The sequence below is a fragment of the Nelumbo nucifera genome, chromosome 5 (genome assembly GCF_055504915.1).
Source record: "Nelumbo nucifera cultivar China Antique chromosome 5, China Antique-T2T, whole genome shotgun sequence".
Taxonomy (NCBI): domain Eukaryota; kingdom Viridiplantae; phylum Streptophyta; class Magnoliopsida; order Proteales; family Nelumbonaceae; genus Nelumbo; species Nelumbo nucifera.
Genome location: NC_142653.1, coordinates 57,104,829 through 57,176,917, shown reverse-complemented (window position 1 = coordinate 57,176,917; position 72,089 = coordinate 57,104,829). Strand labels below are relative to the sequence as shown.

General features: G+C 40.3%; 2 protein-coding genes and 1 pseudogene across 4 annotated transcripts; 2 read left to right on the top strand and 1 right to left on the bottom strand.

Annotated features, from left to right (window-relative positions):
- Positions 1 to 666: 666 nt before the first annotated feature.
- LOC104596824 (putative pentatricopeptide repeat-containing protein At5g59200, chloroplastic pseudogene) lies at positions 667 to 3,465 on the top strand (annotated as a pseudogene). The gene has a single exon (XR_016076488.1). The product of XR_016076488.1 is annotated as a putative pentatricopeptide repeat-containing protein At5g59200, chloroplastic pseudogene (transcript).
- A 28,757-nt stretch (positions 3,466 to 32,222) lies between these two features.
- FUT13 (fucosyltransferase 13) lies at positions 32,223 to 46,421 on the top strand. The gene is made up of 3 exons (XM_010258132.3): positions 32,223 to 32,721; positions 45,150 to 45,323; positions 45,409 to 46,421. Exons 1-3 carry the CDS (start codon positions 32,257 to 32,259, stop codon positions 45,973 to 45,975), a joined length of 1,206 nt encoding a protein of 401 aa, XP_010256434.1. The 5' UTR covers positions 32,223 to 32,256; the 3' UTR covers positions 45,976 to 46,421.
- A 1,728-nt stretch (positions 46,422 to 48,149) lies between these two features.
- Positions 48,150 to 68,653, bottom strand: LOC104596821 (uncharacterized). Of its 2 annotated transcripts, XR_016076116.1 has the most exons (5): positions 68,494 to 68,653; positions 67,834 to 68,186; positions 64,958 to 67,337; positions 48,865 to 49,021; positions 48,150 to 48,655 (listed from the first exon to the last, which is right to left on the bottom strand). XR_016076116.1 is itself a non-coding variant. In XM_010258130.3 (4 exons), exons 2-3 carry the CDS (start codon positions 68,178 to 68,180, stop codon positions 64,994 to 64,996), a joined length of 2,691 nt encoding a protein of 896 aa, XP_010256432.1. In that variant the 5' UTR covers positions 68,181 to 68,186; positions 68,494 to 68,652; the 3' UTR covers positions 48,150 to 48,655; positions 64,958 to 64,993. The 2 variants fall into 2 exon arrangements, 1 of the variants encoding a protein (XP_010256432.1); XM_010258130.3 differs by lacking the exon at positions 48,865 to 49,021 and having other exon boundaries at positions 68,494 to 68,652.
- Positions 68,654 to 72,089: the final 3,436 nt, after the last annotated feature.

The following is a 72,089-nucleotide window of genomic DNA, read 5'->3' as shown; positions in this document are numbered from 1 at the left end:
ATATATATATATATATATATAAGAAAGATGTACTAAAAAATCAATTCAAGACAAGGGTAGTGTAGGGATTAAAAAATATTGTAATGATAGATTTCAAGTATAGGGGGTCTTTGTCACATTTACCCAAAAAAATATCTTAAATAAAAACATTTTAGAAATGGAAGTGAAGAAATCTGACCATCCTTAATTTCTCATTCCAACCCATATCAAAGTTTGGAGATTTAATAACTTGGGTTGGGTCAAGGTTAGGGGTGAACAAGAAAAACCAAAAAACCGAACCGAATGAAAAATTCTGGTTAAACAAAACGATTGATTTGGTTTTGATTCGATATTTTCAGAAAATCATGTGTGTTTACATATATTACATATATTTATGTATATTATATACACTATATATTTTTTATTATTTATAATATATAATATATTATTTATTATTTATAATATAATATTTTATTTGTATATTTAGTTTTTATTTTATATATATATATATATTTATAATATATTTTATAAAAATAAAAAAACCGATAAACCAAACTGACAGTTAATCGAACTATCAACCAGTTAACTGATTGACTTCAATTCGATTTTGGTTACCGGTTCGGTTTGGAATTTAGGCCCGAACCGTGAGCACCCCTGGTCAGGGTTTATTTCAATCCGGACTAAAACGAAAACGTTGTGTGGAAACTGAAATGACGCAACTGTCTCTGTTCTAGCTCTTGCAAGATCAACGAGAATAACTATCTTCTTGAGCTACGAGACATACATGGAGCAGAAAATACTACAAGTCTTACAAAACTGTAGAAATATTATAGAAATGAAGCAAACCCATCTCCAGATTTTCGTACATGGTCTTCAAGAGAACAGTTATATTTTACCGAAGCTTATCAGTCTTTCTTCAGCTTTTCATTCTGTTGATTATGCAGTTCAGATCTTTGAGAACTCTGATTCATCGAATGTTTTCGTTTACAACACAATGATTGAGTGCTTCATCGATAGGGGTCGCCGGAGAGATGGGTTCTTGACTTACAACCGGATGAAGGCCTTATCCATCTCCCCCAATAGTTTTACCTTCACTTTCCTTCTCAAATCTTGCAAATCGCTTGAAGATCTTGAAGATGGTACAGAAATACATAGCGACGTATTGAAATTAGGATATGGTTCTAGTGTATTTGTTCAAAATACTATGTTGGATTTCTACTCTAATTGTAGTAGGAATTTAGTTTCAGCTTGTAGGGTATTTGAGGAAATGTGTGAAAGAGATGTTGTTTCGTGGAATTCTATGATTAGTGCATACATGACACATGGAGAGACAGAATCTGCAGTTAAGTTGTTTCATTCCATGCCAGAGAGGAATACCGTGTCCTGGAATTCCATTATAACAGGGCTTTCCAAGGTTGGAGATATGGAGTCAACACGCTCAATCTTTGAACAGATGCCAGTGAGGAATGAAGTTTCCTGGAATGCCATGATTTCCGGATATGTCAGGCAAGGTGATTTGAGGAGTGCAAGATCTCTGCTTGATCATATGCCAGATATAACAGTGGTTTCTTGGACAGCCATGATTTCAGGGTATGCCAAGAGTGGGGATCTTGCTTCTGCAAATGACCTTTTTGAGATGATGCCAGTCAAGAATGTAGTTTCATGGAATGCAATGATTGCTGGGTACATTGATAACCATTTATTTGATCAAGCTCTGCATATATTTCACCATATGTTGATCAATGGTAAGTGTATCCCCAATGAAGCTACTCTAATCAGTGTCCTCTCTGCCTGTGCTCACTTGGGGGCTCTTGAGCAGGGTAAGTGGATCGATTCCTATATTAAGAAAAACAAATTTAGTTTATCAGTGCCACTAGGAAATGCCCTCATAGATATGTTTGCAAAATGTGGGGACATAGAAAAGGCGAAAGAAGTTTTTGGTCAGATGAGAAGAAGATGTATAATCACATGGACAACAATGGTTTCAGGCCTAGCAGTTAATGGCCAGTGCAGAGAAGCATTGGATCTCTTTAATTCAATGTGTAGAGATGGAATAGATCCCGATGAAGTTATCTTCATTTCTGTCCTCTCTGCTTGCACCCATGGAGGGCTGGTGGAAGAGGGTAAACAGGTTTTTAACCAGATGGTACAACAGTTCCAAATTAAACCCCGAATAGAGCATTATGGATGCATGGTTGATCTTCTTGGACGGGCAGGGAAGTTAGAGGAAGCAGTCAGTTTTATAATGAGCATGACTTTGGAGCCCAATGCTGTTATCTGGGCCTCTTTGCTTAGTTCTTGTAAGATCCATGGAAATAAAGAATTAGCAGATTTTGTTTGCAGAAGGATCCTTGCTCTGGAACCTTCAAATCCTGGTTATCTAATGCTGATTTCAAATATCAATGCATCAATCAGACGATGGGAAGATGTTGCAAGCATTCGAGCATTAATGAGACAGGAGGGCATAGAGAAAGTGCCTGGTTGTAGTTTAATCCAAGTAGGGAACTGGGTCCATGAGTTTATGGCTAGGGATTCAAGGCATGAGAACAGGAAGGAGATCTATGAAACTTTATATTGCTTGAATGAACACTTGAAAGCAGTAAATGATGTTCCCTGAAAAATGGCACAACGATTTGTTGTAACTCTCACATATAAAAAGGATGATTTAATTTGGGGATGAAAGGAAAGAATGTTTCTATTGATAGAGAGTGTGCAGACTTGCATGGTTGTTACTTGGATATCCGATCATAAGAAGTCAATTTTATGATGAGCACATTATTAGGAAAACATCATGGTTAACTTGAAGCAGTGAAGCAGAAAATGGAGCATCTGCTCACTGTAAATCTGTATGATATACTAAGCATATAAAGGCCATATGCATGTCTGATCCCAAATATTGGATTGGTCATGTTAACATAAATCAGCATTTGGCTTCACACAATAGAGAATAGGAGGATGTGGAGGATGTGGAAGATGATATAGTGTTGGAATTCCCTAACAAGGTATTATTTCAGGCATCCATCAAGTAAGTGACTTTTGTTGCATTCTTCATCATCTAAAACATTCTAGGAAGTTGGCAAAAGCAATCAGCACTCGTCAACCTCTACTAAGATTGAAGAGACCACTTTAAGTTGATTAACCTATCTGCTCCTTGGAAGAAAATTTGAGATGCGGATCTTAGAGTACAGAGAGAAGTTAAGATGCTATTTCATCCTTTTTTATAATTTTTGGATTAATGAACAAAGGTTCACACTGTTCAGCCTACAACCTTTTTATATTAATACAAATTTTTACCTAATTTATCCAAAAAGATGGAATATATGTAAAGTTTTCTGTTTTTAGAACCTTTAGGTCTATATTATCTTGTCTTAGGAAGCTAAACCGATTATTTTGAAATTTTATTTGTGTTTCTCTTTCTAGTCCTATAGTCTCAAAAACTTCATTGAAAGTTTAAGAAGACATAATACATAGGAACCTTGTTGCAAATTCATGGTCTGTATTCTACCAGCTGTATGAGTTGCAAGGTCTTGCTATTTGTTGAATCATTAATAGGGACCATCCCATCAGTCCTCTGTGTTTATCAGGCCTGTGGTTTGCACATAGCCTGGTTCTTCCCTGACCTTAATTGATTGCCCCCACCCACTCTTTTTTCAAATGTTCCGTTCCTTAACATAGGCAAAGCTTAACTGTTTTAAATAGAGCAAAAGAAATCTAGGACACAATGAACATTTTATTAGTTTCACCATGATTGTATATTTATTTCCATTAACAAGACAAACTCTTAAGATCTGATGGTTTTAAAATATTTCATATTTTTTCTTTTTTTGTCAAGAAAAACACTATTCTTTGTCCACGGGAGAAAGCTAAGTAAATATTCCTATTGTATGAACATAATTTAGAGTTTCTTATTTTCTTGATCAGATATTTTACCTGAGCTGGGTAGGCCTCCCCCTAGTGACAAACTGAATGGCAGAGTATATGTAGAGAAAACCAGATGCTCTCTATCTACATTCAAATTCCGGTAATCTCCTTTTCCTTTAAGAAAACCCAGTTACCTATTGGGAGATCCAAACCATCAAAATCCAATCATGGATCATATAATCCAAAAAAGATGTGCTTTCCCTTGTAAAGTTCATACCTCTGACATATAAGCATCCCAATGTATCCTTATATCTAAAATTCACTAAAACAAAACAAATTAAGAAAGCCCAATAAACAGAAGGACAAAATAAGATATAGAAGAAGGATTAGTGATTTCAACTTACATGGGACATAGGCCATGATGAGAACTACAGAAGGACATCTACAAAAAGAAAAAAGAATGCTTGTATTGTCCAGACATGTGTTATCTATCTATTTTCTTGTTGTAAGAAAGGAACAGATATTGCATGGAGTGATCCCAGGTTGTCCACAATGGGGGTATGAGGATTTTAAGAGTGGTGGAAAAAAAAAACAAAAGCTAGAACTTACAAAGAAGGGGATAATTTTCAAAGAGAGCTCAGCATCCTTTAAATATGTTGTGGCAAAAAAAGCATGATGAGGTGGCCCTTTTTTGTGCATTTCATGGTTCAAAACTGCATACTAGAAATTTCTTTAAATAAATGGCTATTTGGAACAATAAACTCAATTGAGACTAAGATGCATGTTAGCCTTATTTTTCTTCTCGGTGGTAATTAGATGCACAAGATTACTGTGCCGTCATTATCATCAATTGTCAATTCATTGAACGTTTCCATGTACTCTTCTATGGGTACATTCCATTGTTGAAGTCTGATTAGTTTCTTAAAGAGAGCTTCTTCATAGTCTAAGAGCAAGTACTTCTCCTTCAACTTTAGCATCATCTCTTCCCAATGGGTGATAGGTGATTGCCCAAGCTTATGTAGAAGATCCTCTCCACCATACATGATAATCATCACTTGTATCAAACCATTCAAAAGAAGTCATCAATAGCTATTATCCAATCAAGGAGTGCATGTGCTTCCATTTTCCATGAAATCTAGTACATCAATCCCTAATTTCTTGGTGAACCTATCAAGTAATCCACTTTTTAGCTTTCTTGAATGATGTTTCCTTCATGAAAGTAATTTACAACTAGTGAAAGCTACCCATTCCCTTTAAAAGAAGAGTGTAGTCTTGTCAACTAGAGAGTTTGAACAAGAGGAAGACAAACAATTTCGGGGTGTCAATAGAACAGTCGACCCCCACCCCAAAGAGCCTCTATTATATTAAGAAAATATGTACAATTACATAAATGCCCATAAAGGGATAAAAGAGGAAGAGAACAAATACAAAGGCTATAAAATACAAAAATAGTGTATGAAAGGGTCTATGATAAAATTATACATCATTCTTAGATTCTCCACACTCCCCCCTCAAACTAATACATAAACATATGCATCAATTTGTCCACAAGATAGAGATGTTGAGCCTTAGTCATGGCCTTGGTGAAGATATTAGTAATTTGCATGTTTGTCCACAAGATCTCGGATGAAATGACAATCCACCACAATATGTTTGGTCCTCTCATGGAAGATAAATTTAACGCAATCTTGATGGCACTTGTGTTGTCATCATAAAGAGGAATAGGAGTGGGAAATTGATTACCAATGTCCATAAAGAGAGACTATAATCAAACAATCTCACTACAAACGGAAAACATTGGCCTATACTGAGCTTCAATTGAAGATTTAGATGTTGTCAATTACTTCTTGCACTTCTAGGAGATAAGAGATAGAAAAACATACCATCCAGAAGTAGATTTATGGGTGTCAGGGAAATCAACCTAATCAACATTAGCATATGCTCTCAACTGAACAAGAGAGGAGAAAAATAGTTCCTAAGAAAGTGTGCATCTAACATAATAAATAATGTGATGGACAACAATCATATAAGGCTTCTATGGAATAGAAATAAACTAACTCGCAACTTGAACGGCATATGAGATATCAAATCGAGTCATAGTGAAATAGATAAAGGATCCCACAATCTAGCAATACAATATAGCATCTAGAAGTAATGGACCATCAAATTTAGATAGCTTAACATTCAACTCCAAGGGAGTATAACCATCTTTCTCTTTAGCGATGCGAACAAGAGAAACAAGATCAAAAGCAAATTTTTGTTTACAAATAAAATATCCTCGATCATTGCGATGAACTTCTAACCCCAAGAAATAGGCAAGAGGTCTAAGATCATTCATGTGGAAGGAATGATGAAGTAAAGGCTTCAAGTTGTGGATGCCTTCATCATCATTTCTAGTGAGCAACATAGCATCAACATACAACAGAAGATTGGTAATACCTTGAAGCCATTGTTTAACAAATAGGGAGTGATTAGAAGAGCTTTGGTTATATCCTATTGTGACTACAACATCCTAGAAATCCTCAAACCAAGCTTGGGGAGCTTGTTTCAAACCATATAGAGATTTCTTTAGGTGACATGCCAAGGAAGGATCACTATAGTAACCAAGAGGAGGCTTTATATGAATAATCTCTTTCAACTAACCATGAAGGAAGGCGTTCTAACATCTAGCTAGTAAATGGTTCAAGATTGGATAAAGGATAGTACTAAGAAAACATGAATTGCGATCTTAGTGACTGGAGCAAAAGTTTCTCCATAATCAATTTCATACTCCTAATCATAACCTTGGGCAACTAATTGAGCCTTATATCAATCAAGGGATCCATTAGATTTTAATTTGATGGTACAAATCCAACAACTCCCAACGATAGAAGCATTTGAAGGAGAAAGCACAAGATCCCAAGTATCATTTTCAAGAAGAGCCTTAATCTCATCATTCATGGCTTCTGTCCAATGAAGACTCCTAATGGTTTGCTAGTAAGATCAAGGGATATCTGTGGAGGATAAAACACTAGAAAATAAACAATGACTTGAAAAGAACCCATAGCAATTAGGAGGTTGAGAAATACATGTAGAATGATGAAGAGGAAGAGAAAAAATTATTGGTTGGAATAGAGGTATTTGAGGAAGATATATCACTTATAGGGAGATCAGGGAAAATCCTTTGAATCAAAATTCTACAAAACAGAGATAGAATGAACAAACAATTAAGCAATTTCAACAATGATATAAATATGCTCAAGAAATACAACATTTTGTGAAATCCGAATACGATGAATAGTATGATCATAACATAAGAAGCCCTTGTGATTAGGATTGTACCCAACAAAGGCACTCATAATAGATTGAATAATTAGTTTATACATTCATGAAAAGGAAAATGTACAAAGCACATATAACCAAAAACATGCAAATTAGACAAGTTAGGAAGACAACCAAAGAGCTTCTGAAACAGAGATGCATTAGCAAAGACAGAGGAAGGTAAATGGTTGATTAAATACACAATTGTACAGGCTGCCTCCACCTAAAAGGAAGGTGGAGCATGGGATTCTTGTAGAAGTGTCTTAACAACAGTAAAGACATGGCCATTCTTGCATTCTTCTACACCATCTGTTAAGGAGTACCTGGACAACTATGTTAAGATTGAATGCCATAAGTCCTCAAATAAGCCTAAAAGTCTCTATTAGTATATTCTCCTATTGATACTCCTTTTGATCTGAACCACAAGATTAATAGTTTGGATGGTGAGTTGGTTAAGGATGTGGGGAGATGTTAGAGGATGGTGGGTTGACTACTACACCTATGTATGACACACCGAAACATTTCTCGTGTTGTGAGTCAATATATGCATTGCTCTTTGGGTTTAGCAGTAGGAAGCCATTAATAGGATACTTGCATACCTAAAGAAATATCCAAGAAGAGATATTTTATTCTCAAATCATGGGAATTTGAAGCTAGAATCCTATACAAATGCAAACTAGGCAAAATGTCTAGATGACAAGAGATATACATCAAAGGTATGCACCCATGTAGGAGGAAATTTAGTCTCATGGAAAAGCAAAAAACAATTAGTGGTTGCAAGGTCAAGTGCAAAAGCCAAGTATAGATCTATGGTCCATGGTATCTTAGAATTGCATTGGGTTAGATTCTTGTTAAGTGAGATTGGGATAGATGTAAAGGAGCCCATGATGTTGTATTGTAATAATCAAGTTGCAAACAATAATGCCCATAATCCACTTCTGCATGATAGGACAAAGCACATTAAAGTTAACACACACTTCATAAGTGAAAGGTTGACAGTCAGTGAAGTTTGCCTACCATATATATCCTCTGAGTTACAGTTAGCTAATGTTTGCACCAAGGGGTTGCAAGGAACAAGCTTGAACATGACCTGTGCAAGTTAGGAATGTGTGCCATTTACTCCCAACTTCAGGGGGAGTGTCAAGGATTTTGTGTAGATTTATGAGTTAATTTTATTGATTATTTGTTTAGATAGGTAGTGGGGACCATAACACACTTGTGGGGATCCTTTAGCTGACATATAAGGACATACTTGTCATTTTACCTTTTTTTTTACCTTATGTATAAATAATAATGAGAGGGGGGCTGCCAAAACTGATTGCTTTCGCATTATTTTTTTCCCTTCTTCTTCTTCTTCTTCTTCTTCTTCTTTTTCTCTCAAGAACACTTCCTTTCTTCATATTTTTTATAGGATTTTTATTTCTGTAGATTTCTATTGACCACTCTCGCCACCTGCTACTCTTAAAATCACAGATCTACATCATGACACTTCTCTCAAGACACTCAAACCTTACCAAAACCTTCATCAACCTTTTGATCAACAACCTATCCAATTTCAAACCTAGAAATTCTCATTTTACCATTCATATAAAAAGATTCCAAATCAACCACTCTTGTTTCTTGTGACTCTCAAAATCTTAGATCTCCATGGTGGCACATCATCCAAGACCTCCAAATCCTACAAAACCTCCATCAACCTCCTAATTGACCATCCATCATTCAAACATCAAAATACCCAATTTGCACCTCTCACATGAAGATTCCAAAGAAATCATCCTTATTGGTCGCTACTCTCCTATTTCAAGATCTTCATCGTAATACACCATCCAAGACTTCTAAACTCAACCAAAACCTTTTTCAACCTCTCGATTGATGATCCAATAAATTTTAGACCTTAAAATGACCATTTTACCCCTCATTTATATTCTAAATAGACCATTCTTATTAGCCACCACCCTCAATATTAAAGATTTTCATCATAACACATCTTCCAACACCTTCAAACTTTTAGACCTTAACATGACCATTTTACCCTTTGTTTAACATGACCATTTTACCCTTCATTTAAAAGATACCAAATTGACCATTCTTATTGGTTGTCACTCTTCAAATTCAAGATTTTTGTCACAACATTTCATCCAAGTCTCCCAAACCTTACCAAGACTTCCATAAACCCAAAGATTGATCATCCACTAAATTTTAAACCCAAAATACCCATTCTACCACTCCATAAAAAAATCTAATTCGATAGTTCACATTAGTCGATATCCTTTCAATTAAAAAATTTCACACCAATACACTCTTTGAAATTATCAAAGCTCATTTGCACCTTATGCAGACCCCATACAACCCTCACATTAAATTTTACCACAAGAATTTCCTATCTTGCCCTTTCATCAAGAGAGATTCCAATTCTTGTGATCTTAGTGGCCAGATTACTTAATGTTTACATTCTCCATGGTCCTAACACCTTTGACACCTCCAACCCATTCCAAATTACCCACCCCCATCTAAACTTCCTTTTAAAATCACACAAAAATACCCTTCCTAACCATGCCAAAGGTCAAGATTCTGTTTTCTTAAATCTTATTTTTCTCCACCCTTAGGTTTCCTTGGAGAGGGCTCACTAAATATGGAATGTCCATCCTTTTTCGTCCCTTTTATATTCCCAAAAATTGATTTTTAGTTCCTCACTACTAAATCCCTTCCAACTTTAGTTTTCACAAAGAGGCCCTTAATAGTTAACACTTGGTATTTCCCCAACCATTGAATTTCCTTGAGAGGTATTATTTCTAATCTCTATCATAAGATCCTTAATCACTATATTTTAGCTTTTTGTTTACTGTTTTCCATGCTCTTTTAGGTTAAAATAACCTAGGTTGAATTGCTATAAGTTGTGTTTGCTCTATGTATTGGTATGTTTAGCATATTTTTTTTCTTGAGATTCATGAGGATGGCATGTAAGAATTCAGTTTTAGTGGATACATTAGCCTTTTTTTATTTTTTCTTCTATCTAGTTTGCTCTAATCACTTAGAATAGTGTAGATTTTTTTTTAACATGTATGATTCAGATTTAGCTTGCCATTCACCATAACCAAATTCTTTTGGTTTAGAACACTTAACAACCCACTTGTTTTCATTATGTTTTCACCTTTTGTCTTCATTGAATTTCCTTGTGCATGTAATTGGAAATGCTCTTTTATTTATTTTTTTTCTCTTCTTGTTCATTATATTCCAATTGTTGTATGTTGGGGAATTCTCTAAAAGAAGCATGAAGGTTGGAAATTAGTCCCCAAGAAACACCAATCAATAGGAGGCCTATAAGGGAATAAAAAAGGGTTGAGAGGAGATCTCCCAATTTCTTTACTTCCCTCTAGGAATTCCAAAAGTGAAGGGGGACCCCTACCTCACTTTGCTCCAATAGAGGATTCCGAAATGACCAAGAGGAGTAATTTCCAATTGATTGCCAATCATAATTAGAAAACCACCAATTACACATGTTGAAATTATGAGAGTAAACTTGGGTTTCTCCATTCATATTTGAGGGATTGGTATCGAACAAGAATCAAGGGAGAGGGGTGCCTCACATCTTCCCTCTCCCTCCCATTGAATACTTAGAAATATCTTTTGGACATAAGAGTCTTTGTTTCTTGATGTTTTTAAGTATGGGAGGCCCATCACTCCCATGTTTTCCAATAGATGGATGGAAGCTCTATACAATTTTCAGCCATGGAGTGAACCTCAGACCAATTGGGTGCTCACATTGAGAAAGGGTCACTTCATCCTTAACTAACATATTCTATCTAACTATATCATACTCAAGATTGAGCCCAATTAGGAACTCAAAATCCCGATTCCTCTCCACTAGTTTCTTATGAGTTTTAACATCTTTGGTGCATCTCTATTGAACTTTCTCTATCAAATCAATTTCCTGCCATAGAGACTTCAATATTGAGAAATACACAGCTAAGGGCTTTTCCCCCTATCTCAAATTATTCATATCACTCTAACAATATCCCATACCTCCTTAGGAGTCTATACCCAGAAGTAGTATTAACTGATATGAGGTTTCATAGAATTAACCAACCAACCTACAATAGTGTAATTTTCTTGCATCCACTTGTCCTAGGTAGGACCAACCTTCTTGGGTTTTGCCTTACTCCCAGTGATATACCCCCATTTTCCTCTACTAAAAACATGAATTTTTATTGATTGAGGCCTTGTTAAGTAGTTTTTCCCATCTAGCTTTACAGAAGTCACTATCCCATAAAAATTCTTTATGGACCCCTGACCGCATTCGGAGTTTATAGGATATTATGCTTCACCTCCAATATGTTCCATTGATAAATGGAGGCAAATAAAAATAAAAATAAGATACTACTAATCATAAAACACCAACCTCAGCTTCTTTACAGCAAAAGGCTAGGGTTTCAGCACCCGACAAAATGGAAAAAAATGGAAGAGAGAACTTATGGCCACTCCTATCAGGGACTCCAGAAACTTCTCTAACTAGAGTCAATCTCCAAATAGGTTAGTAAACTTTCTTTTAAGCCCTAAGTGCTAGCTTCAAACTATCTCCAAACCCCTAGTTTGATTTCTCCAATCAACTAGGGTTTTTAGGAAAAATCTTCAAGAACCTACCTTGGGCCTCAATTTAAGTAATAAATCTTCTCCAGAAATCTCCCTCGGCTAGCCATCATCAATTTTCAATTGATCAGAAGCTTACTTCTCCATACACACTGTGTATGGGCCTAATAGAAGAAAAGTAAGAAGTGGGAACCTGCTCTAATAATAAGAAGAAAACCAATCCAACAACATCTTGATTGTATAACAAGAAAAACACATTGGAATAAGAAGGAAGAAATTGTTTAGGAGAAAGAAGAACAAAGTGGAAGAAAATAGGAAGAAAAGAAAGTTGAATCACCCCTTAATCACTTAAAGGCTATTTCTCATTTTGCTACTACTAGTAAGTTTATTTCTTAATTTATAGATTTAGGAGCTTTAAACCACATGACTTATATATCCTCTTTGTTTTATTCCTATGACTTATCCTCGAGTAGGGATAAAGTAACCATTGACAATGGGTTTGTTAGTCCTATTGTTGGGAAGGGAAATACCAGACTTTCAAGTTATCTTAACCTTTTCTCTATTTTACATGTTCCTAAACTTAAAACTAAAATGTTATCAATTAGTAGCATTACCAAAAGTCTTGCATTGCTTAACGAATTCTTCCCCCTAATTGTTGTGTTTTCTAGGACATTGCATCAAGGAAGAAGAGGAGTGGTTATGAAATAGATAGTGTTTTTATTCTAGATGTTGGATCCTCACAAACTATTATCAGAGTTTTTCATTATCACATTGGTCATAATGCTTCTTCAGAGTTTATCAACAAAATAATACTTTGGTAGGTCTATTTAGGTCATTGAGTTAGATGGGTGGTATTGTTGTTGGGACTATGTATAGGTTTGACATAGTTGAGCCAGTTGAGTCCTAGGGTAATCATTGTACTCCCAACGAGTATGGGCTTCAGACCATTGAGAGTGCATATCTGGCAGGGGGTTTTCTTGGACTTGGGCCCTATAATTGAAGTTGGGCTAATTTTCCCACCCAGGGTTATATGCACTAGAGAATGGGTTAGCATTGAGTAGGAAAAATCTATTGGTCGCTTGTATTTGGTTTGGAATAATTGGTTGACATGGGCTCACCGCAGGGCACTGGCTGACATGATCGGTCGGGCTTGCACATATGGAACATGATGGATATGATGACAAGGTTGGGTATGGGCCACTTTGTTGATGACGTGAAAGGACTTCGTCAACTCTTTGGGCCATACCATTAATCTTGTCCAGCTGTCGAGACACATGGTTCCAATCAATTTGTGGCTCAGGTTGGAAGTAGTTTTTCATTCCATAAACTCCGGCCATTGAATTCATTTTATTTTAACCCCCTTTTTCTTTTCTTTTTTTTTCAAATTTGAAATTTAAATTTAGAATTTAATTTCAAATTTAGATCTTGAAATTTAAATTCTGAAATTTAAACTCAAATTTGATTTTTAAAAAAAAAATTAAATTCGAATTTTAAATTTTTGAAATTTAAATTCAAATTCAAATTATGAAATTTAAATTCAAATTCAGATTTTGAAATTTAAATTCCTAAAATTCAAATTTGAATTTTTAAAATTATTTTCTCTTTTTTTGAAATTCGAAATTTAAATTCAAATTCAGATTTTGAAATTTAAATTCCTAAAATTTAAATTTAAATTCGAATTTGATTTTTTTAAGGGCAAGCAAATCAACCACATGACCTAGGGGTTTCCTAAACTAGTGGTTCAACCGATGTGAATCCTTTTATGATCACTTGGAATTACACCACTTCCTTTGGTTAGGTAGGTAAGAGGTGGGGATGTGGGAGGCTCCCCTTGCTCTCGCAAGGACCTAATTAAGTAACCACAAAGCCTGCTTAGGCTTAGCCGTTTAACCTCTTTCCTTAGACACCAACCGCCAATTATGGAAAATAATTTCAAGTTCTCCTAAAATTCAACACACCTTTGAACCACATGTGAGGCTTTACTAAAGGATCTTTCTATCCAAATTTTAAATTAGGGTTCACACGTGAATGGTGGTGATTTTTGGGCCAAGGAAGGGTGGTGGAACCCCCACCTTATCTTATTTAGGTTGGATGCCCTTAAATGAATTAACGGAAACACAAAATAAACACAACAAAATGCAACTAACTACAATGCATGAACAATTATTTCTAAGATGCAATTCAGCAAATAAACATAAAAGAATAAAGCAAACAACTAAGCAAAAGGAATAATTAAGATAATAAAGGGAACACCTAACTCATTCACCACTAACAATAATAATTTCAGCAAATAAATAACCCTATATGATGCATGCTCTAGAATATCAAACCCTAAATAATGGAATGAAAATGCAAGAGAAACATTCAATTTTTTCTCGATATTTTATATTTTTTTTATTTCAAAATTTAAATTTTTGGGAGTTTAAATTCAAATTTAGATTTTGAAAGTTAAAGTCCTAAAATTTAAATTTGAATAATTTTTTAACTTTTTTTTATTTTTCTTATTTTTTTATAAATTCAAAAATTTAAATTTTAAATTTCAAAATTTGAAATTCAAATTCAAATTTAGATTTGAATTAAAATTTAGATTTAAATTCATATTTGAAATTTAATCTCAAATTCGAAAAATTCAACAATTTCCTATTTAGCAATTACTTATTCAATTAAACAACTAAAAGAAAGGAAATTAAGTAAAGCAACAAATAATAATTGCAAATAGAAAATAAAAACAACAATTAATTGTGCAAAACAGAATTAACAACTACCAAAAATAAATTCTAACAAACTAATTGCTAATCTAAAAATTAAACTGAAAATAAAATGATCAAAAAGAAAATTATGCAAGAAATAGATAAAAGAAAGAAAAAAATACAAATCTAAAAAAATTAAACCAAAAATAAAATAAACAAAAGAAAAAAATATGCTGAATTTTTTATTTATATTTTTTTCATTTTTTTAATAAAAGAAAAACACAAATCTAAAAATTAATATGAAAAGAAAAATATGCTGCAAAAATAAAATAAAATAAAATAAACAAATTTTTTTATTTCTTTTTTTGTTTTGTTTTTTATCTGAAACAAAAGAAAAAAATGAATCTAAAATTTAAACCGAAAATAAAATAAAATAAAACAAACAAAAGAAAATTATGTTGCAAGAAATAAAATAAAATAAAACAAACGAAAAAAAAATTTTAATATGAAATAAAAGAAAAACACAAACCTAATAAAGCAAAAAAAAAAATTGAACAAGAAATTAAAATAAAGAAAGAAGAACAGATCTAGAAACGAAAATGGAAGCAAAATAATACTAAAAAAAATAAATTGGATCTAGAAAAAAAAAATAAAAAATTTGAAAATCACTATTCAACTAAAAAAAAGTTCAAAAATAAAAAATCAAAAAATCAAAAGTAAAATGGAACGACTACACCTAAAACGCAATCCAATTTCTCTCTTCCCTTCCGTCCCTCAGTCCAACAATGCTCCGGTACCCCACCTTTCGCTATTCCGTCTTGCAGAATCAAAGAGAAACAAGAACTAAACTGAGATAACAGATCAAGTAATAAAATGAAAAAGAAAAAAATAATGAAACAGATCCGGAAAAAGTAAATAAAAATTTTTCTTCGTGCTCCCCCGACAACGGTGCCAAAAACTTGGTGTGTCCAGAAGCGCGTCATTAAACACTTCAAAACACTAGTTTAAACATTTATAGAATTTTTCTGATTCTTAAACAAATACAAACACAGTAAATGGGTGAGAATGGGTCGTATCCACTGAGAAGCAAGGGAAAAACCATTATGTACTTAGATCTGGGAAAGAGAATACAATCGAGAATTGCAAAAAATAAGAAAATAGAATCTATTAATGTTGAAATTAAAAATGACTACAGATCGGCCAGACAGCTTGCAGAAACCCCTCCTAACAAGAATCGGGCGTCTGTCCTTTCTACAACCCTCGAACCCCTCGAAACACTTTAGCCTTGAACCGAATGAATTCAAATATGCAAAACAGAGAAACAAAAAAATAATTAAATCTAAAAGATTGCAGAAATAAAAATAACAGAAAAGAAAATAAAGAAAAGAAAAGAATGGTTGATCAGATCCAGTGGCGGTAGTTGCAGAATGGTTGAACAGCTTGCAGGAACCTCTCCTGACAAGAATTGGGCATCCTCCCCTTCTACAACCCTTGAACTCCTCAAGAAACCTTAGCCTTGTGAACTGGGTGAATTGACCAACCCCCTCTACAGGACCCCTAGGACCCTTTTTATAGAGAAGGGTGGATACAACTAGAAATAAGGAGAAAGATGGGGGGCGGCAGCTAGGATTTAACAAAGTTAGGGATGCCCTAGGGTTTCTAATGGATGGCTAAGATGGTTTTGGGCCAATCCTATGGCTGAAAATGGAAGGAGAGGGCACCCAATATTATGTAGGGTTGAGATTTGGGCGCCCAGAAATGGAGGGTGTAGATTAGAACATCTAGGGTTGAGGGAGTGGCTGAGATTTAATGGTGAGGATTAGCAGAATAGGTGGCACCCTAGGGTTTAGAAGCTACAAAGGAGAACCCTAAAATGGATGGTGGAGATTAGAAGGACTGGATGATGGAGATTTCACATCTGGAGTGGCTAGGATTAGCTAAGGAGGAAAATATTAGGTTAAAAAGGCTCCCTAGGGTTTGCAGATAGGAGGCGCCCTCCTGTTCTCAGTTCTTTACAAAAACACCCCCTCTTTCAGCTGGACTTCACACCAACTTCCCAAAAACTGCATTTCAGCCATGAAAACTTCCCAGTTTTCTACATAATTTTCACAGAGACCCTCAAGGTCAAATAATTGATTTTAACTAGGAAAAGGGTGCACTTTGACTACTCTAATGTCGAAAATACCCCTGAATTGATGCCCTTAAGGCATCAAAATGCAGGGTTATCAAGCTCTCATCTTCAGGATGCTTAGTTATTGGTCTCGGGAGCCTTTCGGCTCTTTAAGGGTTGGTCGTTGCTCGGATAGCTCTGGTCTGATTGTTAGTCAGTGGGTGTATGGAGTTACATGATCGCCCTCAGGCCCTAATGGGCAGGGGCATTCTTCTTCGCTTTAGGCTCGGGCCATGGATAGCCGAGGCAGTTCACTTGGTTGGCGATACGCTGCCGAGCTACGCATCATGGGCTCAGGTCATTCAAAGATCAGCCGAGTTAGTGTTGTGTGTCGAGCTATGCGTGTGTTGTGCGGCCTGTGTTGCGCGGTGGGTGTTGCACGGCGTGCGTGATGTGTGTGTGTCGTGTGTTGTGTGTAGTGTGTGTGCGGTGTGCTGAGAAATCAACATGTAGCTTGAACAAATTCTTTATTGATAACGAACTTATTGGTAGTACATTCGGAGGTTCCAAGTATTCCAACTTCTTTATATTGGTCGACCGTCGAGGTCTTCAAGTCTGTAGGTGATGGGTCCAAGGATTCTAGTGACTCTATATGTCCCTTCCCAATTTGGTTCGAGCTTGCCCTCTCCTGGTGTAGGCACAATGATTTTGCGGAGGACGAGGTGACCTATTTTGAACTCCCGTCTTTGGACTTTAGAGTCGTAATATTTGGCCATCCTCTATTATTGTGCTACCATCCTGACGTGTGCTCGGTCCCGTGCTTCTTCTACCAGGTCTAACTCTGCGTGGAGGTCATCGTCGTAAAGCTCGATCCAGAGAGTCGGTGAGCCTATTTCCACGGGTACCATGGCTTCGGCCCCATAGGTCAGGCTGAAGGGTGTCTCTCCGGTAGTCGTCCATGGAGTAGTCATGTATGCCCAGAGTATGCTCAGCAACTCCTCGACCCACCTTCCCCTGTCCTGGTCAAGTCAGGATTTTAGGCCATGAAATAAGGTCCAGTTGGTTACCTTGGTTTGCCCATTGCTCTGAGGTCGATGTACGGCAGTAGTTCAGTGGTCAATCTTCATGTCGATGCAGAGAGCTTTGAATTTTCAGTCGGTGAATTGCGTCCCATTGTTTGTGATGAGGACCCGCATAATACCGAATCGGCAGACAATACCTTGCCACAAAAAGTTTTGAGAATTGTGCATGGTAATGTGAGCCAGTGCTTCAGCTTCCACCCATTTGGTGAAGTAGTCCACTGCCACCAAGAGAAACTTTTTCTGTGCAACTGCAGTGGGGGAGGGACCGAGGATGTCCATGCCTCACTACACGAATGGCCACGGGCTGGTGATCGGCTTCAAGGGAACCACTGGCTGATGGTGAAAGTTGGAGTGTCACTGGCAACTGTTGCACTTCCATACGAACTGCACTGCATCTTGCTTCATGGTCAGCCAAAAGTATCCCTACTGGAGTGCCTTGTGAGCCATGGTCCGGGCATCGGGGTGATCTCCACATATGCCTTCGTGTATTTCCCGGAGGACGTATTCGGCCTCGGTAGGGGAAAGACATTTCAAGTATGGGAGAGTATGTGAGCGGCAGTAGAGTAGTCCCTGGATGAGGCAGTACCGGGCTGATCTGGGCTGGAGCTTCTTAGCATCTATCTTATCTTCTGGGAGTGATCCATCCCAAGGGTATTGAATGATGGGGTCCATCCAGGATGGGCCATGCTGTACCGGGAGGACGAGTAGGGTCATTGGTGTGATGCTCGACTGGGCCAAGGTGTCTATCTACACTGTCGAACTCATGTCTACTTTCGGTAAACTAGACAACCTCGATAACACGTTTGCTCGGATGTTCTCAGCTCGGGAAATCTGTAGAATATTGAACTGCTCGAGCCTTTGGACGAGCTCCCACACCTTCTGTAAGTAGCTTGCCATCATAGGTGTCAGTGTCTCGAACTGGCCATGGATTTGGTTTACGACCAGTTGAGAGTCGTTGAATGCTTCTACCCTTCGCGCGTCGAGGTCCAGGACAAGTCAAAGAGTCCGGCAATCAGGGCCTCGTACTCATCTTCGTTGTTGGATGCCTTGAAATTGAACCTGAGGGCATGCTCCAATACTGTGTTGTTTGAGCCAAGGAGGATGAGGCCGGCCCCGTTGCCTTACTGGTTTGATGAGACGTCCACTTGTAGAGTCTACACATGTGGTGCCGGGAGCCAGGTCTTCGGTTGTGAAGGTGCATTTGGCGATGAATTCGGCCAAGGATTGGGCCTTGATCGTGGGCTAGAGTGCATAATCGATGTCAAACTCACTTAGATCCACGCTCCATTTGATTAGGCAGCCAGATGCTTCCAGCCTCTGGAGTACCTGTTTGAGTGGTTGGTCGGTGAGTACCCAAATGTTGTGAGCCTGAAAGTATGATTTGTGCTTTCTTACCGAGGTGACTAATGCCAGGGTCAACTTTTCCAGGTTTGAGTACTAGGTTTTTGCGCCGCCGAGGACTTTGTTGTTGTAGTAGATCGGCCTCTGTATTTGGTCTTCCTCTTTGACCAACACTGAGCTGACAACCTCGCCCCCGGCCGAGAGGTAGAGCAATAGCTCATCCCCTAGGCTCAATTTGGTGAGGAGAGGCAGCGAGCTTAGATATTGCTTCAATTCTTGAAAGGACCATTCACATTCCTCGGTCCATTGGAAGTCCTTTGGACGCTTGAGGGCTTTAAAGAAAGGTAGGCATCAATTCGCGAATTTCGACATGAATCTACTAAGGGTGGCTATTCTACCTTTTAGACGTTGCACTTCCCTGTGAGTCCGAGGTGATTGCATATCGAGGATTGCGTTGGCCTCAATTCCCCTCTATGTCACCATAAACCCCAGGAATTTACCAGAGCTGACCCCGAAGGCGCATTTGGTCGGGTTCAGCTTCATCTTGTACTTCCTGAGGGTGCCGAAGACTTCCTTTAGGTCGGCAAGATGATACTCGGCCTTCTTGCTTTTCATGAGCATGTTGTCGACGTAAGCCTCTATATTTCGGCCAAGCTAATCCTTGAAGACCTCATTCACCAGCCACTGATAGGTAGCGACGCCGTTCTTGAGGCCGAAAAGCATCACCTTGTAGTAGTATAGCCCGCGGTCGATGATGAAGGTTGTCTTCTCCTGGTCGTCTGGGTGCATCCAAATTTGGTTGTATCCTGAGAAGGCATCATGAAACTCAAGAGTTCATGTCCTACCGTTGCGTCGACGAGCTGGTTGATCATTGGTAGGGGAAAGCTGTCCTTGGGGCAGACTTTGTTCAGGTCAATGAAGTCGATACTTATTATCCACTTCCCATTGGCCTTCTTCACCATCACCACGTTGGCCAGCCAATCGATGTATTTTACTTCCCGAATGAAGCCGGTGTCGAGCAACCTCTGCACCTCGTCGGAGTCTTTACTTCCCGAATCACCCTTCATCAATTGCCCCTGACTCCCCGAGCCAGGGGTCCCGACCTGGTGCGGGGAGTTCATGACGAGTCCAGGTGGATTTGGTACGAGGTCTAGGCGGTCTGCCGAGCGGATCAGTTGGTTGGACTTGTTCGAACTTCCAGTTTAACCAACAATAGCTCAGGTCGCGTCAGGTGTACGCGCGGACGTCACGCTGTTTATGGACTCCGCGGACGTCAAAAACGCGCTCAACTGATTTCGTCCTTGGGCGTCATGCAATCAGTTTTCATGAGAGACATTGGATCAAGCAGATCTCAAACGTTGATCGCCTCGTGGTTGAACTATAAATAGGGGGCCGAGGGACCCCTCTTCTTTGCCAAAAATTCTGTGACTGAGCTCTCCCGAGGTCGCGTCGGAGTCTTTCTGCTCGCTACTTCCTTCTTTGTATTCCGAGATCGTTCTTCTTTTGGTGAGTTCGTCTTTTCTTAGTTTGTTCTCCTTTGTTGTTCTTGTTTTAATCATGTCTAGTGCTAGCATAGATAGGCTCTTAGGTGATTCTAGTGAGCTTGAGGGTGCCAAGGTGCAGTCCTCGGCTCCCGCTGGCGAGGTCAGCTCCTCGCTGGGTAACTCCCCTCTTCGCCCTTTAGAGGAGACTTCCTTACCTGAAGTTGGGCCATCTCGGCTTGGGTAGCCCGAAGCTCGGGAGGAGGGGCTGGCCTCCAGAGGGGAGGTCCCATTTTCTTCTCAGGGTCGGGATCCGGATGACTTCGGTCCTTCTACCCTGACCTCGGATAGGTTATTGTCTTTGGTAGCTCGCTACCATCTCCCTAATAGCTTAGTTTTTAGCGTTACTTTAGGTCAGTATCCTTAGGCTCACGATCACCATGAGCTCACAGTTTTCGAAGAGCAACTCATCGTCGGGCTACGCTTCCCGCTCCATCCATTTATTATAGAAATAGTCAAGTTTTTTAACATCACCATCGACCAACTACACCCAAACTCTATCCGGAACATAGTAGGTACTATCTCCCTATTCCACAAATACAACCGACCTCTTTCCTTAGACATCTTTAGTTCGATCTGCTCAATCAAAAAGAATTCCACTTGTCTGCGCGGGGACATCCGACAAAGTTACTACATCTCTCCTCAGCCCGGGTTTAAAATCTTGTTCGGTAACCCGAACAAAGTACCGGCCTGGAAGAGAAGATACTTTTTTGTTCGGAATCCTAAGGGGTGGCCTTTCCTGACTCACTGGAGGGTGGCTATCAAAGACCCCGGGGTGAACTTAGATGCGGAGACTACGGCAGTTGTTAACTCTTGGAGGGACCTCGGCCTGGAGATGAAAGATTTCTTGGCTGAGGAGAAGCTTGTGCGAGCTGGACTGAGCCCTCCTGGTAGGTCTTCACCTCGGTACTTACTTACTTTAAGTTTTCCTTAGTTCATGACTAACCTTTTCTTTTCCTCTTGCAATAGCCATGCCGGAGGTCGATGCTGAGAACCTTCTCAAGAGCTTCTAGAGAGGGAAGAAGAGGAAGGCTTCAAAGAAGTCTTGTCGGGAGGTCGGTCCTTCTGCCCCCGTTCCATCTGAGGTCATTGCATCGGAGTCGATCTCTGCCAAGCTCCCGGAGGAAGAGGTCCGCCCTCAGCCTCCGGTTGTGGACCTGGACGAAGACCAGGAGGAAGGCATTCTGCCTCACAAACCAGAGAGCACTTCCGTGCCCGAGCCCCAGCTCCCAAAGGAAAGTATAATGACCCCTCAGCTCGGGCTGCTCAAGAGCAAGGATGTCTTTTTTCCTGTCAAGGTCGCGGAGTGGGCTGACAGGCCTACGAGACAGCTCGGAGGCTAGGCTGCCAACTACTGCATGGTGGAAAGTACCTTAATTTACATTTCATTTCCTTGTTAGCCTTTTAAATGTACTTACCTTTGTTTCCTTTACTAGGTGAACTCTGCCATTCATTCCCTGGTCTATTAGTTTGAGGTCCGCCTAAAGCAAGCTCGGGATGCCGAGGAGAAGGCGTGGAAACTTTACCGTGAGTTGGACATAGCTCGGGGCAAGGTTCTTCGGGCTAAGAAGGGAGTTCGGAGCCAACAGGAGCTGATCTCGGTGCTGACCGAGGAGAAGGGGAAGCTTCAATGTGAGAACGAGAATCTTGAAGCAATGATCCGAAAGCGTATTGAAATCTTCGAGACCGCCATTCAAGAGACGTGAGCTTAAGAAAAAAAACACGCCATCGACCGCTTCAAGGAATCTCTGGACTTCCATAATCTCCAGGTCGAGTATGGATCGAGCTCTTATCGTTCCGGCTTCAAGTTGTGCAAATACCTGATGCAACAGAAGTTTCCCGAGCTAGACCTCGGGGTATTTTCTACGTCTGACCTTACTCCAGAGGTGGCGAAGGCAGAGAACGAAGAGCCTAGCTCGTCTGAAGAGGAAAGCGACGACGAAGTCCAAGAAGTGGGCCCATCAGGTTGGGAGTATGCGGAGGAGGAGCATATGGAGACCAACCTGCCTGGCAGTCCGAGTGCATGATCCTTGCTTTTTTCTCTTTAGACCGCTTTGATGTACACCCCGGGCCTCTGAGCTCGGGTTATAAGGAAAGTTTCTTGCTTTTTCTCCCTTTTGTACTCAACAATTTTACATTAATGATATGAGAACATTTTGACTTCTTTGTGCAAAATTTTCTAAGTGTGAGCAATTTCTAAACTGGCGAACTAAACCAGACAGAAGTAGGAATATCTAAGAAAATTTTTCTAAGTGTTGGTTACCCCAAACTGTCGAGCTACCAAGCTGGACTACTAGTAGGGGTAACTTTGCATAATGTGCGCCGAGGTGAGCGGACATTGTAGGGTATATACCCGATCTGTCTGCCCATGTTGAGGAGGCAATTGGGGCTTGTCTGCCCATGCCGAAGAGGCGACTGGGATTTGCCTACCCAAGCCAAAGAAGCGACTGGGCCTTGCCTACCCAAGCCGAAGAGGCGACTGGGACTTATCGTAGTGTCGAGGTCTTGTGTCAACTCGGCATCATGGCCCTTAGGCTTTTGGGAGTGACTCGCAGTCCTCTCTCCAGTTTGGCGGTCACAAGTAGTATCGTCTCAGGTAGCCGATGTTCCATGCTCGAGGTACTTGTTTCCCTTCCAAGGTCTCGAGCTCATACGTACCTTCCCCGAGTACCCATCTTACTCGGTACGGACCTTCCTAGTTCAGTCCGAGCTTACTGACACCAGGCTCAGGTACCATAACCTTCCGAAGAACCAGGTCGCCGACACGGAAGTGTCGTTTCTTAACCCGGGCGTTATAGTACCGAGCCACTCTCTGCTAGTAGGCTACAGTCCGAATGTATGCTAGGTCCCATACTTCTTCCACCAAGTCGAGGTTGGTACGGAGCTCGTCATCGTTTGTCTCCTCATTGTAGGCCTCCAAGCGCAGTGTTGGCACCGCGATCTCTGCTGGGATCATCGATTCCATACCGTAAGTGGGCAGCTCATCTACCCACAGTCGTTTGGCTTAGGCTAAGCGAGCCTTCAGTCCATGGAGTATGGCTCTGTTGGTGACTTATGTTTGCCCGTTTGCCTGGGGGTGTGCCACCGAGGTGAAGTTTTGTTGTATTTCCATCTCAGAACACCAATTTTGGAACTTCATGTTCTTGAACTGCTTTCCGTTGTCGGAGATGAGTACCCGAGGTAGCCCGAAGTGACATACTATATTCCTCCAGAAGAAATTTTGTATGTTGCGGGCTGTGATCATCGTTAGGGGTTTCGCTTCCACCCACTTCGTGAAATAATCCACTGCCACCACCAAGAATCTCCTATGTCCTGTCGCTGGCGGGAATGGGCCAAGAATGTCGATTCCCCACTATGTGAAGAGCCACAGGATGGTTAGGTATTTGAGGTCAGCGGCAGGTCGGTGGTGGATGTTGACGTGCCTCTGACACTTGTCGCACTTCTTGACGAGCTCAAGTGTGTCTGCCTTCATTGTGGGCCAGCAGTACCCTTGTCGTAGCGCCTTCTGGGTGAGAGCCCTGCCCCCCCAAGTGTCCGCCACACAAGCCCTCATGGGTATCGCGGAGAACGAGCTCGGCCTCTGAGGTCACAAGCAGCGCAAGTAAGGAAGCGTGAAAGATCTCCGGTACAACTGTCCCTCTATAATGACGTACTTAGCCGATTAGCACTCTACCCTTCGAGCCGCATTGCGATCTGGAGGGAGGGTCCCGTGAAGCAGATAGCTCGTGAGTGGGTCAATCCAGCTCGACTCTTCTTGTACTACAGGAGCGACCTCTCCTGCCCCCCCTGAGAATGTTAGGCTGAGGTAGGTCCTCTATGTACACGGTCCGCATGGCGTTACTACTTGTGCTAGCAAACCGGGACAAGGCATCAGCCTCAGCATTCTCGGGCCTCCGGATCTTCTTGATGAAATAAGATTGGAAGCTGCATAGAACCTCTCTGACCTTGGCCAAATAAGCAGTCGTGGTGGGGTCGCGGGCTTCATACTCGTCGCTGACCTGGTTGACCACAAGCTAGGAGTCGCTACAGATGATGAGGTGTTTAGCATTTACTTCCTTCGCTAAGGTGAGCCCGGCTACTAATTCCTCGTACTTGCTAAGGTGTTTAGCCTTTACGTTCCAGTTTCACCCCGCTTGGACTGTACAGAATTATGCCCTCTCTACTTCTTTGCTGATTGGAGGAGCCGTCGACGTGGAGGATCCCGGGCTCCTCGTCCCAAGTCGGACCTGTTCTAACCGGGATTGGTGCCCGTTGGTTGATGCTTCCCCCGTGTGCTCGAGCTCAGCCAACTCAGGGGTCGCGGTGCTGAACGTACATTTTGCCACACAGTCGGCTAAGACTTGGGCCTTAATTTCTGTCCGAGGTTCGTACCGGATGTCGTACTCACTGAGTTCGATAGCCCATTTCGTCAGTCTTCCAGACACCTCGGGCTTGAGTAGGATCTGCCTCAGAGGCTTATAGGTGAGGACGATGATGGTGTGGGCTAAGGCAGGCAACAATCTACCGACTTAGACAAGAAGCGACTCAGAGCGGCTATCATGTCGTTCAGTCTCTAAACCTCCTTTAGTTTGCGAGGTGGTCTCATATCTAAGATGGCCTTTATTTTCTCGGGGTTGGCTTCGATGCCACGTCGGTTGACTATGTAGCCCAGGAATTTACCCGAGGTGACACCGAAGACGCACTTGTTGGGATTTAATTTCATGTTATATTTACGCAAAATTTCAAAGACATTTTGCAAATCATTCAATAAAAATTTTGAAAATTGGGTCTTAACGATCATATCATCTACATAGCATTCAACTTTGTTACCGATTAACAGCTTAAAAATCCTATTTACAAGTCTTTGAAAGGTCGCCCCGGCATTTTTTAGTCTGAAGGGCATAACCTTATAACAATACAGTCTGAGCTCGATTATGAAGGTTGTTTTTTCTTCATTGGCAGGGTCCATCCTAATTTGATTGTATCCCGAGTACGCATCCAGAAAGCTCAGCAACTCATGCCCTGAGGTCGCATCAACTAGGCGGTCGATCTTGGGCAGCGGGAAACAATCCTTTGGGTAGGCTCAATTCAAGTCGGTATAGTCGACGCGCATGCGGCATTTACCGTTGGCCTTTTTTACCAGAACTGGGTTAGCTACCCAGCTCGGGTAATGGACCTCCCTGATGAAATCGGCCGCTAAGAGTTTCTCGACCTCCTCATCGACTATCCTCCAGCGCCCCGGGGCGAGGTTGCGTTTTTTCTGTCTAACGGGCCTGACTAAGGGATCAGTATTTAGCTTGTGAGTTAGGACTTTAGAATCTATGCCGGGCATTTTTACTGTGGATCATGCAAATACATCTAAATTTTTAAGTAAAATACTTACCAACTGAGAGCGGAGCGATTCCTCGATCGAAGCGCCGATCTAGAGAGTCTTAACTGGATCTTTTATTGAGACCAAGATGTGAACCGTCTCTTCTGTTGGTGTAGCTCGAGCTCGGTGTCAGCCGCTAGCTTGCCTTTCCGCTTGAGGGCGGCAACGTAGCATTTGCGAGACTCAAGCTGGTCGCCTCGCACAACCCCTACTCCATAGTCCATAGGGAACTTCATTGCCAAGTAATAGGTGGATACTACCGCACGTAGGGCGTGCGTAATGGGCAGACCTACTATGGCGTTGTACGGGGATGGAGTCGCGACCACTAAGAAAGTGTGCTCGAACCTTACAATATTGGGCCACATTCCGACCTCTACAGGTACTGAGACTCACCCTAAGGGTCTGACCTCTTCGTTGTTGAAGCCTACCAAGGGGGTATCTGTCAGCTTATGATCGCTTTCTTGGAGTTGGAGCTTGTCGAAGACGTCCTTGAACAGAATGTTGGTCGAGCTACTCGAATCCACCAAGACGTGCTTAACTTCGAAATCATTTATCCTCACCTTTATCACCAAAACGTCATCGTGAAGATATTGGATCCCGTACGCATCATCTTCCATGAAGTAGATGGGATCTTCGAGTCTGGATCGCTTCAACGGGTTCTGCTCCTCGTTCTCTAGTTCGCGAACTGAAGCTCGACCTGCTACCGAGGTGCAGCCCGCGATGATGGACCCGCCAGTAATCATGTTGATTACTCTGCGAACCAGCCTTTCTTCTGGCAACTGCCTTGATGGCTGCTCACTGTGTCTGCTGCTGGACTCGGGAGCATTTCTTCTTTGCTCCCCCTGCTAGTCTGTTTGGCGATCTGCTTGGTTCATGTCTTCTTTTTGTATAAAGTTTTTTAGATAGCCACGACGGTAAGCTCTTCGATCTCATCGCGGAGATTTCTACAACTTTTCGGTACTAAAACCGTGGTCTTTGTGAAAATGACAATACACATTCCGGTTTCTGGTGGCGGGGTCCCCCATCAACCGAGGTGGCCACTTTGCATAAGAGGAGTCCTTGATCGCCATAAGGATTTCTCCTCACTTCGCGTTGAGGGGTGTGTAGCTCGCCCTTTCAACCGGCGGAGTTCTGGAACGCTGACCTGACTTATGAGATCGCGAAGGAGATCGGCTCCCGGACTTGTTTCCTCCTCTAGTCGGGGACTTGCTTTTTCTTCGTTTATTGCCACCGTTACTTGTGTTGTCACCTTCTCTTTTTCTCTTTTCTTCCGGATTTTCAGTCTTTTGATTCATCTCCTCCTTGGTCCCGATGAACTGATCGGCGAGCTTGAGGAATTCGGTGATGTCTTTAGGCTTGTTAGCCACTACATGCCACTTGAACTCCCTGTGGGTTATACCTTTCTTCGCTGTCGTGAGCCTCACTGTTGGATCTAGGTCGGGGACCTGTAGGCAGGTGTCATTGAAGCATTTGATATAGCTTCTGATAGACTACCCTTCTCTTTGAACTACGTTGAGGAGGCTTTCTTGGGACCTCGGGCACTTCTTGCTGGTGATGAAGTGCGAGGTGAACAACTCTATGAACTGCGCCCAATTTTTGATTGTTCCTAGCGCGAGGTTCTGATACCATGTGCGAGCTACTCCTTTGAATGTGGTGGAGAAAGCCACGCACATGCAGGACTTGTCAGCCCCAGCTAGGTGCATCTGGAACTGAAAGGAGTCTACATGGTCATTCGGATCAAAGGATCTATCATACTTATTGAGAGGAGGCATTTTGAAGTCCTTCGGCATCGCAGGAGCTCAGAGGACAGAGGGGATGACTCGGAGAGGAGACGAACGGTCTTTGTAGCTACTGAGCTCGCCTCCTCTTTACCCTTTACTTGCTCTGGCGAGCTGGCTATTCTGAGTTGTAGTTCGGCGTGCCTTGCGACACCTTCGTTGCTGCTTCTTCGTCGGCTCCGCATTAGTGTTGTTGACCTCTGTGTGGTCGGGTACTGTTCTAGCGTGGGGTGGCTCTGGATGCTGAGGCTGACTGCCATGGATGGAAGGGCCTCACCTTGAGTTCACGGCCAGAACCCCAAACCGGGTACCTGCAAGCGAACCTTCTTGATGCGAAGGCCAAGGTAAAATAGCTCTAGCGGGCTGAGTATCTCCTGATCTGCTTCCAACGTTGCCCAGTGAAGCGGGCAGAGTGACATGTCCATCCCTCCTACCGCGAGGTGAGATCTGGCTCCCAAGAGGAAGTGGAACCTGGGAAGTCTTGCCTCGGTGGGGAGAGCGAGTGTTCTATAGACGAGGTTGATTCTACTATACTGTTGGGTGCCGGGGTGGAACCGACTGCTGATTTTGCTGCAGTGGAGGGAATTGTTGTTGATACTGTTGTTGGTAGAACTGGTGGAGGACTTGCTATTGATAGTGTTGGAACTGTTGGACCTGTTGCATTTGGACCTGAATGGCCCGCACGCAATGTATCAGGTCATCGAACTGGGATTGCCTGACTCCAAGGGAACCACAGACGGTTCAGTGAAGGTCGCGCCAACTATAGGAGGGAGTGGCGCGTTTACCTGTGTAGTCGCTTGGGGCATGGTCAGGGACCCCAGTTGCAGTAAGCAGTATGGTGAACTGACCGATGCAGATAGATGGGAACTGAGGCTGCCCCCCGGAGACGTTCATTTCAGTGTTTTGTCCGACGTTACTAGAAGATGTCATGGATTTTTGAGTTGTTGTTGATAGTGGAAAAGGCTTTTTGTAGCGATTCCAATAGACGGTGCCAAATGATGTAGCGTGATCTAGCTGCTCCCTGCTAGAGGTGATCTGGCTTCCATTCGGATGGCAGACTAGGTTGATCTGCAAGATAGTGAATCAGAGAACCCGAGGTGGCTAACCCGGCGAGGTTGCTCCGATGCTTAAGTTAGCAAACTTGTTGCGAGCTGAAAAATGCTGAGAATATTGAGAGCTAGAGAGCAGAGAAATCACGCGTACCTTGTGCCCTCGAGGTTGGAGCCTTTATATAGTTGAGTCCTTGTGGGTTTCGCGGAGCGGTTCTGGGATCCTCGTCACGATGAGATCCGTTTCCGCGTTAATTGAGGGATAACGTTGCTAACTGATAAGGCTTATCAATTCCACCCAAACCGGGCATGGGGAAGATGAGGCTTACAGTTACGAGGCATGATCCCGTGAGCCCGAAATTTGATGGAGAGATCCCCGGGGTCGTCACGTAGGAGACTGAGTCAATATCCCCGAACTAATGCTCTTTAGTTCTGAACTGGAGTGAACACCGAAGTGCCTTGGGACCGAGGTGGTCCTAATGCGACCTTGTACCGAGGTGGTTTGATTATCCGAGCTCAATTTGTTGTGGACTTGGTATATCGGGCTAAGCTGTCATCTATTAGTCATGTCGTGTCCACGTGTCCCCCTATCACTAGGTTGGGCCAAATCACCCTTCATCAGAGGTCTTTGGGATAGAATCATATTCCCCAGCGGAATTGTCCTCATCCCTCCTATCCTTGGTCGTGCTTATCCACGTGACATGTAGCTGACATAGTTGAGTGGGTAAGATGGAGGGCTACAGTAATAGCTTACAGTCCCAGCCGCGGAGTCAGTGTGTGTCGCGGAGTTGGCCTGGCCCTGTTTACGTGGCTGGGCCGGGCGATGACTGGGCGGCCACATGTCATCTAAGGCCAGCTCAACCATGACCCGAATAGTATTATTTATGACATCATGAAATTATCCATTTTACCCAAATGGTTGAAATACTTACCCACCACCTAGATGAAAAATATGATTTCATTTCTATGTTTATTTTAAAAATATAAAATTTCTTTCATTTTATTAATAATTATTGTGTATGGATTTATTAGTAATTTAATGATGATAAACAAAAGTATTATTTATATTTCTACATTTGTATTATTTATTTATGACATCATGAAACTATCCATTTGACCCAAATGATTGAAATACTTACCCACCCCCTAGATGAAAAATATGATTTAATTTCTATGTTTATTTTAAAAATATAAAATTGCATTTTATTAATAATTATTGTGTATGGATTTATTAGTGGAATTTAATGATGATAAACAAAAGTATACATGTTGGATTCAATGAGAGAGAATGAGATTTATTTAGTGACTTAAATGTGAGACTTAATGAGAGGTAATTGAATGTACTTAATGGTATTTTTTTAATTACATTTCCTGCCCTTTAAATGGAGATAAACTAAATTCAAGAGGAGGGGTATTTAAGTAAAGAAAAATTCCAAAAGCCAATATCTCCTCATTCACACTTTTATTAGTATAGATATAGATTTTCTAAGGTTTCTTATATTTTGTATAACTTAGGTTATATTTCTTTATCTTCTATATTTTTATATTTATAATTTTTTGTGATTCTTTGTTTTTATAATTAATGGGTTGGGTTATGGTGGGTTTGGGTTGAACTCAATCCATTTAATTTTCATAAATGGGTCATCAAAGAATTAGGCACATCTCTAATATGATCTATTTATTATATCAAACAATAATAAACATGTTAAATAAAAGTATTTTATTCAATGGAAATGAAATACAAGATTTAAAATAGACCCAAAAGCGAAACCATTTTCCTATTCAATCAGTGGGTCAATGGTTCAGCTTTTTAGGCCAAATGGATCAACCCATGATATCATAAAAAAAAAATTATGTAAAAAAAAAAAAAAACATTTGGGTGCATCTCTTATATTATGTATTCATCATATTAAACAAAAAATAAGTGTGGTAGATAAGAGTTATTTTTAGTAATGATAGAAATAAAATTAAAAAGTAAATTAACATAAAAAGAAATTTGTTTTTGCATCTAATTAATGATCAAAGGCCCATAGAGAGGCAAATTAAGTGGGCTTAACTCGAGCTCAAATTGACCCTAATTTTAGACATGTTAGTTTCGATTTTCAGTCCTTGACTTGGGCCTATGACTAGGTTCAAAAATTTGGGATTTTTTATTTTTTCAGGTTGGGCCTAAGCTTAGCCCTTAGGTAGCTAAAGTCAGGCTCGATTATATACATACAATTATAAATACATATATACCATATATTTGCATGCATGCATGTATTTGCAATTATATACATGTATTTTATGTCAAATTTTGTCATGGAGCTAATTTGTAGAACCAAGTCGAAGGCTAACCCAAGTGCATGAAATTTCAATGTAGGTTGGGCCCAAGTTGGATAGACTAAGCTTGACTTTGGTTTCAAGCCTTAGGTCCGATGCATAGAGTTGAACAAGGTTAAGCTTAAATTCAGTCCAACTTACATGATTTGTACCATAAAAGTCCAATCGTTTGGGTAAATGGGTTAACCAATAATGTCATAATTAAATAATAAAAAATATAAAAAAATTGATTGAAACACAAAAAATTAAAAAAATAGATAAAAGTTAAAGAAAACTTTGTCATATCTTAGATATTATAAACTTATATATCAAACAAAAATTATTTTTAAAATTAATTATGTAAATAGAATCTTAAAATTACCCAAAAGTGAAATTGCTTTCTTTCAAGTTGAATAGGCCAGCACAATGTCATAATGTCATAATTATATAATAAAAACTCAGAAAATAGATATAAATAAAAAAAAATATAGAAAACACAAATATTTGTCTATAAAATTTATGCACATCTCTAATATTATATATTTATCATAATAAAAAAATAAATATAACAAATAAAATTAGAAGTATTTTTATTAACAATAAAAATGAAATATAAAATTTAAACCCACTAACACACTATGCTTTAATTATTTATCATTTTTGAATAATTCTAATAAGTATATTAAAATTATTAATATTATCTGAAATTGGCATTGTGGTCGATTTTTAAAACATTGATCATCCCTTACCTTTCCTTTCAAACCAAACACCGCCTTAATTCGTGTTTGATTTTTTTTTTTTTTTTTTGGTTAATCAGCAATACTTTTTCCCCTTTTCCCCTTTACCCCTTTTCTTTTTCGGTTGCGGGATTTGATTCAGCGGAATCCTATTCTAATTCCACTTCCCATCATAGTTAGAACCAACGATTCAATTCAAGCTTCAAAGACAAACCAGACTACCAGAGTGTCGGAAAGTTTACCCGGTCATTTCATGACTCGCCCACATAACCGAGTTAACTCGTCCGATTGGGGAACAAAGTCTCCGACGAAGACAACGGCACGCTCCACAAATTAGTCTTCCATTTGACCTGATCAAACCGTAAACACATTCGCTTAAGTCTAATTTGTTGACTACCCAGACAAAACCAAAGACAAATTAAATCTCGGTAATGTTAAGTTAACGCTTCTCATGGAGATCTACTGATCTCTCTCTCTCTCTCTCTGTCTCTCTCTCTCTCTGAGTGGAGGAAGAGAGACCCAATTTAGCAGTGGGTTTTTCCTTCCCATCATGCTAGTTAAATCCATCAACTGTGTCGTCGTGGCAATTATGTTGGGTTTTGCTATTTTGATCCTCTTCGGATCTGGGTTCCTCGAATTTCCATCTGTCTCCTCTCCCATTTCATCCTTTTCTGAATCCAAAATTTCGGATAAAGGGGTTCCAGATCCGTTCACAAGCTTGGTGGGCGCATTTAGAAAGTGGGATTATGAGGTGGGCTGTGCTCGATTTAAGGAAAAGTACAAAGGGTCGTCCACAAATGGCTCTTCTTTGCAGGATGTTGATGGTGCTATCGATTGTGGAGAGTTGAAGATGAATCATGTTATTGTTCTGGTTAAAGGGTGGACCTGGATTCCAGATAATTTGGATAATCTTTATCCATGCCGATGTGGGTTGAGCTGCCTCTGGACCAAGTCCCCTGTGCTGGCCGATAAGCCCGATGCGTTGTTGTTTGAGACCACTACACCTCCATCTCTGGTAATTTCTTCCCTTATTTGTGCACAGTTAGTTATCTGTTTATTCGTCAAAGGAAAGAAATATGTGTACTTTTGCTGGTATTTCTACTTATATAGTTTAAATGAATTTCTAAGCATTAATAGTAAGGACGAATCCATTGATGGAGGTGAATTATTGGCTTAATGAGCACAAATCTACTATTTTATACATGGAAATTAGGTAGTGATAATCTTCTCACTATTTATTCTATGAGCTTTTAATTTCTTTTTATTATTTTCAAATTCTTTTTTTATATTGGTAGAATCTGCTATGGTTTGTAAAACTTGACGACTAGGAGATACCCAAATTACCATTTTCATCATATAGGCTTAACCATAAGAAAGGAGTTGTGTTGACCATATCACTAGAATTGAATGATAAATTGGAGATTTTCCTCTCTGATGCTGTGTAATTGATGTAATAATCAAACCAAAAGAAAAAAAAGAAAATTATAAAATGAAAGTAAGACCAGATGTGTTCAACGTTATAAATGCTGAATTATTGAGAAACAACATGATCATAAAACGATGGGAGCTAATAGAAAGGGAAAAAAAAGATGGAGTGAAAATCTGTGGATGCGGAAAAAAAAGTTTGACAAGGCTAACTTGGCACAGTAGCCCCAAGGAAATTAGAAATAATGGTTTGTTTTATTTGGATATGTTAAATGAAGAGCAATGATGCAGTAGTGAAAAAGAGCAATTGTCTGGTACAATGTGATTGGGTTTTTGAGAAAGGATTTGACACTGAAAACAGGATTTAATAGAAGGATTTGAGTAATATGTTGGAATGATGGGGCACAGCATGTTGCAATGATTGAGTGCTTGGAAGGATATACAAGAGCTTTCTAGAAACAGACTAAAAGAGCATGGCACATCATCTTTATTGATTAAATAGAACGGATTGGCGATACAGGATTCATGTGGCCAACCCCATATAGTTGGGACATGAACATGATGATTTAGAACATATTTTGGTTGGGACATGAACATATAGGTGTTTCATCTTGTGACTGAGTCACACAAGGACATGAACTTGCCCCAGGCCCCAGCAAGGTACTAGGAGGAAATTCAACTTTCTCTGGGACCTTGAACTTGACATGTCCATCTCATTTCATCCTATCATTAACCAGTCATTAGCTTCCGTGCATATCCTGTTTCTAGGGAACATTCTGAATTACCAAGAAAGAGTGGAAAATTTGGTAATAGCCTTTTGTTTTAAGATATTGCCTTGCCATCCTTACGAACATAACTTGGTAACTAGGTTGAACAAGTATTAGATGTTTGGCTGAGATTACTATTGATAATGCATGTCTGAACAAATGAATATGCTAGAAGAATAATACATGTATGAAAATCCCTTGAGGTTGATTCTGAATTTCCAAGGAAGGGGATGATCAGTTGGATGAGATGATTTTAGATGAAACACACACAGCTAATAAGTTGATTTATATCAAGGAAGTTGTTAATACTGAGGTGGAGGCAAGCGAAACATTGGGTCTTTTTTCCTGGGGTGAAGAATTTGCTAGGAAGGTATTTAAAGAGTTGGAGGAGAAGGCTAAGCATAATTTTCAAGGCGCCAAGGCGAGGCTAGGCGACAGGGGGGCGCCTTGTCGCCTAGTCGCCTAGGTGCCCGCCTCGGCGATGGATTTTTTTAAGTAAAAATCACATATCCAGTTCCCTAGGTTCCATAACCTTCTTTAATAACTATCCATAATTTTCATAAGCCTATCAGTTTTTCAGATCCCTGCAAGAATCAGATCACATATCCAGAAAATCCAAAGAGATTTCCTTTGGGAAGGTGGAGGTGTCAAGAAAGGGCATCTAGTTAATTGGAATCAGGTCTGTAAACCAAAAGAGGCTGGAGGATTAGGAATCGGGCATTTAAAAGAGAAAAACAATGCCCTTCTTGGAAAATGGCTGTGGAGATTCCCCATGGAACCAAATTCTCTCTGGGCAACTATCATCACCAGCAAGTATGGGTTAAATGCAAATGGTTGGGACTGCAACCTCCGATCAAACTGATCAGCTCTCTCTAATCCCTGGAAAGGTATTTCTGCTATTCACAACCTCTTTTTTTCTTTCATTAGATACAAGGTAGGTAATGGTAATAGAATAAAATTCTGGACGGATTTGTGGTGGAGCAACTCAACATTAGCAGATCTGTGTCCCAGGCTCTACAACCTTACCATAAATAAGGGTGCAACCATCTCCCAGTGCCTTCCCATATCCAGCAATGAAAGAAACCTAAACCTGAACTTCAGAAGACCCTTAAGGGATCCGGAGATCAGTGAGCTAACTGAACTCCTTCTTTCTCTTAGTGAAGCCTACATCTCCCCAAATTCCCAAGATTCCCGAGTCTGGAAACCCCACCCTGGAGGTGAGTTCTCGTCCAAGTCTTTCTTCGAAGCTCTGGTTGCAGATACTCGAGACAGTGATTTCCCTCACAAGAAGATCTGGTGCAAGGTTATACCCTCAAGAGTGAGTTTCTTTGTTTGGGAGGCTTGTCTGCAGCGAGTGAACACTTGTGAGTTACTGCAGAAGAAAAATCTTGGAAGACTTTATATCTTCCCTCACGCCTGTACACTATGCTTATGTGAAGGAGAGACAACAGACCACCTCTTCATACACTGCCAGGTAGCTAGCAGTATCTGGAACTTCTTTCTCCAGTTAGTCGGCTTCAGTTGGGTGGCTCCTAAGCATCTGCAGGATCTGATTTCTCAGTGGCAAGGAATAGGTCTGAGCAAGAGAGGTAAGACCTATTGGTTGATAATACTGCATGCTGTTCTTTGGGGAATTTGGGAGGAAAGAAACAACCGGCTGTTTGAAAATAGGTCCAAATCTAAAGGTGAACTGATCAGCCACATCAACCACTACTGCAACTTGTGGGCCTCTAGTTCAGAGGAGTTTACAGGAGCCTAGTCTCAATGATCTCAGCAGAAACACATATAACTTCCTGGTTTCTTCCCCTCCTACCCCACTCTCTACCAGAGCTCCTTTAGTTAGAAGGGAAGGAATCTGGACTCTCAACTTTGATGGAAGTGCTTATGGTAACCCCGGAGCTGCCGGCATTGGAGGAATTCTAAGAGATGAGAATGGCCACACATGCTGGGTTTATAGTGGTCCGATTGGGATAGCTGACTCAACAAAGCAGAAGTGTTAGCAGCTCTAACAGGGATTCGCCTAGTCAGCAAACTGGGTATCCAAAGCTTCTCAATTGAAGGTGACTCAGCCAATACTATAAGATGGTTGGAGCAACAGGAAACTGGACCTTGGAGACTTAGTCACTTCCTATCAGAGGCAAGGGACCTCCTGGCTCCTTTGAATGTTTCTCTAACCTAGATCCCAAGGGAACTAAATGTAATGGCAGATGGTGTAGCAAAATTAGGAGTTATTCTAGAGTCTCTGTACTGTGATTCCTGCCCTCCTGTGTAATTCTCAAGGGACTCACCCCTCTCTTGTATTTGTACACACTCTTGTGTGCCTCTCCTTTCTTCAATAAAATTGTTAACTTTTCTCAAAAAATAATTTTCATAAGAAAATTATAAACTTCATGTTTAAGTCTAGAAGAAGAAAAGGTGGAAGAAGAAGAAGAAGAAATGTGTTGATTAGACAAAATTTTAAGTTCTTCCCTTACTTATTGGTTTAGATTTTGAAGTCATTGAGGGTTCAATACAGCAGTTAGCAATGTTTGTGTTGATTAAACCCTAACAAATAAGAAAATAATAAAAAGAAATTAGTTTATAAACACAAAAAAAAAAATGAATATTTTTCTTTACTAATGTCTATTTTATTACACAGTATGCAAAACTGCTTGGCGACTGGGCGAGGCGAGCCTCCAAGGGCGCCTTGTCGCCTAGGCACCCGCCTAGGCGTCACCTTGACAACTATGAGGCTAAGGAAAAAGAAAAAAGAATCACGAGGCAGAGGATTTTAAGTTAGAGAGTAAATGAGGCTCATGATTTCCTGAGATCAGTCGAATCAAAAGGGGAGGATAATGGAGAGGGTGATGAGGTGGCTTTTGAGAAGAATGTGGTATTGGAGTTGGGAGAGGATCAATTATAGATTTAATGATCTGAAGGACTGTAAGAAGCTTCCTAACACTGTAAGACAATTTAGAAGCCGTAAAGAACATAGAGTGACTCAGTTTTCTACAGTTTTTGCAATGTTGAAAGGAGGGCTGTTTGAGGTTGGACCTAATAAAAAGGTGAAGAAACCAAAGAATTTTAAGAGACATTGGGGTTTTCTGTTCTTGCCTCTGAAGAAGATGAATAAATTGGTTAAATTTTTGAGTGGTGCTAAGTTGGTGTCCTGTGTTCATCAGTGTGAGTTTTGCTTGTTAGCTTGAAGGTCCAGTGAGGATGAATTCATGTGTTTGGGTGGAGTGGTGTTTGAGTCTAGTTTGAAGTTGTTATTGTGGATGTTTAATCTGTGGTTGGTTGGTTCTGTTTTCATTCTGGTCTTGGTGTTTTTGTCTTTTTGGGGATCTGGTTTGGATTATTCGAGTTGAGGAGGTTTGGAGATTGGTTTTTAGGGGGTGAAGGTTGTTTCTTTTCTTCTCTTGGGTGACTGCTGGTCATCTTCCTTTCTTGTAATCTTCTTTTTATAATAATAATTTTTATTTTGCATTCAAAAAACTCTCTAAAGAAAGTATGCAGCACAACAACCATTGTTTTGAAAGGCTTATAGCTTGGAGCAAGTCAGAAATCTGCCTTGAGCCAATAGGTGATGAAATGAGAGAAAGTAGACTATGGTTCAGTTGCATGCATAGAAGACCACCTGTGGCACCCGTAAGAAAAAAAAAAAAAAATGATCAGTTACAAGTTGAAGGGACTAGAAGCCTAGAAGGGTTAGGGGCAGACTAAAAAGGACATGGATTGAAGTAGTAAGAAATGATTAAAGTGCTCATAATTTAACAATGGATATTAGCATTAAACAGAACAGAACAGTGAAACAGGATTCATGTAGCCAACCCCATATGGTTGGGGTAAGGCTATAATGATGATGATTATATATCTTTTTTATAGCCACATGGAAACTTATATAATTGTCATTTTTAGTTAGTAAATATTATTGAAAAAGCATGAAAGAAAGGGTAAATAAAGTTGATCTTAGGCATTTCTACATAAAGGAGAGAATCTGAAGCCCCAACCTTGTTTGTGCTAGTACTCTATCGTCTACCTTTCAACAAAATCAAGGTTTTTTTTTTCTTGCGATTAAGTTGCTGACAGGCGGCAGTTGGTTTTAAGGCTTTTCCCCTTTCTGGACAATGTTGTGAAGTATACGTAGTAATGGTATCACTTCCTGACAACCTACCCACTTGGAATTCCTTTCTCTGTATTTCCGAAACTGGATTACCCACATCCACCCTCACGGATGATTCTTGTCCCACTCCACCAACATCCTGTGATTCATTAGACTCAGGGTCAGCTCCCTCGGCGGAGTCGACAGGAGCTTTCACAGCTTTAGGGCCATTTTCTTCCCCAATTCTAGCCTTCCCGCAACCTACAGCTTCGGACTCTTCCTCTAAAAACAACAGCTCTGTATGCAGACTTTCTATTTCAAGTAACTCGTTGCTTTTCGGAGTCAGACTTCCCAGACTTACGGTTTCATCTCTATCAGAATCGTCACTGCTAATTTGTTCACTCGACCAATCTTCGAACTCTGTACTGTTCAAGTCATTATGTTTCAGACATCTTGGGTTGCACCTCTCAGGTGACAGACGGTTCGCCAAGTTGGAAGGGACCCACTGTAAAGAGTCTCGCAACTGAGAAGCTTGAGATTTTGCGCCTGAGACATTCGACCGAAGGGAGGGATTCAAGGTAGAAGAAGATAGACGCTTAACCTCGTCTATCAGCTCATCCCTCCTCCCAATCACGTGATGACATAAGATGTCCCTTGGCCCATCTTTCCTGTATTGGGCCTTGGGCTCGAATCTTTTCGCAACAGCACCCGACTTTAAGGACTTTACTTGGGCTGCCTTCTCCGGCCCACCAGGAATGGGATCCACTCGACTGGGCCCACTTCCTAATTGCTTTCCTCCCACGTGACCTCTTAAAATGTCACGCCCCCCTGGTTTAACAGTCAAACCAGCAGCCCTCCCTTTTGACTCAGTCTGAGGTTGCTGGTTCAACCCTCTCCCTTTAACCACTGGTAAATTTTTGTCTTTTTCCTCTGAAACCTTCTGCGCATAAGATCGGCCAGTTGTCATAGTGTTTTCTTGCTTTCTACGGGTTTGACCTTCTATCTGTCCCAAAACCTTTTGGCTTCCCATACTTTGTTGGCCCTTTTTAGTGAAACATTCCTTCCCATTTGAATTAGACAATCTCATAGGTCCACGTAGACCTTCTTCTTCCTCCTTTTCATCTCCTTCCATACGTGCCTCCTTCCACAGCCCTGCCATGTCTGTAATGATATGTTTATTAAGGGACTGGAGTTTAAGATAGTAACCAGAATGTGCCTCTGCCATGTGCTTAGGGGCACCAAAATCAATTGTCCAAACATGATTGGGTGAAGAACAATAAAGAGAAGACTCACCAAACAGTCCAATGGCTGAAAACACAGAATAAATAGCGGTAGAAACTAATTGTCATACCTTCTTCTCATTAAGGATACCAGAAGAGGAAATTGTACCACCACCAACTGAATTCTCAATACTAGTTTGAAAAGCCTTATGTTGTCCCTTTGAGTAACCAGACGTACTTCCCTTAGGGGTGGACGTGTAGTACACTTATTATGTGTCCCTTTTGCTTGTAGTAGGTAAATGAATTTTTCTTTCTACAATGAGAAACCACATGACCATGCTCCTTACATTCATAGCACTGCACCTTGGATAGATCCTTTTTAGGCTTGGACCTATTTGCCAGAAAACCTGGTTCTGCTCCCCAAATTTTGCTGCCTGCTAATAGCTGACTGAGTTACAAGTCTTGTCTCCCCCCTTAGAAGTTCTTCCAAAATCACATCTAGGCATGGAGTAGTATCTCTACTCAAAATATTTTATTTGATCACCTCATATTCCGGTCGCAAGTGCATCAAGAAATGCATATCTTTCTTTAGTCAAAATGTTCTTCCATAGCCTTGACACAAATGCTGTCAAAGATTCACCCATATGTATCAGTTCACACTCTGTCCACAAATTCACAAAACCTGCATAATACACCTGAATTTTCTTCTCCCCTTGGCTATAGGAGAATATTTCGGTCTCTATCTCATACTGTCTGGAAAGATTAGATTATCGATAAACCTTCTCCATGTACTCAAACATCTCCTTTGTTATCTTCAGGACCCTCATTGGAATAGCAATATCAGTCTTAATTGATCCAAGAATCAGGAAACAATTTTGGCATCACTAGTCTTCCATTGTTTAACCCCCTTGCTATCAAATTCATTGGATTTGGGTGACGAATCATCAATATGACCCCAAAGACCCTGCCCTTCAGCATAAAAAGTGAAAGTGGACTTCCATAGTGAATAATTACTTCCATTAAATCTTATGACAAGAATATCTCTTCTGTCCGAGGCCATTCCAGCAATGAAAACACCAAGACTACACACTCCGAGGCAAGAAAACTGGTATTAAAGCAAGTAATAAAAGGAAAGCTTGCCGAAATCCAACCAAATTCAGATTTTATGATGTAAATAACAGACGGATGAAGAGGTACAGCACCAAATAAATCAGCCTTCACCAGGAAACAACTCCCAAAATACTACAGAATTGAGTAGCAGTACAAAGATGGAAAGTACAGGTTCGAAAAGGACAGAAAGATGGATCAAAACCCTTGAAAACAACTGGTCCAGCTACCAATCCAATAATATGGGGGATAAAAAGACCAGGGCAAAAGAGAAGGATCAAAACCTTAAAGAAAAAAACTTCAGAATAATAGTTGCAAGATGTAACAGTCTAGAATAGGTAAGTTTCAATCCTATCAATGACAGGAAAGGGATCAAAACCCTTCAAAACAAGTCCAAACTTCAACCCAAGTGAATGGGTAAGTGCAAGAGCCTATGGTGACTCAAAATCTAGAAAAACAGTGCTGAGTTCGTACTGATTAGAACAGCCTTTAAACAGTCCTCAAGTTACTCTTCAATAACAGGGATAGAAAGCTTCAATGTTAATCTTTTGAACTTGAATCAAAAGTTGATGTAAGATACCTTCTCTGATACCATGATAACTAGGGTTCATACCAGAGAAAAGAAGACAGATTTGAAGAGTGTGTCTTATGTCTCACACACCCAAGCAAGATGTATTATATGCTAATGAGATACAAAAGATGAGAAAGGACAAATATGCCCTTCTCAAATTACAAGAAATAACAAAATAACAAATAGAACAATGTACAATGATATAGTACATAGGATACATGATAAAAAGATACTCCCAAACAAGAGATCAGCTCATGTATTCTCTAGATGAACATCTTGTGAGGAGTGAGAGTCAGGAAGTTTGATGAGAAACTCTGGCTACTCATCCTCCCATCTCTCTTGGAGGCCAAGAGGATGCTAAACATGGGTGTTAGAAGCTTCTAGGGAGCTCTACTTTATCTATAACCCTAGTCTGAGGAGCTGGTAACCTGATCCAAGGTGGAGGACATCCCAGGTTTTATCGGGATCTGCATATAAGGCCTTCCATTACATTAGTGGAGCAAGGAGGTTATTTTGTGAATTAGAGATATGTGCATGGGCTATTCTGGAGATTGATAAATCCTTGGCTTATGTTTGGTCCATAGAATGTATTTGGATTAAAGTGTGATGGGCTGGTTTGTCACCTTATCCAGTTAACATCATCACATTTGATGCAATGTTTGTGGTGACAGTCTGACAGAGTGGCCAGAGCTTAAAGTGGAGAAAACGAAGATTCCTGAGGACTTCAGTGTAGCAGTGAAAGCTGATAGTGAAGTGGCACTAAGGTGCCTAATGCCTTATTTTGGGCCCGTTTGGTGTGTCTTTCCGCACGGTCTTTCGGCTGTTTACATGCCAGGAAGACTGATTTCCGGTCTATTTCCGTTTGGCGCGCAGAAGATGTAGTCACCAAAAGACGGAACGCCGAAAAGACGCAAGAAGCCCATTTTGGGCTGATTTCGGGAAGCTCCAAATGAAGCTTCTCATGTCTTTTGCGTTTTAATCTCACGCGGAAAGACACGGAAAGATGCGTGTCTGCCAAACGTGCTTCGCGCTGCTCAGATCTTCATGCAAAAGCTCAATGCGTCTTTTGCATGTCTAGGCATGTGCCTTGCACTTTGGAACTAAAAGGCCCTTGTACTTTTCTTGCACCTCTCGCTTTTAAAACACTGTTCACCTTAATGTGCTTGGTCTGATCATATTGTACTAGGTTATGTGTATTATGTATTGTGAGGGTAATTTAGTAATTTTGTAGTCAGGGTCATATTTGTAATTTAGTCATTATTATAAAACCTAATAAAATAACTGCATGGTTTAAATGTCTATATATTTCTTAATATTTCCATTTCCATGGGTATTGACAAGAAATATTACCATAATCGATATATTCCCCAATGAAAACTATTGGTGCTATGTGGTGTGCAGGAGATAGTATTATAATATAAAGTTGCATCCGATTAATAATTGGATCAGATGCAGATTTAACCCCCAACCGATTTGATTAAAATGTGTGGTGAAAATTATTATTTTATATATATTTAGTATAATTATGTCTACATACAAAGATATCATATACAATTATGTAGAGTTTATGAGTGATAAATTTAATATTTTGATATTTATATGCATTGTTATACATGTACAAGTTCAAAATAATTAGTTTTTAAGTTGCCACTTTGTATAAATTCGGTCAATCTATTAGATCCATTTGCACATTCCATGAGTTTAACTTGCTTGAACTCACTCTTTCTAGTAGTTTTTGACTCTTAATATTTACAGTACAACATAGTAGCATATTATTTTACTTATTAACCTTAGTTTCTTAGCTTTGTTTGATGATTTGGGACAAAATAATAATTTAAAAGGGAGTTTCTTAGCTTTGTTTGATGATTTGGGACAAAATAATAATTTAAAAGGGTCTATCTATGCTTCTTTTATCATTACATAAAATAGCATTCTATATGTTTGCATGTTTCCACCGTGTCTATAACTTTTACAATATTCCCATTACAACATTTCCATCATGTTTCCATATTTGGATGACTGATATTTCCATTGACACGACATTTTAAACCATGAAAAATTAAAAGAGCAGCCCAGTACAAGAGGCTCCTGCCAGTCTGGGGAGGAACAGATGTAAGCCAGCCTTACCCCTGCAGATACACAGAGAGGCTGTTTCCAAGATTTGAACCCTGGTCACCCAGGTTGCAATAGATCATTGTGCCAAGGCCCACCCTCCCATGAAAAATTATGAGCTTTTTTGGCCTCTAATTCTTCTTTTCACCTTTTTTCTCCTCTTTTCTCTTCTCTATTTTTCTTGCTCCAAATTACTTGATTCTTTGAACCTAATTGACAAAGGAGTGACTAGGGCACTTTGTTGATCATTATGCATACAATCGATTGCTAACATCATCATTGCTGTCGGATGATGTCAGAAGGTCGGGCCTTGATATTAATTAGGGTGGTTTATAATAATTTTGATGTGGATATGAAATATTATGGGGATTGTTGGAACATCTTTTGAGTATTTTTTCTAAGAAAATCATTAAAATTATTGCTAAGTCATGCCACCAGGGTTGGGGGATTATGGGTATGGAGGACAGGCTCCCTCCCATGAAGCAAATATTATATATATATATATATATATATATATATATATATATAGAGAGAGAGAGAGAGAGAGAGAGAGAGTTCTATGGAGATTTTGAGGAGGTTGGCTGCTATGGTTCAAATATGAAGAATTTTGGAGTGGATAGATGATGCAGGATCTTTGTGGTTCAGCACTATTCTTCTTGCAATTTAACTTGCTAGATGTGTAGCACAGAAAAAAAGAGCTAACAAAAGAAAGAGAAGAGGAGATGGGAATAAGATGAAAACCTAGGCAATCACACCAAATTCTGTAGAGAAACTTTCTTTGTTCATTAGCAAAAACTGTCCTCCAAATGAGCCTTACAAGCTTAATAAGAAAGAAGCTTCCAAAGGAAGAAATCTACTCCCCCAAGTTAGCTTGCCCAACAAGCCACTTACAAAAAGGTCGATTAGACTAAACCTGCCCCCACACAATTAAAAATATAAAGCCAAGCAAAGGGAAATTACTAGACTAAAACCTGTCCCCAAACATAACCCTTGAATATGCAAAATTACAAAAATACCCTTACTGTCCAGAAATTTAAGAAAGTCAAATAAGTCTTGTCCACAGCAACCTCAACCACACAAAGAGCATCTTAAGGTAGATTGAAGACTCTAGGATCTTCCCAAGTTGATTCACTGCTAACCCAGCTCCCATATGGGTGCCACATCATCGCTATGATGCCAAATAAGCATAGGAACAGCTTTGGTTCTCTTTTGATAAGCATTAAGTTGATTCCCATCAATAGCTTCCATAGTTCTAGTCACCTGATATTTCTGAAACAACTATTAGTGGTCTCATGTGATTCCATAATGTTCTTAGTGCCCAATGAAGATTTCTCTCCTATTAATTAAGTGCCCAGCCCTTATTGAGTGCTCCAATATTCTAGATGTTAGGAAAGCCAATATCTGTTTGGGATATTTTCATGTTTTTCAAATGTTTGGAGTGTTTTGAAGGATCACATATTCCTTTTTGTAGTATGGTGGCTGTGTTTGTACTAGTTTTTCTCTCATGTGGATTTTCAAAATGGTTAGGTTTCCTAAAGTCACTTATATGTATGAGATGGTTTCTAGTCTGGAGGTGAAAATAGCATCTGGTATTACTTGGGATCTGGGGATAGTATGAATTTCCATATTACAACTGTTAAATGCTAGCAACTTCCTTAATTGGTCTTGGTCGTTAAAGCTGCATGTAGGACATGGCAAAATTAGGTTATCTCACATGGAGAAGAGACCCAAATCAGATGGTCCTACATGGACTGACATGGACTGGGAGATTGAATTCATGACCATGGAGAGGGTTCAAATCAACTAAGTTCTCCCTCCATGTGGCACAGATAAGGTTTATTGACATAAAATGTTGGAATGAAACTGAGATCTACTTTTATCTTTTATTTCTTCTCTTTGATCTCATAGCCTACAACACTTGAGCAGTTAAATGTAGTTATTTGGTGGTCATTGCTCTTGTCGTCTTTCACATTTATTCCAGTACTTGTATTATCTTTTTTCACATCAACTCAGTACTTTGTCATCTCAAGTGGAGAGTTTTGTAGTCTTATAATGGTGACTTAAATATGCTTATCTCTTCCTGACAACAACATAATACATCTAATTTCTATAATTTTCTTGCTTGCTCATGTCATTGGAATTTGTGCATATATTTTCCAGAGGCGCAAAGGTGACCCGCTTCGTGTTTACATGGATCTTGAGGCAGGCAGGAGACGATCAGGCCTGGAGGATATTTTCATTGGTTATCATGCTAAAGATGATGTCCAATCAACTTATGCTGGCACCCTCTTCCATAACAGTCGAAATTATCACCTATCCTCATCTAAGCGGAATGTAAGTACTTAATACATTTACATCCTTATTAATTAGAGGACTAGGGATAAAATATTTGTAATTTAATCACGCTATATGTCTTCAGGATACGCTTGTTTACTGGTCTTCCTCAAGGTGCCTTTCTCATAGAAACCAACTGGCCATGAGTCTCCTTAAATTCCTACCTTACCACTCCTTTGGCAAGTGCTTGAACAATGTTGGGGGCCTAGATAAGGCGCTTGATTTCTATCCAGAATGTGCCAATGCTAACTCACCTCCCAAGTGGTGGGATCATCTTCACTGTGCAATGTCACACTACAAGTTCGTACTTGCAATTGAGAACACTGTTACAGAAAGCTATGTGACCGAGAAACTATTTTATGCCCTAGATGCAGGTGCTGTTCCAATCTATTTTGGTGCATCAAATGTGTTGGACTTTGTCCCCCCTCATTCAATAATAGATGGGACTAAATTTAGCTCCATGGAGAAACTAGCTTCCTACGTGAAAGCCCTTGCAAATGACCCGGTTGCTTATGCAGAGTACCATGCATGGAGGAGGTGTGGTGTATTGGGAAGCTATGGGAAGACCCGTGCAGCAAGCCTCGACACATTGCCATGCCGGCTATGTGAGGCTGTAAGTAGAAGAGGGGGGAGGAATGAAAGAACGCTGTGAAAACTTTATATGAGTTTTCTTACTTGAAGGGGATACAATTTCTTTATAATGATTGTTGTAACGTCCATGAGGGCAAGACATCTTTGCTGATTACAAATCATGAATATTTTTATCAGGAAGTTGTGCAGGAGGCCTCAAGGAAGAGGATGCTAAGCTCTTTCAATTCTATCTAGCAATGGCTTGCTTACTCATCAATCTGGACCATTCTCATTCAATCAGTTAGTCACCATCTCTTGGACATGTCTGGCCCAGAAACAAACGGCAACTTCTGGTTGTGATGAAAAGATTTTTGTTCCTTTGAGCGATGCTTGTATATTCCACACCGTTATGTATTAATTTTAGTCAGAGCTTTAGTATTGTTGATAGGTTGGTCCGGCATAATGTTTTATATGCGCTATTTATGGACTCATTTGATTTTTCCTCAATCCCCATGTTAGCTTTCCTCATGCATTGGCCATTCTTCTCCAAAATTCACTGTTTTTAGACCTTGTATGGAAGGCAAGTAGCTACCATTTTACAGTGGGGCCTATGAATTATTACTGGCATGGAACATTATCATTGATTCCACAGCCCATTGAACAACCATTGCGTTCAGCTAATCTAAATTACCCCTTGTTTGGCATTGTCTGCTAAAACACAAAATGGTTTCTAAGAGATTTCCATAATACCCCTTTGTTCTTCTCTACCCTTGAAACCAAAATACCCATAATCATTTGCTTGATCTAGAGGCAAGTCTGTAGCTTTGCAAAAGGTCTACCTCTTGTGAAGTTTGATAATCAGCTAGCTGATTGCTTGACAAAGAATCTACCTCTGGTGTAGTTGGAACTAATGTTTTAAAACGCAAAGGCGTGATGCGAGGCGTTCCACTACCTAGAAGTGTGAGGCATAGTTCAGAATGCAAGAGCCTCCTTGAAGGGGAGGGGGTTAGGAGGAGGATGAAAAGGAAGGGGGAATCTCATTTTTTTTTATTTTTAATAAAAATCTTTTACATTAAAAATGATAAAGATGCATAACATTAATTAAAAGGGGGGGTCTTGTCGAAGGGGCAGGAGGTGAGGGGGTCTGGGGCAAACCACTTTCTTTCCCCCTTATCTTTTCTTCCCTTCCCTTTCCTTTCTTTTTCTTTCTTTTTCTTTTTTTTTCTTCTCTTTCTTTTTCTTTCCCTTCCCTTTCTTTTCCCTTTCCTTTTCTTTCTTTTTCTTTCCCTTCCCTTTCCTTTCCTTTTTTTTTCTTTTTTCTTTTTTTCTGTGATGTACAGTCGTACACCTCTAGCACACCTCATGAAAAAAGCGCAAAAGGCATATTCCTCGTGAAAAAAGCACAAGAGGCGCGCCTTCAAGCGTACACCTCTAGCACACCTCTAGCACACCTCTAGCATACGCCTCAAGGCGTTTTTAGAGCACCTCATCTAGAGGCGCGCCTTCAAGCGTATACGCCTCAAAGGTATCAATGCCTCTAGCATACGCCTCAAGGCGTTTTTAGAGCACCTCATCTAGAGGCGCGCCTTCAAGCGTACACCTCCAATGCCTTTTAAAACACTGGTTTTGACTTGGGAGGATACCTCTCAAAACTAGGCATACATAACGCTTATGGATAGTAGAAAACTAGAACTAGAAATATGTAAAATACAAACACAGGTTTAAAAATATAAAATAGAAGGTTTTGCAATTTATATGTTTGTACTAGTACTCCTCCCAAAATTATCCAAGGGTCTAACCTTTCTATGAGATGATAAATCGTGGAAGCCATTAGATTGGTATCTCATTTCAAATTTCAATAGTTGATAAGAGTGAACCAATGCTTCACAGCGAGCAACAAGAGCAAGTACAGATGTACAATCGAACCTCCAGAACAGTGATACTGAAAGCCATTTATCTGGCTGTGCCACGCTGTGCTAGAGGCCAAGGTTCAAAGTATCGACAGTATCGGTACTTTTTTTTAGGTTTTACTTATTCTTTTTCGAAACCGGTTCAGAGGGATAGGTTTAAGGCCCGACCATCCTCTGAACCAGTAACTGACCCAATAGAACCCCTGAAGAGGCATATCGAGAAGCCATCAGCATGATATGTATCGATACTTTGAACTAGAGGCGTGTAGAGCTTACATGATGGGTGTAGTTGCATTGCCTTCCAAAGGAAAAATCGGGAGACAAGCTCCATATTTGAATAACCAGGAAAATTAAAAGCACGTTGTATATATTATATATTATATAAACAATGCAGAATCTGGCTGGTAAACGATGACACTTCAAATACAAGTCTTGCTTTTTTCACACAAATACTTGCTTTCTCATACTGAACTATTGAATGAGATCAACTGCTCGAAGCATCATTAGCCCTTTATGGAATAAATACCCACAGCTTTGGTGTCTTAAATCTTGAAATTTATGAATTTCGAAACTAGACATGAAAGTAGAGTTACACAAGCTAAGTTGCACCTGAGAGCCAAACAAGGTTCTAAATATACGATCATGTACAAGTGTGCCCCCTGTGAGCGTAGAAATGAAATGGGCATACCGTCTCAAATGGGTCAAAACTCAAAATAACAGAAAGTATCTGCCTGATGATGTGTGTAGTTTGCAGTCGAGATTTAGAAGGTCGAAATCTTTTGCACGAGCCATCTGGCTAGTTACACTCCCACCATGAAGCTTTTCCTAGCCATTCCAGCTATCATTTCTTCCCTGTTGAGCATATGGAAATTTGAAAAAAAAACATCACTTTTAGAATCTAATGAATGAATATAGGTTAAGGTTAGCAGCAGCATGGGAATTCCTATAAATGGAAAATAAAAAAAAAAAGTCCAGTACTACTGTCTACTAGTACTATTTCCTCCTATCCAATGAGAAACTGGCATGGATATGGCACATAACAATCTCTTCTTGTAACCCACCTAAAACTCGGTAATCCAGCATCTGACTTGCAAAGATGCATTGGAAAACAAGAATAATCCAATGGAAGGATGAATGACATAAAACCAAGTATACTGAGGCACAGAGATGTAATTGGCATCATGACGACCCTAAAAATTGAATTAACAGTTACTGTGCCTGCACTTCAGAATCATGGGATTTTATGTTCACTTTGGAGATGACAAAGTAGATACTTGCTCAAGCATGTAGAATAGAAGAAAGAAATACATAGAAATGTAAAACAAAATAAATAACAGTTGACAAACGGACAAAGAATATATAGAAAACAACCATTCACACAAATGTATGTAGAAAATGGTGCCTCATGATTCATGATGCACCAATCAAGTTTTATGGGCTACGTGAGACTCTTTCACTAATGGGAATGCCTGTTTATAACATATTTTGGTCAATTATTTACACTTTATAGAGAAACCCACACAATCAAAATCACTCAAGACTACGGTTCAATCAACTGACAAGTCACACCTTTAATGAAATGGCATTCTCAAGCTTAGTCATCCGCATCCACAAAAAAAGATGCTGTGTTTGTTTCAACACAACATGAAATAATTTTGTGTTTGTTTTCCTTTTCTTATCAGCAACAGAAATCTGGAATTTTATTAATAAAGTATGACGAGAACCCCCAAAATTTGAGAGTGTTTCAAATGGAATGAACCAGTATAAACCAAGGCTGTAATTCAAACTATAAAAGGTGATAACACAACAACCAATTCAGAAAAAATATATATATATAAAAGGAAACCAACAGGGGAGAGCTATAACGGCTCATTTCTATAACTGTTGGTTGTACTAATTATATGGATATTCTTTTTTGGAGCACTAATACTATCACTTTCCGAGTGCACCAAAAAATTTTGACCCATTTCTGTGAACCTCTATGTGGCATCTAGAAAAAAAGAAGCCATACCCAGTTAAAAATGGAGTCGGGAGATCAGGATTGTCAAGAACAGGGCAGAATTGCTAATATGATGGCCCAGCAGACTAAGCCCCTTCTGAATAAGTTCCTGGAACTGACCTCTCTAAGGTCACAAACTGCACTAAGAGATGGAAAGTGCAGGGTTAAACCAGGGTTTAAAGTACTGATGTGTATCACATTGTATCATGTGTATTGTATCGGTTTCCAAGGTCACCAAAACCCAAAATATTAACAGTTAGGGGATATTAACAGTTTCAACTGAATAAACCCTTTTTTTATCGATAACAGTGATTTTTTTTATCAATAACTGTGAAATGTATTAATTAATATTAAGAAGAATTACAAAGCGAGGGGGCTAAACAATCTTAGCTCCCTATAACAGTCTATGAGCAGCAAATACAATTACAATAAAGCCCAAAACAAAGAGTTCCTATTAACCCCTTGCCTAGCTAAACCATCTGCCAGTGAGTTCGCACTTCTCTTAACCCATTTGTACTGAATTTCAACATCCTTAGCCAGCCACTTAAATTTTCTCTTTTAACCAGTTCACCACCACTTCAGAATCTCCTTCAATGATCAGCTTACAGCTCCTTGGCTCTTCGTACCCCTTCAAGGGCTGCAAGAATCTCGGCCCTCAAGGAGTCTCCTTCCCCAATTGGTCCTGAAAACATAGCTAACAGATTCCCATGTTCATCTCTTATTGCTCCCCCTATTCCAGATGGACCTGTATTACCCATACTGCTGCCATCAAAGTTCAGTTTAATAAAGCCATTAGGTGGACTCCAGCAAGAAAGTGATGCCTTCTTAGCTATGGAATAAAAAGTTACAAAGCAAGGGAGCTAAACAATCTTAACTCCCAGAAACAACCAAGGTACACCCAAATTAAAAAGCAATTACAACACAGCCCAAAACATAGAGTTTCTGTTCACCCCTTGCCTAGCTAGACCATTTTTAAATAACAAACTCGCAAAAAAAAGAGTATCAACCAATCAATATGCACAATACATAATTTTTTGGTACCATGCAAGTTGATAATTTGAACCTTGAGTTAAACTGACAAATAGGTTGCTTCACAAAGCTAACTATATCTCCAAATCTCCAAGAAATACACATACATTATCTTCCATTTAGGCCAAGTGATTTAACTGCAATCAGACTGTAGCCAAATAATGAGGATAATGGTGTAAAATTGATCAAAGCTCAAAAGCCTCCACTATGAACAACGAAAAAAAAAGCAGAATTCGTTAAGCCAGAAACCAGATCGTGCATAAAAGATGATCAGAAGCAGCTCAACTTCTCTTCTGATAGAGATAACACTTTTCATATCAGCACATGGTGTTTACCTCTCTTCCTACAGCACATTACTTGAATGAGATAAGAGGAGTGTTTTGGCCAATAAAAATACTAAACAGTGGAAGAATATGGGTAGAGCAGAAAAAGGAACGGATAGCACTTTCCTAAGTATATGTACAGGAGAGATTCAGTAGCCAAATCATTGAATTAAGTATTGGCAACCCAAGCTCATCAGGTATAGGAGACATTTCTAGAGATGACACTGACTTGATACTTGCTCTGTTCTTGGGCCCTGAAGGCAAGAAGACTCAACTAGGGCTGAAGTGACCAAAGCACTTCAAAGCTTAAGGCTTGCAAGAAATTTCAATCTCAGGAATCCAAGTATTGAAGGTGACTCAGGTAGGAAATGCAATCTGGTCAGAGACATGGCCACTGGTGATCTGCTCCAAAAGAAGAGACCCAATACTTGTTTGTCCCCTCATTGGTGTGTTCTTTGTAAAGCTGATGGGGAGACTGGTTTTCATCTTTTGGTGTCCTGCCATTTTGCAAAGTCTATTTGGGAGTGGGCTTGCTCTCTTTTTGGTGTACCTGGATTCCTCCTTCAAATTTGCAAGGCCTTTTTTATCCTTCTTTTTTTAGGTGGCGTATGAAAAGGGGAAGGACTATGTGGAGAAGACTGAGGGCAGCAGAATGCTGGTCTTTGTGGGAAAAAAGAAATTCCAGAATCTTCTCTGAAGAGTTGAGGACCCTGATCCACATAAGAGTTATTTAGTGGATGAAGTCCCTAGAGCTTTTCATAGAATTTACAGTGGATGATATGCTGAGGAAGTGGGGTGAGATTGCTAGATGTACCCAAACTAAAGTTGGGGTGAGTGTGTCTTAGACTCCCCCACCTGCAGGCTTCATAAAACTAAACTTTGATGGAAGTAGCATAGGGAACTCCGGACAATCAGGGATTGGGAGTGTCTTCAGGGATGAGAATGGGGTCGTTTCTGCCATGTTCTCAGGCCCAATTGGAGTGGGCGACTCTCTCAGAGCTAAGATCCACACAGTTATGGAAGGTGTCCAGAAAGCTATGGAGATTAATATTTTTTTTATCAATAACAGTAATTTTATTAGAAGAGATATAGAAATTACAACCAGAAGGGAGGAGTAAAAAGTCTTAACCCTCCCTAACAAAACTGAAAACACATGTTACAATATAGCCCAAAAGAGATTTGTTCTTCCCACACCCTGTTTAGCCAAGTTATCAGCCATGGAGTTAGTACCCCTCTTGGCCCATTGAACCCTTACAATCATATTCTGAGTTAACCGAATAATTTTCTTTCTTTCATTAGAGAACTTCCACAAGCTGGACACTTCCTTTTGCAACCATCTAATAGTCAACTGAGAGTCACCTTCCACCAACAACTTACTAATATTCAGCTGCTTAGCTCTCTTAAATCCTTCTATAGCTGCCAAGATTCCAGCTCTCAGTGAGTCCCCCCAGCCTATAGGTCCTGAGAACATAGCAATGATTCAACCTTCCTCATCCCTGAAGATACCACCTATACCTAAATGGCCTGGATTTCCTTCACTGCTACCATCGAAGTTCAATTTGATGAAACCCGAACCTGGTGGAGTCCAAACAGGTCTAAGAGCAATGGACATGGAAGATGACCGAGCCACTTCTTCCCACTTTCTAATGTCTCCTACTAAATAATCTTCAAAGAGCTTCGAAGGCTTGACCCAATGAGCCACCCTAACATATATAAGTTCTATGATGGCTTCCTTTTTTCTTTTTCATGAAATACTCTTTGACTTCTTTCTTCACAGACCGTCCAACAAACAACAGCTCTAGCACAACTCCACAATATTTTCCCTCTCTTTTTTAAACCCCTTAATGGTGTGGAGCTAAACAAGCTTTGCACACTAGAAGGGGAGGTCCACCTGCAACCAAATAGAGAAAAAAACCAACACCAAATATCTGAAACAAAAGGGCAAGAAACAAACAAGTTATAACAACTTTCACCATTCTTCTTACATAAGATGCACCAGTGCGGGGATAAACACCAATTAGGCCTTTTCTTTTGAAGTAGGTCACAAGTGTAACACTTTTCTAGGAATGCTTCCTAGCAAAAAGCACCTACCCTAAGAGGGATTGGATTACCCCAAATTTCGCAGACTGGAAAAGAAGACCCCGGAACCGGACTAAGTTGTGTCAGTGCTTTGAAAAAGAAGGAGCAAGAAAAGATACCCAAAGGGACAAGAGACCATACCCTAGAGTCCCCAATGGAAGGCTCAAGGGCTACCTCATCCAAGATCTTAAGCAAATCCGAAATGGGTTCCAATTCAGGATCTCTAAGCGCCCTTCTAAAACCCAAGTTCCAACCAATAGCAAAATTAGACAAGGTAGCAAATGTGTTCCCAAAAATTTACTGACTGGGTGCTTTTTGCTAAACAATTGAAGGAGACTCGGAGGTGGTGGTTGGGTGGTTGAACAAAGAAGAGAGTGGTTTATGGAGTTATAGTAATCTGAAGAGGAAATTCAGATGGCTGGTTCGAGAAATGGAAGTTAAAATCAGCTGGGTGAAAATATCAGCTAATTCTTTTGCTGATGGGTTAGCTAAACAAGGGGTGAACAAGGATGTCATGTTTTGGGCACAGATGTGATTTAATTTTATTCTTCTTCTATTCTCTATTTCTCTCTTGTTTCTTCTCTTGGGGCTCATAATGTAGTTGGAAGATAAGAAAGTTTGTCTTCCTCTCTATAATTATTGTGATAATTAATGAATTGTGTTATTGATCAAAAAAAATGAACAATAGTAGAGCTTCATGCAGTACGAGAGCATTATTGGGGAGATAAAGGAGCTCAAAAATCATGAATGTCCAATGGGTGCATCAGTCAGAACAAATTGGATGATGCCTTATCTAAACAAGGTGTAAACAGAAACCGGCCTTATTGGGAACAATTGAGGGATTCTGTGATGTAAGCAGAAGTTGTAATTTGTGGGGCGGGGTAGGTGGCTTTTTTTGGTTATTCATTAACAAAATGATAAATATTTTTTTGGTAAAAATTGAAGTTATTCATTGAAAAGAAGAAGAAGAAGAACCACCTAGGAATATTTCATGTGGCTTTTTTTTGGTAAATGAATGTTTCATGTGGCATGTACATGTATTTGGGAGAAGCCAGAAGATTAATCAGGTCATCAAGAAGGCAAAAGAAGTCTAAATGACCTAGAATCTCCCATCTGGCATGATGGTTTAGGGCCCAAAAAGTTCCACATTTTCTTCTCACTGACCTCTGTGCTCCTAGACAAATTTCAGCTTCAAGCCCCTTGGCACATGACCCAAACAAGTCCTTCCATGCAGGAGTTTTATATATTAAACTACTGAAACTTTTGACATCATATACAACTTGAGGAAAACCAAATACAAGGTAGTATATATGATCATGAAGGTTCCAAACAAATCATAGTGGATTTCTTGTACTCTGAGCTCTCTGTTTCTTCTTATTTTCTTCCAGTTTTTCTCCATTTGCCAATCATTTCTTGTAATTCTAGGCTAAACTTTGTGAATCTGTAAGCCTGGGATTCACTGCTTGAATACTCACTATATTGTTGGGCTTTGCATCCCTATGAATCTGTCTTTGCAACAGGACTGTGATCCGGAGTTACAAGATACCTGTGATTCCACTATTACACCTCAGAATTGCAGTTGGAACTTGCACCTGAAGTAAGAATCACAACAGGGAATCATGCCCATAGTGGGATCCGCACCACAGTTCCCATTTTTTTTATCAGCAACACAAAAAGATTCATTAAATTAACAGAATGTGTACAACAAGAAGTTGTGGGTAGACAAAAAGTCTACATAAACAATTATCAAAAAAAAAAGTCTACATAAACCACATTAATTACAATACAGGTCCAAGCTTAACCCAACAAAGAAATTCATTAGTTACAGACAAGCCCCAAAGGATATCCCACTAGCTATAATATAGCCCAGAACATAGATTGCCTTTGAACTCCTTGCTTAACTAGACCATCAGCTATGCTATTAGCTGATTCCCTAATCCATCTTATGTGAATTTTCATATCTTTTTCTTTTTTTTTTTTGATCAATAACACTTTCATTAATTCATTAGTAGAAAATTTACAAGTGGAAGACAAACACACTTATCTTCCAAGAGTCACAAAGAGCTTCAAGAAAGGAAAACAGAAAATACAAAGACACTAACGTTACAGCTTAGCCCAAAACAATGAATCTCTTTCTGCCCCTTGTTTAGCTAAACCGTCAGCTAGGGAATTAGCAGATCTTTTAATCCAACATGTCTTAACTTCCATCTCCTGCACAGCCACTTGAATTTCCTCATCTCATTATTATACTTCCATAAATCATTTTTATCTTTAGTCAGCCACCCTATCACCACCTCTGAATCCCCTTCAATTATAAGTTTCTTGATGTTCAAATCCTTAGCTTTCCGGACTCCTTCCATAACTGCACAGATCTCAGCTCTAAGGGAGTCACCCACTCCAATTGGGCCTGAGAACATAGCAGAGATGACCCCATTTTCATCCCTAAAAACACCCCCGATCCCCGATTGTCCCGGGTTTCCCCTACTACATCCATCAAAGTTTAATTTCAAGAATCCACTAGATGGGGGGGTCCAAGCCACACTCATTACTGACTTGATCTGCGTGCAATTTGCAATTTCACACCCCTTCCTCAGCATGTCATCCACAGTGTAATCTGTGAATATTTCCAAAGATTTCAGCCACTGTACCGCCCTAAAATGTATGATAGCCCTCAGATCTGTTGTTCCTCTCTGAGTTTCTGAGAATATCTTGTAGTTTCTTTCTTCCCACAGTGTCCAAACATACTGCAGCCCTTAGTCCTCTCCACATTGTCCTTCCCCTTTTTAACCACCACCTGAAAAAGGAAGAGGAGAAAAGGCCCTACATGTCTGAAGGGGATTCCAACTGCATCCAAATAAGGAGAAAGCCCAATCCCACAATGACCTCGCGAAGTGGCAAGACACCATTAGGTGAAAACCAGTCTCCCCATCTGCTTTACACAGAACACACCACTAAGGTGACAAGCAAGTATTGGGTCTCTTCAGATCACCAATGTTGATTCTTTTCGGATAGGCTTCCCAACAAAAACTACCAGCCCTAGGAGGTATAGCTCTGCACCAAACCTCACCAACAGGGAAAGGGAACAAGGTAGGACTGGTGGACTGACTTAAGACTTTGAAGAACGAAGCACAAGAGAAAATGCCATTGGGGGTAGGTGTCCAAATTCTAGAATCCGCTCTAGTGGGGTCTAAGACAACGTTATCAAGAAGTGCAAGAAGGCTCAAAATACAGTCGAAGTCTGAGTCCCTCAAATCCCTTCTTAGACCCAAGTTCCACCCAATCCCAGAAGTGGAAGAGGACGGGGTGGTGAAAGACGAGATCGGCTCATTTTTCAAATCAGAAAGAGCATACAAAGACGGAAACTGATCCTTTAGAGGGGCGCTCCCCACCCAGGATTGTTCCCAAAATTTTATGGAGTTACCGGAATTCAAGTCATACCTGATATTAGGGAAGAAAACCGGTAGCAGGTCATGAATGGCTTTCCAAGGAGAATTGCTTGTGATCCTAAATCTGATTCCGGCGTCCCATCCATTGTGCTCCAGCCCATGTATACTAGTCACTATTCTAGCCCATAGCTTCTCCTTCTCCATAGGAAACCTCCACAACCACTTCCCCGACAGAGTCATATTCCTTCTCCTAATACTCCCAAGCCCCAAACCACCACACGACTTACTCCTACACACTATTTCCCAGCTAACTCTATGATCCCTCTTCTCCTCTCCCGACTCCCACAGGAAATCTCTCATTATCTTCTCTAATCTGTTAGCAATCTTCACTGGGATTTTAAACACCGACATGAAAACGATGGGTAAGTTAGCAAGCGTGGCCTTAATTAGTGTAATTCTCCCACCAAGAGAGAGGTAGTTCTTTTTCCAGGATACCAATCTTTTTTCAAACCTTTCCATCACCGGGTTCCAAAAACTCTCTCTCTTGGGATTATCACCTAATGGTAATCCTAAGTAGTTCAAAGGCCACCCCGAAACTTCACACCCCAGCACTTCAGCACTCTCCCTGATCTCTCCCTCCTCCAAATTCACCCCCACTACACAGCTTTTCCCAAGGTTAACCTTCAAATTGGACATTTGCTCAAACAGTTGTATCACCGACTTTAAGTTCCTGATAAACCTCACATCACCACCTTCACAAAACAGAATCGTATCATCAGCAAACTGTAAGTGAGTGAGGGGGGTTTCCACCCTCCCAACCCTCCAGCCTCTAATGAGCCCCCTAGAATCTGCTATGTGAATCAGTTTCCCCAAAACCTCCGCAATTAAAATGAACAAGAAAGGAGAAAAGGGGCCTCCTTGTCTTATACCCCTACTGGTTGGAAAGAAATCTACCACTGTCCCATTCACTAGCCCTGAATAATGACAATTCCGAACACAGCCCATGATCCACTTACACCATCTAGCCCCAAACCCGAATTTAGTTAAGACTTTCCTCGAGAACTCCCAGTCCACCAAGTCATAAGCCTTTTCCAAATCCAGCTTACAGGTCACTCCCTTCTTCTTATCCCTCTTAAAGTTCTCCACACTCTCATTAGCAATTAAAATCTGATATGTAATTTGTCTTCCACTCACAAAAGCTCCTTGATAGTGTGCAATAATGGCAGTACCTTCTTCAACCTCAAAGACAACACTTTTGCAATGATCTTATACAAGCTATTAACCAAGCTTATTGGCCTAAAATCCTTTGGGTGGGATGCATCTTTCTTTTCTGGAATTAAGGCTATAAATGTAGAGTTCACACCCGGATTGACAATTCCTCTCCTGAAAAACTCCTCAAACACCCGCAAGAGATCATCTTTCAAGATATCCCAACAATCCTGATAAAAAGCCATTGTAAACCCATCCGGCCCTGGAGCTTTTGTTCTATCCATAGAAAACACAGCCTCCTTGATCTCTTCTAGATTAAAGCTTCTTTCCATCCTTCTCTTGTTCTCCACCCCTACATCTGGCCAATCCAAACCTTCTACCCACACCCTTCTACTCACAAGCCTTCTTAGAATAGATTTGAAGTGCTCCACACAGGCCCTGGCAATCTCCTCTTGATGTACTAACTCAACTCCATCCACTTCCAATTTGGAGATAAAGTTCTTCCTTCTCCTGCCATCTGCTAGAGAGTGGAAATACCTAGTGTTTCTATCTCCCTCTTGCAACCATTTACACCAAGATTTTTGCCTCCAGCTAATTTCCTCCTTGTGCAGACAGTCCTCTAATTGTCTTCTCAATTCTCTCCTGAGGTCATTGTCTTCCTCTCCAAATTCTCCCCTTTCCTCTTTAAAGTCAAGGCTTTCTATCTTCTTCATCAAGTCTCCCTTTCTTTCTTCTAACCTCTCGAACTCCATCAAATTCCACTCCTTGATTCTTGCTTTCAAGAATTGTAGTTTCTTATGGAATCTCATCCCCTCCCACTCCACCAGCGGGTTACACTCACGCCACCACTCCCTCACTTTGTTAGGAAACCCTAGATGAAGTAACCACATATTTTCAAATCTAAAGGGGGTAGGACCTCCACACCTTCTTTCCTCCTTACATAACACTATGGGCCAGTGATCCGAGGTCACCCTTGAGAGAGCTCTAGAAGCCAAGGTTCCCCAATGTTCTTCCCAATCCAAAGAGAACAGGAATCTATCCAGCTTAGAGCAAATGGGTCTAGATTGGAGATTTGACCATGTAAATGCCTTATGTGCTAGGGGGATCTCTTTAAGCTCAAAGGCATCCACAAAACTGTTAAACTTCCTCATGCTTTTTGTCACCCTCTGGTTAACCTTATTGGATTCCTCTGAGAATCTAATCACATTGAAATCCCCACCCATGCACCAAGGCCCATCCCACAACCCTCTAACATCAGCCAGTTCCTCCCACATCTCCTTTCTCTCTCTGTAGACATTCGGTCCGTAAACATTTGTGAGCACCCACATATAATCATCCTCTTGCTACTTAAACTTCATGGAAACCGAGTACTTTCCGATCAACTCCTCCAAACCTTCAACCACATCCCTCTTCCACATTGTTACAATCCCCCCGGAAGCACCCCACGATGGAGCCACTACCCAGCTAATCCCCCTGGCTTTCCATACACTTCTTGCCCACCTGTCATTAAACTCCATTCTCTTAGACTCTTGCAACAGCACAATGTCTGGGTCATACCGTCTTATTACCTCTTTTATTGTTGCTCTCTTCTTCGCACTCCCAATTCCCCTTACATTCCAACTAAGAATCTTCATTCCGCTTCTTTTTAAAAACCCCTTGCCACCTACCCACTACTTCCCCCCTTTCCTTCTATCTCCTTTTACCTCGAGCTTCATGTCTCCTTCTACATCTCTCTTAAATCTCTCTACTTCACTCAACCTCCTCTTCTTTGTTATGATCTGCATCTTCCTCTTCTGTAAACTTTCTTTCAACTCGTTCAAATCTTCCAGCCTACAGCCCAACTTCCCTACAAATTCTGCTATGTGTCTTCTCTCACCGATTCCACCACCCCTACCCTTCCTACAGAATCCCCTTCATCTCTGTCCACCTGCCTTTCCTTTCTCTCCTCTAGTCCCACCTCAGTTCTTTCCTCTCCAACCTTCCTCCCTTTAATGTCACCTCCCTCCTTCCCTGCTTTCTCCCCATAATCCTCTCCATCTCTACCCTCATTCCTTTCCCTCCTCTCCACTAACCCCTCCTCTCTTCCTTCCTCCCCTTCCCTCCTCCAGATCAGCTTCCCTTCCACTTCCTTAAACACTCTTTCAATGATTTCCCACATTTTTCCACTCCTATACCTTTCTTCACGCACCTTCCCACATTCCTTCCTTCCCCTCTCTCCCTCCTCAGAGAGCCCGCCTACTAGCTCGGCTGCATATTCAATGGGCTACAAAACATGGTACAGGAACGGAATCTGGAACCAAAGACACAAGAGACACATTAGTAGCACAAACCGAAATCACAAGGTTACCTGGGACTGATGGCAAGCTAGAAAAGGACTGCTCCCGGCCTCCCTCTCTTGTTCCGGAGATTGGTAAACATTTATCTTCCTGAGTTGGTTGGGAAGTACTTCTGTCCTTTGGTCAACCTGGTGATCTTTCCACTCTACCCCTGGGTCACCCCTAGATGGCGTATTCCTGCTCTGCTTCCGATTCTCCCGGTTTTCCCCTTCTGATAAACCTTGCACACTCTGTGGTCTTGGGAATGAGATAAGCCGATTGCAGTCTTCACCCTGAAATAATCTTACAATATTCCACCCTTCCATGTCATCTCCAGCACAGCTGCCTTCATCGTTTACACTGCCCATGCTAGAGCCATCAACAGAAAGGTCCTCCGATTCATCATCGCCTTCACTACACTGCACCCATCCTTTAATCTTCTCTTCAGTTCTTCCCCTAGTGAAACTTGGCTTCAGCCTCTCTAAGAAGCCTTGCAAGGGGCTAACCTCCTTTAGACTTCGTCGGGAGACCCACTGTAAAGCCCGCTTCTTTTCTGGTTTCCGGCGCTGCGTGCATTCCCCCTTTTGCCTCGCGACTGGGGACGATGATAGACCGTAACCATTGTCTTAGTCGAAACCCCAGTCACGTGTTTCACTAAAGGCTCACGCGCCTTTTTAACAAGCTGGGTCGGGCCCGCTAACCTGTTTGGGCCTTTAAAAATACCACTAGCAGTCCACATGGGCTTTTGCTTTGGCCCATTCTTAACCACCCGCGAGCTCACGTGACTTTTAAGAAGGTCACGCACGTCCAACCCCGGGCTCGGTTTGGTTTTAATAGGTCTCGGTTCGGTTCTTCCTTGGACCAACCCCTTTTCCTTGTTCAAACAAGTCAGATTGGCGCCGGTTACAACCTGTGCAAAGGACATGCCACCCTCCAAACTGTTCACTGCTTCCACACGCGAAAATCCCACCCCCTGAATGCTACCCTTTTGTTTCTCCAGCATTTGTTTTTCCATTTTAGTGAAAGTGCTTTTCTTGTTTGAATCCTCCAACCCTTTCTTGCCACGCAGCTCTTCTTTTTCAACATTCTCATCTCCCTCCCTACGAGCCTCTTTCCAGAGCACCGATTCAGTGGATGAAGCCAGCCACACTGAGTAGCAATGCCCTTCAACTAGCACCTCTATCTTCCGAGGAATCTCCTCAGGTTTTACTCCATTCAATAAAATGGAAGTTGAACACAGGTCTCCCCAAAAGGCACCTCCTAGTGATCCTCCACACATCAAAGCAATGGCTTCAGCAGTTTCTTGCTTCCACAAGTGAAAGGGAAGACCTAAGAGGCGCACCATCACTCCATCTTCAACAAAGAAATCTTTGGAGTTTGATCCCGGGCACCATCTTGATACTGTGAAGTTTCCAAGTTTAGATTGGATATTTAAAGCCTCAACTTCTACTCTGTTCTCAAGCAGATCCAGCAAAGCCTTGTCCTTCTCAAAAGGTGTTAAAATAAATGTGCTCTTCAACTTTAACCTTGCTGTTAACAGATCTGCAACTTTCCTCCAGTCAAGAATGGGAGCTGAAGCTTTAACTATCAGTTTACTTTCCCAATCACCTCTCTGTATGTTTACTCCCATTCCGTATTTACCTGCCCCAGCTATCACTAAAAAAGTCTCTTGCTTGATATTGTTCACCATACTATCAGAACTGCTTATCTTCCTTTTTACTATTGCTTCTCTTTTAGCACTCAAGCGTTGCAATAGTTCACATAAGACGCCATGAACTGCCTTCTAGCCCTGACTCTTCCTTCCTTCTGGGAAGCAGATCATCTGCTTTCTACCCTTGCCAAAAAATTCTGTCAAGGAAATAAAGTAACCTTTACGGTTTCTCTTACATTCTACAACAAACCTTCTTCCAGTTTCTGAGAGAAGCTCTTTCCAACTATTTTGCTTGCCTTTGTTAGTTGCACCTTCCACAAACTCCTTGAGCCCTTCAATTACCCCTAAACCTTCTAACAGCACCATCCCTCTCTTTGCTTCCCTGATTTTCAAGCTCAGCTGACCATTTAATCTCAGTTCCTCAAATAGGAGCTCCTTAGATTCAACCTTCAAAGCTTTTTTCCAACGGCCTATCTCCACAAATTCTCCCATCTCAGTTCCTCACCCTCTCACCCTCTCAGAAGCAGTAACATATTACTTCCCAGTTTCTCCACAAGTCAACAAATTGATCAAGAAAATACTGTGACATACAAGAACAAGGCCACCACGAGCTCCTTTGTTCTGGGAAGAAGTTCTAGTCCTTCAATAAAGTTCTAGTCACCAAATTGTAAAGCAGAACCATAGTTTGAAAAACCAGAACACTGTAGATAAATTCAACTTGGGAAAGCATCAGATACTAATTCACCAGATATTTACCACCCACTCTGGATGGAATCTATTGGAACTCCTTTGAGCTCATCCTTACTCCTTAGTCAATGCCCGATGAGACACTCTTAACTTTATGATGTCTGTTAGAGAATATCAACCTATTCAAGGACCTCACCTAACAGCTTAAGCTTTTAGGTTGAATGGTTCTTTGAGATGGTATCAAATCCATTTTGACCAAGTGTCTGGTGAATTTTCATATCTTTAGAAGCCTGCTTAAAACGCCTGAATTCATTTCTTAATCTCCAGATTGCTCCTTCCTCTTTCTTCAGTCAGTTTACAACAACTTTTGAGTCCCCTTCAATAATCAACCTGTTAATCCCCAACTCTTTAGGTTTCTCAAAACCAAATACTGCTGCCTTCAGTTCTGAATTCACCACATCACCATGCTGAATAGGGCATGAGAACATGGCAATGATATTTCCATTCTCCTCCCTTATTACCCCACCAATGCCCAATGGACCAGGGTTTCCCAAACAGCTACCATCAAAATTTAGTTTCTTCCACCCAACATCTGGAAGGGACCAAAATTCAGTTACAATAGGTCTTCTAGAAGCAATATTTGCAATTGTTCCCCATGATCTGAAGAAATCTTCTGTCTTAAAATCTAAAAACATTTTCAAAGTTTTCACCCAATGTGCCACCCTTATAGCTATCACTTCAATCACATCATCTCTACCTCTTTCCTTCTCATCAAATATCCTCAGATTTCTTTCCTCCCAGATTGTCCAAGCCACTGCTGCTCTAGTGCATTTTCCCATCACTTTGCCTCTCCTTTAGAGGACCTGAATATGTTGGAGCTAAGAAGATCTTCCAGATTAGCAAGAGGATTCCAGTTGCAACCAAACAGAGAGGAAAACCACTCCCAAATAAAGTTAGCAAAAGAACAGGAGATAAATAGGTGAAAAGCAGTCTCACCATTCAGCTTACATAAGGAGCACCAGTTTGGGGACAAGCACCACTTTGGTCTTTTTCTCTAAAGCAAGTCACAAGTGTTGATGGAACCATGGAAAACTTCCCAACAGAAAGCACTGATTTTAGGAGGGATGGTCTGAGACCAAATCTCCTTAATAGGGAAAGGAGAGGAGGAGGTGCACAAGAGAGTTCAAGAAAGATTTGCAAGAAAAAGAACCTGACTGATTGAGGGCCCAGACTCTAGAATCTGAAACACTATCCCCCAAAACTACTGAGTTCAACAAGTTAACCATGGTAGAGGCACTAGAGATTTCCAATTCTCTTACATTTCTAGTAAAACCCAAATTCCAACTCAAGTTTGAAGAGGAAGAAGAGCTGATAAAATCACTAATAGGGGAATCCCCACCAGGGAGAGAAATGCCTAGGTATTTGAACTCCTATATCATCTTGGCCTATGAGCTATCTAGGATTACCTTAGCCTTTAGGAGGCAACCCTAGATCCATTACACTTTGAACTCTAGTTCTGGACATCAGATTCTCCAAAAAACTTGCCTCGTGAATCTTTTGTTTAAATAACATTAAGTTGTGGTTATTTTAGGACTGAGATGAATGCATTGAGTCAACAATTCCTGTTTTTATGATAGAATAGCTACTAATCAATGGCTGTGCTCCCATCTTCATTTAAAGGACATTTAAGTTTAGGTAATCCAATTTATGAACAGGCATAGCTCTCTCTATATATGGTTGATGTAAGAGGCTGGTCCTTGTAAGAAGTTTAAAAGGGTAAAAGTAAAAAAAAAAAAAAAAAAAACACAACAACAGTGAAGGTATCTATCAAAAAAAAAAAACAGTGAAGGAAACAGAGTCAATAAAATATGCTAGGGCCAGAATTGTTCCTCTTTGTCTCCCTTCAAATGGCAGTGCAGAAGGGGATATAATGAGTATATAAAATATGCTAGGGCCAGAGATGATTTGTTGTAATGGAAAAGATTTTTCTGTTGGGATATTGTGTGTTTGGCACACAGATCTTCTTTGTTGCCCCTTGGAAAGCCAATCTTCTTTATCTGGCCTTGCATTCAGATGTTAACCCTATTCCTTTTTTAAGACTTTCATTAAATGAGGACCTCACATGAGAAACACTTTTTTGAGGTTTGATAAGAAGCTACCTGATAGGCTGATACCAATGTTGCCACCTATTATTGGCAATTTGGCATTCAAGGTGTCCTTTTATCATGAGACTTTGGAGTGAAAGATGAAATTTGTGGCTTGAATTCTAATAATATGGTTCACATGAGTATAATAGAGTATACTACAAAAACGCTCCTGAATTGGGCAGAAACTTAAAGGCCGTTTATTAAGTGTTCTCCTAATGAATTATAGTGCCAAGGCAAGAAAACAAAGTCAATAAAGAAGCAAGTTTTAGGAAAAAAAAAAACTTAGAAAGTTAAAGTTCTATATTATTATGAAAATATTAAACACTCACCATATTTGCAGTTCATTCCATGAACGGAAATTCATTTCATCCTTGACGTCTATATCGATCATCATCAAGACTGCTACTCTCATACTTACTTTTCCCCCTTGACCAATACTCATCCTCATACCTGGTCCTCTTGGCATCTATCTGTCTATAGATCTCATGCCTTCCACTTCCATGTTCATAATCTCTTCCATGTCTTTTGCCACTACGTTCTTGTTCATCATCTCTTTTATGCTTTCTGCTTTCACGCTTGTTGTCTTCATCCTCTTCATGCTTTCTGCTCCCATGCTCTTCCCCATATCTATCATGCTTTCTGCTCCCATGCTCCTCATCATCTCTCCCATGCCTTCTTCCCCCATGCTCTTCTTTCTCCCCCCTCTCATGCCTTCTGCCCCCATGCTTTTCTTCTTCATCTCTCTCACACTTTATGTGATTGCGCTCTTTCTCTTCACCCTTTCCAAGTCTTCGACTTCCACGTTCTTCTTCATCCCTTCTACAATTCCTATCTCCATGTTCATCATTGTACCATCTTCTATTTGACCATTTCTCCCCCAATCTATTGCGACTGGAGTAATCTTCTCTCTTCTGATCATCCTTGCTCTTGTATTCTCTGTCCATATCAAATTCAACTTTGTCATCTCTAAGCTGCTCCTGAGATTCTACCTTTTTTCCCAAATTCCGGTTTCTTGACTTGAATTCTGGTTGGTCATCATGGTTCTCATCTTCCAATTTCCTTTTACCTCTCATGTCATGACTCCCAAAAATGCCATCTCTGGTTGACTCATACTGCTTCTTTCTTTCCAATTTCCCCATTATGTCCCTTCCACTCTCCTGATGATCATCATCATCACTATAACGATCACCCTTTTCTTTCCTTTCATCATTGCTCTGAATGACTCTAGACCCGAATCCCCTTTCTTCTGCAGCACCTCTTGGAGCATTTCTGTAACCTTTCCCAATCAGGTCATCCTCATAAACCCTCCTGGTCTTGTCTTCAATGGACTTCTTTCTAGCTCCCTCAGGGATGTGATCACTACCACTACCTGAATCACTGTTGCTGCTGCTGTAGTCAGAACTATCACTGCTGCTGCTCCCACTGTCATCAGTTGGGGAATCTGCCCCTCTTTTGGTTACCTTGTGTCTTCCCAGATGCTTCTTAGCATTCCTCCCACCAGTATCAGAATCTTCTTCATCAGTGTCATGCCTTTTACTTCCATGACGTTTCTCAATCTTTGCCTTCGAAAATTTTCTCGACTTGTCAGGATCAGAATCATCATCCACTCTGTGCCCATGTCTGCTGTTTCCATATTTCTTATCATCAATTTTGGTATTCCTCCTCTTATCTTTTGTGTTTAAGTCATCTCTGTCACTGTCTTCATCCACTCTGTGTCCATGCCTGCTGTTTCCATATTTCTTATCATCAATTTTGGTGTTCCTCCTCTTATCTTTTGTGTTTAAGTCATCTCTGTCACTGTCTTCATTTCTATGACTGTGATTCCTCTGTTTCTCTCTTTGATTTTTTCTTCTTCCTCCTTCTCTATCAGTATCAGATTCATCCTCAGAATCACGCCTTCCTCTTGTTTTCAATTGTCGGTTCCTTGTTTGACTTTTGTGGTTCTGTAAATTGCTATCTGAAGATTCTGAACTGGATTCATCATCAGAATCATGCCTCCTACGAGTATTAACAAGCTTTTCCATTTCCTTTTTGGCATTTCTTTGTCCAACATCACCACTGTCAGAATCAGAACCACTATCATGTCTTCTTCCCTTGCATTTCGTTGGACTCCTCTCCCCACTAATGCTATCAGAATGACTATCATGTCTTTTCCCTTTGTGAAACTTTGGACTCTTCTCCCCACTACTGCTATCAGAATCACTATCCTGTCTTCTTCCTTTGTAGCGCTTCTTTGGACTCTTCTCCCTACTACTGCCATCAGACTCACCTCCACTGCTATCTGTATCAGAATAATCATTATTGCAATTTTTCTTTCTGTCGTATTTCTTTTGGCGTCTTGAGTCATAATATTTATCCCTCCCACTTTCACTCTTCTTATTTTCCAGCTTCTTCATGCCCTCATTTGCAACATCCTTTACAGCTTTTGTATCTTCCGCTGTCTGTGTCTCCCTTCTATCTCTATCCTGTTCTGAACTCTTATATTTATCCCTCTGTTGTTCCTGGTCCTCCTTTACATAAACATTTTTTCTTTCCTTCACTTTTTCATCATCACTCTTTTCAGACTCTGTTTCTACTATTTCACCCGGCTCTTTTTGTTCTTGAACTTTAGATGTGTCATTACCGCTAGTAATTCCAAGTGCAGCTCTTAATGTCTCCATCTGTCTCTCTTTCCTCGCAGCAATTTGGTGAGTTTGTGTGTCTGAAACCCTAGAAAAACAATCCAACAAACATAAATATAGGAATTTAAAGTGCCCGTTCCAAAATCTAACAAAAAAAGCAAGACACAATGACCCACTGGTCTCAAGTGCAAGGAGAGTTTTCCAAGATTCAAAGGGTTACCTTTTTAACAACAGTAAAAGAAAATAAAAATTTGCCAGAGATACAGAAATTGGAGAAAAAGGAAAGTTGGTCAAGTTCAATAATTCTCTCAACTCCGAGTTAAATATAAGCCTCCAGGACACAGCCATAAAGAAATAGATCCGTAAGATACACCACCATAAAGCCAAAAGAAGAAACAAATTAGCATACCCAATTCTGGCCTCTACCGTCAATATTTCCAATAATATCATTTCAGAAAATAAAACCCTAAAGTCTAATTGCATAAGAACACTAAAGTTCCGTAACCAAGCCATAGAAAAGAGTGCCACGCTTTCAATTTTATCCATCTGTATTAGATAAACAAGGGAAGGGTAAGGATAATTACTTCTTCTCCATCTTCATGCCGCCTCCGGCGTTATCGTTGTCCTCCGAAGCTGTAGACGCCTCCAAGTTTTTCCTTGCCTCCTCGAGCTTCTCAGCGATCTCGTCATCGGTGTATCCCTGGTCGATCAGTTTCTCTTCTAGAATCACGAGCTTCAGCTGTATCTGCCTTTTCCTGTCATGCTCGAGGATCTCCTTGTTCGGCTTCTTAACACCCGCAGTACCCTGACCAGCCTCGAAACCCTTAGTTTCGACCTTCCCGGTCTTGGGCTTTACGAAGAACTTGTTGCTTTGGATATACCCATTCGTTCCCGACCCTCTTGGGGTCTGCAAGCCGATGCCGTTGTACATTGCTCACTGAAACAAGATAAACAATCTCTGATTCAACAGATTTCTTCGCAAATTTTGAAATCATGTGCAGATCGTTAAAAGTGAGGAAAAAGAAAGAAAGAGCAGATGCAGTGAAAGAGAATAACAATAGATTCCAAAGGATAACAAATTAGGATGGGGAAAAACGAGTACGATGAAGAAACAACGAAGCCCTAAAAGAAAAGACCGCAAAGAAACCCTAGAATTAGAGTCAAATCCAATTAAATTAAATTTGAGGAACAAGAAACATGGAGGTAGAAAGATGAGATAATCGATCAGGATTTCTTAAATTTACCAACTGCAAAACTTGTCGGATGACGCAGGGGTCGCGCACTGTCGAGCGAAAACTGTCGCAGAACGAGAAGATATGCTTGTTTATGCTAATGCGGGAGGTGGTGTCGTCGGTATAATAATGTTAGCAATGCTTTACGAATAATATGAAAAATAGACCATACGGAGATGTAGCTCATATGGTGCGTTCGCTTTGCATGCGAAAGGTATAGGATTCGATACTCCGCATTTTCACTATATTTTCTCTCACTTTTCAACCTTGCAATACCCTTCAAATATTACATTTTATACTATTTATTATATACATAATCAAACAGATTCTAATAAATATGAATTCTAATAAAGCATATATTTTTTTTATCAAAAATCCTACTTGAATGCAAATTTATTTCATATCAATATATTTTTATATCTTATTGTCAATGTAAATATGCATTAGAAAATGTATTTTCTATTATTTGTGAATTTATAAATGTAATGTTGCAGAACATACATAAAAGTGAATCAAGTGTAAATTTACCCTGAATCTGGATTTACACTCCATTTGTATTGTTACCAAACGCAGCCTAGAGGTGTAAATCGAGTCATTTGGACCAGCACAGTACGGCCAATGTGTGGCCCCGCACAAAGTGCGGGCCATGCCATGTCAGCCCATGGGCCAAGCCGAACCATGCTTCCCTATATTGGGATACTTGGGAGGGTTGGGCTGTAGATCAGGCCAAGCCATGTTTTAAAAAAAATGCAAAAAATATATATATATAATAAAATTGAAAATAAAATTTTATATTATTATATATTTAATATATTATATTATGCATATGGGCCATGTTCTGTGTTGGCACGGCCCACTTGGTCGTGTCGTGTTGTACTAGTTCATGGGCCTAGAAACCTGATGAAGGGAATTTGGCACGACCTCGTAATCAAGAGACACGTGGACATGACTTAACATGGGTGACAGCTCAGCATAGATCAGCTTGCTACGAAGCGAGCTCGGATACACTAATACCCCGAACTAAAGTCACTTTGGGCTAAGATCGTCCCAGTACCAGATCACGACCAGGATAATGGGACCAAGTTTGCCACAGGTCAAGCCCAGGTATGTGACCTACCTCGGGCTCGAAGGCGCTTCAGCATTCATGGCAAGGATAGACTTGAGCACGAGCTCGATAAGCTCATTACCAAATAGCTCGCTATCAGACAGCTCGCCTACCATTCGGGCCTTCGCTTGGCAACCTCGAGGAACACACCTCCGTACTTTGTATCCCATCAGGACTGCGCTTGTAACGATAACATTAGCTCACCAACTCCCCATTCTGACAGAAAGCGACAGTTTTACCATTTGGCGGCATTTCATCCGCCTAATGAGTCGCATCAAGTCCCATCACTGTAGGGATCCAGTGACCGTTCCACCTACCCACCAGGGCTACAGTATATAGACACACCGCCCCCTCGGGGACGAGGGTACGTTCTATTATCTATTGATTGTGTGTAATCTTTGCTCTCTAACTCTCTCACTATTATCATCTTCAAGCTCTCTACCTATCACTGTGATCTAACTTAGCCATCGGAGTATCCTCGTCGGGTGAGCCATCCCGTGATCTCTGACCCTTCTCTTTCAGGAACCTAATTCTCATCGTTGCTGGCAGCCACATCAGCATCCAGCAGGGAGCAGTCGGATTACGCCACATTAATTGGCGTCGTCTGTGGGAACTTGTTACTAAAAGCCTTCTCATCTCCATTCCAAAAATCTAAAAAACTCAAAGTCAAACCCATGGCTTCTTCTAGCAGGGAGCAGCTGGATTACGCCACATCAAAACCCAAACCCGACATGGCCTAACCCATTGTGTCGTGCTTGGCACGACTCGCATGCTATTGTGTCGGGCCATGTCAAGCCAATTTACATCTCTACCATTCCTGAAAGTATTTTTGGGGTTTATTTCAAATCAAGTTCAATTTCTAGGCAAGTTCCACCACCAAGGTCAATTCATTGTGTCAATTTGGGTAGGGTAAGTGGGAGTTGGTTCAAAGAATTTAGAACCAAACCCTACCCTGTACACAAAGTGGTTAGGTTTGGTTCAAGGCTAATTTGAGGTCGGTTTCATTCATGTTCAGATAGAGACCTACCCATTTGTTAACCCCTACCTAAATCTTCAAAATTTCTCTCTTTTTGCAATTAAAAGATGAAAATATGCATGAGGTATTAAGAACTCAATTACCTATGAATGATTATATAAATTCAAATATCATTAATTATGTCTAGTAATTATCTCTATATTTAAATTAATATAATAATATTGAATGACATTATATCCACTATATTACACCATTATGCTTAGATTACTTTTCTTTGTCACATAGGTTTATGGTTTTAATAGAAACGTTATTATTATTATTATTATTATTATTATTATTATTATTATTATTATTATTATTATTATTATTATTATTATTATTATTATTATTATTATTATTATTATTATTATTTGTTATTTGTTGTTTGTATGAATCATTACCATCTTGTTTAATAATATTTCTCTTCACCAAAAAGAATAAAATTGCTGCATTGAATGCACATCCAGATCTACTAGCTAGTATATGTAAACTCTAAAATCTTAATCTCTCAATCAAAAGTTGATAAAAAATCATTATATATTTGCCTTAGATTTCTGTGCATGTCATAAAAGTTAAATCAAATATCATATATCTAATATATCGTATCATTACTACACTACTATTTTCTCTAATATTAAAGCAATTGCCATGTCAACCAAAAGTAACACAGTTTTGCTAGTATAGTAACTTCTTTTGTTTTGGAAAATAAAATCATTCATATTGACCAACACCCCTTAAATCAATTGGAACTTTTCTTGTCGCCTTATAAATTGTAGATTACTAAAACACTCTTGGTCCAACTCCATCAAATGGTACTGTATCAAACTTCTCTGCCCTAGTATAATAATTAGGAGAATATTCAAAAAGGAGATCTGTTGTGTTTACAATACATTAATGGAACCAGACCAGCCACAATAAAAGGATTATGGAAGTTTCAAAAGGTTAACGTTAGATTATTACAAAATGAGACATATATCCATTTCCAGTCTTTTTTTTTCCTTTTGATGGAACTAGAAGAACTAGTTCTTCCTGAAAATGAAGCCATTTTGAGAGATTTTTGTTAAGAAACTTACCTACATTTCCACAACTTTTCTTCTCAACTATTTCTACATATCACTAGTTGGGACTCATGTGATGCACAAACTTTATCAAGTATATTTAATGTAGAAGGAGTCTTATGACTGTGAATGTCGGAAAAATCCGGTTGTTTACTTCATGGCCGATTAGACAGAGTCGCCATCCATCATAATGAATAACTGGGAGTGATCGGCTAGGACAAAGCCAATCTAGGTAAGTTGAGAGAGAGAGGTTAAGAACCCCCCCCCCCCCCCTTCTTGTCAATGTGAATGCCAATTCCCATCTTTATTTTGCACTTGAATTGGAGCCGAGAACCCATGTTTTCTAGCAACTTGGAAGGATGTAGATACTTCTTTCTTCCCTCCCAGGCTAGCCCCTTTTTGGATGCAGGGACTTGAGCAAAAGGGTGAG

Coding starts and splice junctions, on each gene's coding strand:
- FUT13 (XM_010258132.3), top strand. CDS start 32,257: ATGCTAGTTAAATCCATCAACTGTGTCGTCGTGGCAATTATGTTGGGT. Junction 32,722..45,149: donor CCACTACACCTCCATCTCTG/GTAATTTCTTCC, acceptor TATATTTTCCAG/AGGCGCAAAGGTGACCCGCT. Junction 45,324..45,408: donor TATCCTCATCTAAGCGGAAT/GTAAGTACTTAA, acceptor ATATGTCTTCAG/GATACGCTTGTTTACTGGTC.
- LOC104596821 (XM_010258130.3), bottom strand. CDS start 68,180: ATGTACAACGGCATCGGCTTGCAGACCCCAAGAGGGTCGGGAACGAAT. Junction 67,338..67,833: donor GGCATGAAGATGGAGAAGAA/GTAATTATCCTT, acceptor TTGTTTTTCTAG/GGTTTCAGACACACAAACTC.